The sequence below is a fragment of the Petaurus breviceps genome, unplaced genomic scaffold (genome assembly GCF_028583685.1).
Source record: "Petaurus breviceps papuanus isolate PSGF00001 unplaced genomic scaffold, PetGlider_PUasm1.0 138, whole genome shotgun sequence".
NCBI classification, from domain to species: Eukaryota; Metazoa; Chordata; class Mammalia; order Diprotodontia; family Petauridae; genus Petaurus; species Petaurus breviceps.
In genome coordinates this window covers 19,555,519-19,627,607 of record NW_027185694.1, presented here as the reverse complement: position 1 = coordinate 19,627,607, position 72,089 = coordinate 19,555,519, and the positions used below count along the sequence as shown (strand labels likewise).

Here is a 72,089-nt window from a genome sequence, read left to right as displayed (position 1 = left end):
CCTTCTAGGTCCTTAAGTGAAGCCCTTTGCCTGAATCCAAATTTTACAGAATAAATTTGCATTCTGTCAAAAGGCTGCACTTAAGGATCCAGAAGGCTACATGTGGCTGCAAGGCCATAGGTTCCCCACTCTTGATCTAGAGCTTCACTTCTGCAGATCCTGGAACTCAGTGATTAAGTTGGCATGTGCCAGGATGCTAATGTGGGAACCACAATGCCAATGTGTATATTTGTAGATCTTATTGGAATTGTCAAAGAAACCTAAACCAATGCACTCTCTCCTCAGGTGGGCAACTTAAGTCAGAATCAAAAGTTTTCTTGATGGCTACAGAATCAGAGAAAAGGATTTTCAATGGAGTTTTAGGGATAATTTTGTCAATATTATTGTTGAGCCTTATGAGTTCCCTCTTCAACACTATAAGAATTTTGCCAAGTAACCATTTTTATTTAGCTAATCAGGGTCATCTTTGATGGATAGCAACATATTTCTCTCTTAAACTCTCCCTTTTCTGTCTCCACACTGTCCCCACTTCCCTGTTTTCTCAACTGTCTTTTGATTACATTATTCTTTTTCTTTTTTTCTTTTTGGAGGGGAGAGGGGAGGGGAATTGGGGGTTAAGTTACTTGCCCAAGGTCACACGGCTAGTAAGTGTTAAGTGCTGAGGCCAGATTTGAACTCAGGTCCTCCTGACTCCAGGGCCAGTGCTCTGTTCACTGTAGCCTCCCCAATCACATCATTCTATCTAATAATAGTTGTTATTCCAATTACAAATCTACCTTACAATCTAGTTTGTCCTCTTACCCCTTAAAAAAATTGCTTTATTAATCTTACTGGATGTAACCCTTCTCCTCAACATCCCTCCCATTTCCCTCTCCCAGTGAATCTTCCTAAATGATCAAGAAAAACAATTGAGCCAAAACAACATACACAGTGGTCACATGTGAAAGTATATGCAACATTCCATAGTCATAGTTCCACTTCTCCAGTGAAAAGAGGGCAATGTATGATGCATTTCTGTAATAGCAAGCATCCTAGCACACCCAGAATGGCTGGCTAGCACAGATTCTTTGATCTGCTTTTCTAAAGGAAAGACAATTTAAAAAGGGGATCAAAAGGTCCTTCTCATAAGTGAACCCTAAAATCTCACCTCAGAATATATCTATACACTTTTGTTTAATAGGCTCAGAGCCAGATTGACTCAGTGCCTAATTACCTTCGTACCAAAAGGGGTGAAAGTCTTCATACAAGCAAGCCTCCCCTTCCCTTTAGGCAAGTTCCTCCCCCAATGAGCCCTATGTGACTCAGGATGTATCACAGCTGGGCCGGAGCTCAAAGCAGTAAGACATCCAATGGAACACATGTGGTCACATAGGTCTATTAATGGATGGGGAAATCTTCATATTCCATTAACATTACAATTTCTTAATGTCTTCTCTGTCTCCCTGCTATTTTTTCCCCGGATTATTGCACTGATTTCCATCAATTCCATTAATGTCATTTGGGTGGAACCTTAAAGTTCAATTCTCATTTTAAGTCCGCCCCAGTTCACATTTTGATCAGGTTACAATACTGGCTTTTGTTACTTTCTATCTAAACCAGTTCTTTATTTTAAAACCTGATCACTGTTCATAGGCTGAATAGGAGCTAGGGATCCTTTTATCCACATCTGTAGAAACCTGTATGTGAGATATATTTGAGCTATAGTTGGAGATTTGCCAGAGGGAGCTCTGAGTAGGAGAAAACAAGTCAAAGAAATATTATATTTTTGGAGAAGTCTCCAAGACTGAATAAAATCTGTGTTATCCCAAAGTGTAGGGTACTAGGGCCACAAGTTACATATGCTGAATATGTAAGGTAAGCGGAGTCTTGGTGCTGTTCTTAGCTGTTTGCCAACTTTTCCTTTTGGAGTTCCCATTGTTCCCAATAGTGCTTATCAGGAATTTTTCTATTGTGCTGTTGCAACTTCTTCTGAAGTTCCCTCTTGCCTCAGCAAGAACATTCAGGGCCAATGCACTTTCCATGGTACCAAGTGACTCCTAAGATCCCTGCTAGTTGCCACATTCTACAAGGCATGTGCTACTCACGTAGGTTATGTCTGTCCACAAGGAGTGTCTGAATGCAAGCTGCTGGAATGCAGCTTCTAATTCTGGAATCTTGTCTACCCCTCTCCAAGGGAGACTGGGACTCCTGCCTTGGTGGGAACAGAAGGGTCTCAAGGCTGGTTGCTCTCTTCTCTCTACTTTTTAAGAGGGATATTAGACTAGAATCATATCTATCTGCTCCCCTAAATACTGATAATTTAGTTCATTTTGACTCAAAATACCCCCCCTCCCCCAAATCACTTTCCTTGCCAGTTGATTTGTTAAAGGAAATGACTTGCCTTTCATTTTCCTTCACTGGCATTGCCCCTTCTCACCAAATATAAGGTATACAAAAGACTATTACAAATAGTGGATAGTAAATATACCCATTCATAATAGCAAAGAGAAATCAGAGGACTTCTACAAATTAGAATATACTAGAAAATATACAGAGTGAATGAATGCTTTTGATAATAAGATGAGAATTCAGCTCAAACAAGAGGAGACCCTAACCTCACGCAAAGAGAAATTACCCAGTTTCCTGGGAGGCAAGTTGTAAATCAGGGACAGGTTGAGGAGCTTCTTCTGCCCCTCATGTGTCACATCACAATTAGCATTTTTTCCACCAATTCAGAGTCACACATACACAGTACAAAAAATATCTCAGGTGTTGTATGTTGTACTTTATCCAATACTTTGCTCTGGCACTATATCAAGAACTGCCAAAAACAACCCAAGGGCCATGACTAGTGCAGCCATGTTTCTGATTTGCCAATATGTGGTGAAGAGCAGGTAAGCGAATCCTTTATGCTCATTCATAGCCCCCCTCTTGTAATTGGAAGGACATAGAGGCTGAAGACCTCTTTCTCCTTAGCCAACTGATCCAAGTATGTAAGTTTCAACTTGAAAGTACTATAAATACGTGAAACATGAAGCTTTGAGTAACATATATAAATATATATATACATACATACATATATATATATATATATATATATATATATATACATCATTGAGTTTATAGAAGTGGCATGCTATCTCTTCTGCTGCCTGCTTCTTCATTTCATATGTTTGGATAATGTATTTGCTCCAAAAGAATTGCTCCATGAGGTCCTCCATCTATAAAACTGGGGGAGGGGTGGATTATATGTTCTGTATATTCCTTTCTGGCTTTGATGATCCATGATTCTATCAGATAAAATACTGGTTTAGATACAGTCATTTGCAAAGTCTTTTACATTTTATCAACACGTTCTAGAATACCTGTTCACCACTTTGGTAAGATCATATTTAGACAAGACTTATATGAACTGATGCTGAGTGAAGTGAGCAAAACCAGAAGAACATTGTACACAGTAACAGCCACAGGGTGCGATGACTAACTTTGACAGACTTAGCCCTTCTCAGCAATGCAAGGACCTAAAACGGTTCCGAAAAACTCATGATAGAAAGTGCTATCCACATCCAGAGAAAGAACTATGGAGTCGAAATGCAGAGTGAAGCAGACTATTTTTCTTTTTTTTATTTTTCTTTCTCGTGGTTTCTCCCATTCATTATAATTATTCTATGCAACATGACTAATGTGAAAATGTATTTAATAGGAATGTATGTGTAGAGCCTATATCAGATTGCATACTGTCTGGGAAAGGGAAGGGGAGAAAATTTAAAACTTATGGAAGTTAATGTTGAAAACTAAAAATAAATAAATTAACTAATAATTTTTTTTTTAAAGATCACATATAGATCCGTAAACTCAGCACTCAGCATCCTTCATGCCAGGGGAGAAGAGTCCTAGATCATCTCTTATTCATTTCCATTTCCTGATATGGAGTCAACCTGAATTATTGTCTCTCTTCCCTGTAGATTACAGGATAACGTCTAAGCCTAATGGCCCATGGGAACAGAGAATTACCCTAGGCTCTGGGAAAACTAATTGCCTGGCATCCATCACCCCCTAGTTCTTCCTCTGATACTGACCCCAAGCAGCCCATACCCCCTGAAGCTAGAGGGAAAACCAGAAAGGAATGGTGTTGTCAGTCATATGGTTTCACAAGATTTTTTTTTAATCTATTTTATTGGCTTATCTATCCTCATTTTTAGAATGAAATATTATTTTCTGAGTCTAAGGTCAGGTATCTATGACTAAAATCAACAATACAAAAATGAATAAACTAAAACATCTAAATCAGAGACAGGTCCAGCAAGAGGTGCTGAGTGAATGACTGACTCAACTCCCCTTCATCATTTCAGTACAAAAAACACACCAAAAATAAGTAAAAGAACAACAAGAGAGCAAAAAGGAAAGATATCCTCATATGGAAGCCTAAAAGAAAAAATTAATAAGCAAAAAAGAAGCCCTAATGAATATTATTGGGTAAAAGAAAAGAAAGAGAATTCTCCAGAAGGAAAAAAACAATAAAATAAAAATAATTAGACTAACAGGAGAGAAAATGAACTCACTGAATTACACTTCAGAGTGACTAAAAAACTCAATAAGAGAAACAAAGGATGATTTCTGCTTCTAAAGATGCATGTGATAGGTGTGTGGGATGGCCCCCAACACTTACCATCTCTCACAAAGGGTATATAAATACCTATTCATTCTCTGGCACAGCTCACTCTAATCTACCCTGACACTAGAAGATACAGATACCTTGAGAAGGACCATTACCAGTTACACTCTGATTCTCAGGGATCTAGGGGTGTGTTCACAGAGAAGACATTTCCTTCTACTCATTACTATAGCTCTCAAGCTCCTACTACTGTATTTCCACTTACACAAACTAACCACTCACAATGATGACACATTTGGAGCTTAAATATAACCATTTACTTAGCAATAAGACAAACAAAAGAATAATGATCCTAGTAACATGATAGACCACATGGAAGACAAAAAATGGAGAGATAAAATAAGAAAACAAAATTGCGAAACTGTACAACTAGAAGATTTAAAACCCCTCCAAATCAGACCAATAGAGATAGAGGACTTAGTTCTACAATATACAAGACCATCTGAAAATCATTAAAATATGAATAAACAAAGTTTCTAAATATTGTCTTACAATAAATTTTATAAGAAAATAACCCAGAAATTTTGCCAACAGAAATTAAAGTACATCCATATACTTTCATCAGAGAGGAAACCACAAGCTTAAAGCAACTAGAAATGTAGTCATAAAAATTCAGAACTTTAGTAGCAAAGAGAAATTCTTAAGTCATAAGGAGGAAGAAAATTACATAACCCCTAGCACCGTGATGGGAGACATAGCAGGGTCCTTTTGTCACTGTAAGCGAGAGTTGGAAGCATCAATCCCAGAGTATGTGCTACAGCATCACTTTTACTCCCTCCCATTCTGCCCCAACACTCTACCCTCCCCAATAAAAGCCCACCATTTTAGCAAATAAGTGTGGTTAAATAAAATAAATTTATATTATATTGCTCATGTCTCTAAATATATCTTATTCTATACCTATCATGCATTACCTTTCTGCTAAGAGGTGGGAATCATGGTTCTTCATCAGCCTTCGGAAATAGTGATGAGTTACAGCATTCATGAGAATTCTGAAATCTTTCAAAGTAATGTTCCTTTACAATGTTGTAGGCAATACAAAAATTATTCTCCTGGTTCTGCTTACTTCACTCTGTATCAGTTCATACAAGTTTTCCCAGGTTTCTCTGAATCCATCCTTTTCATAAATTCTTATCATGCATTTGCATTCAAATACTATAATTTATTCAATCATTCCCCAATTGATGAGCACCTACTTTATTTCTGATTCTTTGCTACAACAAAATTTTGTAATTAATATTTTTGTGCATTTGGATACTTTCTGTCTTTTACCAATGTGGGGTATGAGTCTAGTAGGAATTTTGCTGAGCCAAACAGTATGTACAATTTCATGAATTTGGGGTTATAATTCCAAATTGCTTTCCACAATAGTTGGACCGTTTCACCCTTCATCGGCATATCAATGTTCTGGTCCTCCCACAGGTGCTCTAACAATTGTTATTTTCCTTTTTTTGTCATTTTTGCCAATCTAATGAGTATGAGGTAGAACCTCGGAGTTGTGTTAATTTGTATTTCTCTTATTATTAGTGATTTGGGGCACTTTCACATGGTTGTTCATAGCTTGATTTTCTTGAGAACTACTTGAACATATCCTTTGACCATTTATCTATTGGAGAATGGTTCTTATAAATTTGAATCCATTCTTGGCATATCTTGGATATCAGACCCGTATCAGGGAAACTTTCTGTAAAAATGCTTCCGGTTACATGATATGTATATATGTATACATGATATGTGTATATATATATATATATATGTATATATATATATATATATATATATGCTTTCTCTCAATATTTTCCACACACTTTTGACATGAAGAAAAAATGTTAAAGAGGAAGCTAAAGGTTCTTCATTCCATTCCCAGATTAGGCTATGGTGCCTAGAGGGTCCCTGACCATTCATTCTAACTGAGGGTCTCTGGGAGACGGCCCCAGGGATCACAATTGGGACCCAGAGTGGCTGCTTAAGACGCTGCGATCCCAAGTCAAGAGAACATAGAGGTGGATGCAGAAAGAGCCTCCTGTCCCCGTCGAAAAAGATCTCCAGATAAGAAGGCTTTGAAGGCCACAGGAGAATGGCTGAGGAGATGGCCCAGAGATGGAACAGGCAAGGAACTCCATCCCAGCTGCTCAAGCCCAGGGGCATCCTTAGGGATGCAGACCCCTGCCCCTGCTCCTATCCACCCCACAGGGAGGACCCCCGGAATCGGCAGAGAAGTCGCAGCCAGCCTATACCCCTCTGCCCTCCCTTTCCACCGTCCCTGCTGCATTTCCTTTCTTAGCCCTCCCCATCTCCAAAAAGTGGGCCGCTCCTTCTCTCTCGAACTCCACGACCCGCACCGCGGGGAGAGGGACGTGGTTGTGACGCATTGTGAGTGTTTGGAAATACCACAGGAGGACTAGATTACTGCCCTGCACCCCCATCAGCAGCAATGCCTGGCATTCCTCACAGCACCGCGAAGGGGCGCTAGAGACAAGGCGCTGCGGCGGCGACGAGCGGTGAACAACAATCAGCGTGTTCCTGATAGGTTAACCACGCTTCTCACTCATTGGACGTTTACTGTCTATTTATAGGACCGGGGGCCAGGGGAGAGGCGAAGGTTCCCCCTACTCGGCCGAAGCTGGGCCCTGACGCATGCGCCCTCGGAGTCCCGGCTAGCCCTGCGGCGTGTCAGCTTCCGGTTTTGAATTCTAACGAAGCCAGCGTTAGGTCCTGGGGTGGGGCGGGGCGGGGCCTTAGTGAGTTGTTTCGTATGGTCTTAGGAGCCTAGATGGGGCGCAGGGTCCCCAGAAGGGGCTTGGGACGAAAGGGGGTGCCTGGGTGATCCAAGACACTCAGCCTCAAAGTTCCACGGCCCAGGAATCCCCCAACCTCTTCTTGACTTTAGCACATTCATGGATAGGATCATGGACCCAGAGCTGGAAGGTTACAGATATAAAGAAACCCCCACCCTCACCCCCGGGGAGGCTGTGCCTTTGTCCGAGACCATGCCGGTGCTAAAGTCGTCTTTGCCCTCTGACCCGTGCTCCCTTCACGTTGTACCCTGCTTCCTCCCCAGAGAGTCTGGACCCTGGGAAGTTGGAGCTGTTTGTTCTTTGTCTGGGACTATTAATGCCTTAGATTTACTTTGTGCCCCTTACAATGCTCAATAAATATGACAGAATATCAGCTCTGGCAGGGACCTCAGGAGGAGAAACCTTAGAGCATGAACCTGGGAAAGGAAAGATCTCCCACCTCTTTGCCCCTCCCCCACCCCCGCTCCCACAGCCAACCTTTATGTAGCTTGGTACAGTGGAAAGATAACCTGTTCTGAAATCAGAAGGGGCACTGGTCCTTATCGGCATTACTTAGTGGCTGTGTGATCCTGGCCATATTACCTAATATCTCTGAGTCAACTTTTCCATCTGTAAAAGAGAGAGGGAGAGACCTCTAAGGCTCAGAATATAGGAGTGTCAGGTAAGGGAAGAACCTTAAAGTTCCTTCTGTTCCTACATTTTCATTTTCAAAGGGAAATCATTATTTGTCAATTGTTCAATATCCCGTCATAACAGTATTTCCTTCTCCATTCTTCTGCTTCTTGTGCCCAGCTCTGGCAAGGCAAAAGATATAGGTAGATTAATGTCATTTACCATTCTAGACTTGATGGATAAGGACAGGGAATTTAAGTAATAGTGAGGCATTATTTTCTCTTTCTTAAGTGCATGGAGGTGAGACTAGGGTAGACTCATCTACTGATGCTGTCTTTCTCTATAACCAGAGTGAAATTCTACTCACAAAGGGTCCTTTTAAATCCCAACTAAAATCCCACCTCCTACAGGAAGCCTTCCCCAACCTTTCTTAATCCCAGTGCCTTCCCTCTGTTAATTATTTCCATTTATCCTGTATATAGCTTGCTTTGTATATATTTGTTTGCATGTTGTCTGTCCCATTAGATTATAAACTCCTCGAGGGCAGGGACTGTCTTTTGCCTCTTTTTCTATCACCAGTGCTTAGCACAGTGCTTGGCAAATAGTAGGTGCTTAATAAATGCTTATTGAATTGAATTCTAGAAAATTAATTTTAATCCCCATAGCTTATGCTCCAGTTGGAGTGAGTTTCCTCTTCCCTTTCTAATGACAGAACCCAGGATCTCAGGAGGTGAGATTCTTTCTGTCAACACTTCAGACTCTGTTGCTGTATGACTCTGCTCCCTTTAATCTTATACTATAATAGTTGAGGGGAACCCTCTTTGTCACAAGGGGTCTTGTCTGCAGTTTCAAGTTCTCCCTGGAGACAGAGGATGACTGTCACTGCTGTGTAACTGTGGCTCTCTGGCTTAGAAAATAGGTATGTTGTCATTGCTGGTGGTTTTGGGGTTATTGGTGGTGAGCAATGTATGTTTAGTGTAGCCTGACCAAGGTGATCCTAGACTTCAGGAAAGAAATACTAGAGAGATGGGGGGACAGTCTTCAAAAGTAAGTTCACATGTGGATCAGTCTCATAGTTGATATGTGAATGAGAGAAAAGGAATAAAAACTGAAGGAGCTCTCATGGATGTAGAACTTGTAAGTACTCTCTACTCAATTATACATTATGCCAACTCTTTCAATCAGAGAGCCAAAGAAGTATCCCCAGAGAGCTGTTAGCTACTCACTACTCACTAATGCAGTATGTTTGGCCTAGATCCTATTTTTTTTTTGATTGTTGGAAATATCCTTTGGGAATCCAAAGCCTTGGCACCTAGGCAGCTAGGTGATATAGTGAATAAAGCACAGGACTTGGAGTCAGGAAGACCTGAGTTTGAATCTTTCCTCAGATACCAGCTGTGTAACCCTTGGTAAGTCACTTAACCTCTCTGTGCTTCAGTTTCCTCATCTGTAAAACTGAACTAATGGCCCATAACCTCACAGGATTATTGTGAGGATAAAGTACTATATAAATGCCTTTATTATTGTTGTTATAAGAATCACATAGGAAACCCAAAAGCCTGTGAGAAATGATTCATTTGGACCCCAACTCTATTCCAAACACGATTTATTGTATGATATTTTACATAAATCATGTAGGGATAACTAAATAAGATAGGTTCTGACAGCAAGCAGGCCTTTATAATGGGCCTCAAACTTTAATATAATGTTAACTATTTGTTTACCAGTTATGAAACTCATTTGTGCAGCCACAAGAATGCGGAAAAAGGAATCTCCATCCTATTTTACTCAAATTTCATGTCCAAACCCAGCATGGGTGGATGCCTTGATTCTTTGGAAAGTCCCTCAACTTGTTTTTGTACCTCCAGACCACTCTCTCTTTTCCAACATGAACAGGTGACCATCTTATGACTCTCTTATAACCACTTAATAAGTGGACATAGCCTGTATTTCACCCAACCTATGACACCTACCACCACCACTGATGTATCAAGGTCTATCAACCAATAAGATTCTGTATTTTACTATGCCTCTTTTGCATATTTGGGTATCAAACCCTGTAAAATCCAGGTCCAGGGAATCAGGGGCATCTCAGATCATAAGGAAGACCCAAAGTCTACTTCATTTAGAGGGGACCACGAACCTTTAATAAAGCACCATTGGCTCAGAGCTCTGCCTCAGTCTCTTTTGTTGTAGGTTGGACAATTATAATTTCCACAAGCCTCTGGAATGGTGATTGGAGGAGTTTTATGGTATTTTGCATGTGAAATGAGACCTCTGGAGTCTTTTCCTATATCTTCTTTGTGTTAGACTGTATAAGCTTCCTATGGACAAGGAATATGTTTAATTTATGACGAAGAAGGAGGAGGAGGAGGAGGAGAAAAGAAGAAGAAAAGAGAGAGAGCTTGCTAGCACTTAGTAAATAATAATGGATGATGATAATGTGTAAATAGTACAAATAGTACCCATGCCTGAATCCTACTGAATTCACTGAGTAGGGAAGGAATAGAGAAAAGTATCTAATTGGAGACGGTGAATCAGGTTTGGTGTTTTTAGTAACTGCAGGGCAGGATATGGATGATTTTCCTGCTGGATTGGGGGTTTCTATCCAATAATAAAGATTTGGAGCCAGAAAAATCAAGATGTAATTGAGCAAATTTTGGCAAAAAAAGAACATAAATTAGTAGTTAATCTCTTTTAAGCTACAGAAAGGTGAGGTTTGTCAGTCTAATCCTTTCCCCTTCTTCAACAAGGTCTGTATTCCAGCTTCCTGCATTTCATCAAAAGGAGAGCCCAGAAGACCAGCAGATGGCAACAGTATTCCTTCTAGAAGGGTCCCAGGTGAGTTGCTGTTGGTTTCCTCTGTCATTACTGATACCAACAGTTTAGGCATTTGAATTTAATTCTAGGACTCTTTAAAACCTTGGGGTCTTCTGCTCTATCGAGATAATTTTCTCTAACAGTCCATAGTGAGGCTTTATTTGGGAATAGTACTCCCAAAGGTTGCTTAAGCCTCTAGCATTAGAGCTTTCTCTTTCTGTACAACCTTTATGGATCACCTCTTCCTCCTCACAAGGCCTAGCTTCCCTCCACTTGAAAAGAGGTGTAGCCCCCTCAAAGAAAGGGATTGCCAGTGAAAATAATTTGGGATTTAAAAGGATAAGTCCCTTGTAGTTAGCACCTGCGTTTTTTTTTTTTACCTCCATCCACAGAGGAGACTTTTACTCTCATATCTTGCACCCTGATCTTTTTCTGCCCTTCACTCCAGGAGAGAATACTGCTATATTCTTGGCAACAGCAGGTTCCAGCATTGTTACATAAGCCAGTCATATGTGAGGATGTAACCATGTTCCCTCTCAGGAAGAGTGGGAGCATCTGAACTCTGCTCAAATAACCCTTTACAGGGTGTCATGCAGGAGGAGTACAGAAATCTGGTCTAAGTACTCATTTTCCTGATAGATTTGAAAGAGAAACACACACATACATAAATTCATTCTCCCCTAGATCCTTTGGCAACAGAGGTTCAAAGTCTTAATTATCTTTGTCCTCTGGGTTTTTTTTTAAGGGAATGAGAAATCTGGTGGTTGTTTTTTAAGTTTCAGAATTAGAATATTCCCGTTCTTGTGTCTAGGAAATTTTCCCCTCTCAAAATTCTCTAAGCTCAGTGGTGTCACAAATGGGCTGTTCCTTTGCCATTCCTAAATTATGTTTTCTCATTCTTGAGTAATGCTTCACCTTCCTGAAACAATTCCCCTAAGTACTTTTCCTTCTGATCTCATCTTTCTCGGGGAGATCCCTGGGGGTGATCTGATATTAAAGAAACTTTGTGTCCAGTATGAACTGTGGTGTGCCTTCTCTATTTCTTATTATGTAGGTCTTCCCATTTTCAATCCCAGGGTAAGTTCTAGGCTAGAGCAAGGGGAAGATACATAGATACCAGATCTCCAGGACTCCAAGGAGAGGGTAAGCCAGAGAAACTCCCACATAAGTGAGAACCAAGTGCAAACTAATGAGAAACCTACAAAAAGGGAAGGAAAAAACTGGAGACAAAGAGTCTGAGGGCATAGAAGATAGAATAGTTGCAGGTGAGCACTGGGGCTATGAAGAAACAAAGGCTCTGCTTACAATGCTCAATCAATCCCAGTTTTATGAAAAACTCTTGACTTGTGTCCAGAACAACCAGGTTTATGGGCCTGTGGCTGAGCAGCTTCGAGGATATGGCTTTCTCAGGACAGAAGAGCAATGTTGGACCAAATTTAAAAGCTTCCAGGCAAACTCTTGGAGAAGCAAAGTCTTGTGCCTTAGCCTTGTGCCCTCTGCAAGGAGATGAGGGCCCTGGTGAATTTCCAGGCCATAGTTTCATCCATTGAAATCTTAAACGAAGCAGGATCCATTCTATCTCACTGCACGGAAACAATTCCAGCATAGAAGACCAGGGATGTGAGGAAGCTGAGGAAGAAGACACAATAGATGATTCTGAGAGTAATGAAGTGAGCGTAAAGGAAACAACTCGGGACCTCAGGAGGCCTGGCAATCCCAACCTATTCCAAAGCTGAAGTAGTAATAATGTCTTCTAACAGAACAAGCAGAGGTCTAAGGGAGACGAGTACTGAAGTATCATTTATGACCTTAGTTGTAGCTTTTGGGTTATGTTTGACTCCCTGTCTTCCCCTCATCCTTCATATTCACTAACCTGTCAGGTCTTTCTATTCTTCTCTGCCTTTCATACCTGTACCCTCTCTCTGTTCTCCTTTAGCCACCATCCCAGTACAGATCCTCCTTACCACTTTACTCTACTCTTGCAATAGCCTCTTAACAGGTCTTCTCTCCCTCTACTCTTCTTCCTTCCCCATCTAATCCATCCTTCATAACACTGTAGGAATAATCATAGATTTATATGTGTATGTAAATATACACACATAGGAATAATATTATATATGTATGTATGTATATATATTTACATATATACTTATATCTCACCACTGTTCATAAATATTTAGTGACTCTTTGTTGTCTGCTAAATAAAGTTTAAACTCTCAGACCTGGCATTCAAAACTTCTCACAGTCTGAAGCCACCTAAATCTTCTAGACTGTCATACTCTATTCCCTGTCATATACTCTATGCTCCTGCCAAATAGGGAAACTCATTGTCACTTATACGTGCCTGAAACTTCTTATTTCTTGCCTTTGCTTTCACTGTTCTGTTTTTAGAAAGTCCTCTTTGCCTGATGAATTCCTATTTATCCTTTAAACTCCAATTCAAATACCTCACTGTTTGTTTCTGCCTGATGTATTTAACTTATATAATTTTATATTACAAGTATGTGTTTATATGTCTTACTCCATCATAGATTTTAAGTTGCTGAGGCACAGGGAATAACATGATTGGTTGGAATTTTGGTAACAGGGGCAAGCAACAACCCCCTCCTTCCCTTCTGAGAGGCCTGGTGCCAGATAATAAACCAGACATTCTTGAAGGATAACTTAGTGGTATAAAGATACTAGTTTTGACTCCCTTGTGTTCACATGCATCCCCCAAAGTCAGCTCAATTCCTTGAGGCAAGAATATATTGATCAGTGATTAGAAAGAGAGTTGGGCTTTAAAAATTAACTTGTTTCAGGCCTGCTGAATCTCTGAACTAAGTTCAGAGACAAAGAGCCATAGTATAAGCAATTAGAGTACAAAAGCAGTTACAGGACAAAATCAATTACTTGTAAATAGGATCAATAAGAAAACGATACAGGATCAATTCTATCTTCTCAACAGCTTTGAATTTTCTTGAGAGGCAGCTAATGGTACGGTGGATAAAACACTGGGCCTGGAATCAAGAAGACCTGAGTTCAAATTTGGCTTCAAACATTTACTAGATGTGTGATCCTGGGCAAGTCACTTATCTACCTTAGTTTCCCTGACTATAAAGTAGGAATAATAACAGCACCTACTCCCCAGAGTTGTTGTGAGGATCAAATGAGATATATTTATGAAGGACTTAGTGAAGTGCCTGCAATGTAGTGAGTACTTGATAAATATTTATTTCCTCTCTTAAAGACCTTGCTCCAGTTGGCCTTGCCCTTCTTCCTTTAATCTCTTTCTCCTGCCTCCATATCTACCTACCAACAGGGCCATTTCCCCATTCCTCAAAAAGCCTTCCTTTGACATATTTATCCCATCCAACTGTCATCTATCTTATTTCTTTCACTGTAGTATTTCTTGAAAAAGTTGTCCATCCCCCGGTAACATCAGTTTTTTCATTACCCACTGGCTCTTCATTGGCCTCTCCGCCTCTACCTTTTTTTGTTTTGTTTTGTTTTGTTTTTTTGCTTTTTGGAAGGTAATTGGGGTTAAGTGACTTGCCCAAAGTCACATGGCTAGTAAGTGTGTCAAATGTCTGAGGCCAAATTTGAACTCAAGTCCTCCTGACTCCAGGGCCGATGCTCTATTCACTGCACCACCTAGCCTCCCCCTGCCTCTACCTTTTTCAAGAGTGCTTTGTCAAGTCACCAATGACCTTTAACTCTGCGGCTTCTGACATTATTGACTAGACCATCCTATTAGATGTTCTCATTTCCAGTAGTTTCATAGACGCTACACTCTCCTGGTTCTCCTTTCTGTTCGCCCCTCTGGTTCCTTTGTGAATTCCTTATTCTCTTCCTTATTCTTTTATATCTGTGCTCCCAAGGGTCTGTCCTTGGTCGTCCTCTCTATAATCCCTCCTTTGGCAATCTCATTTACTCCTGTGGCTTCAACTACCACTTCTATTCAGATCACTCCAGTCCTGACCTCTCAGAGGTGAACTCCAAACCTGCATCTCCACCTGAATGCCCCACTGGCTCTTCAAACTGAACTCATTATCTTTCCCCCTTTCTATGTTTGTAATTCTGATATGATACGTATCTCTTCCTTGTCTACCTTCTGCAATTGGTCCCAAGTCCTATTCTCACTATTACAAATCTTTCACCTGCCTCTCCTCTCTACTCTTACTGGTAGGACCCTAGTATAAACAATCATTATCACCCACCTCTACTATTTCAATGTAGTTTCTTACCTCTAATCTTTCCCCTTTCAGTTGTTGTTCAGTTGTTTTTTTCGGTCACATCTGACCCTTTGTGACCCCATTTGGGGTTTTCTTGGCAAAGATACTAGAGTGTCTTTCCATTTCCTTCTCTAGATTATTTTATAGATGAGGAAACTGAGGCAAACAGGGTTAAGTGATTTGCCCAGGGTCACCCAGCTAGTAAGTATCTGAGGCTAGATTTGAACTCAGGAAAATGAGTCTTTCTGACTCTAGGCCCAGCACCCTATGCACTGCATTACCTACCTGACCCTCCTTCTGATTGATACAGTGGAAAAAGAGCTAGCTCTGGAGTCAGAAGAACTGGTGCAATTCAGTCTTATTATCTATCAAATGGGATAGTATATGCACAGGTTCCTTGAAATCCTTAAAGCAATATATGTCTTATTGTTTCCTGTGTGAGCAAAGGCAAGCCACTTAATCTTCCAGGGCCTCAGCTTCTCCATTGATAAAATGAGGATGTTGAGCTAGATGACATCTGAGGTTACTTTCAGCTCGAAATCTATGATGGTATGAATTTACATACCACTGGCAAAATAATCTTTCTCATTCATATGACCTTGTCACATTCCTGTGATCAAAAATCTCCAGTGGGTCCCTACTGTCTACAGAGTAAAACTTAAATTCCTCTTAGTCAACAAACATTTATTAAGCACCTATTATGTACCATGCACTTTGCTAGGCACTGGGGATTCTCTCCCTGGCATTCAAGGACCTCCACAATTTGTCCTCTCTGGGATTCAAGGCCCTCAATCTTTTTAGTGTTATCTTGCTCCCCCTGCTACACATTTTGGTCTTCCCAAACTAATTTCTGTATTCTAATTATGCACCGCACCCAAATGCCTCATATTTTCCTGATTCCATGCTTTTGCTCAGATTTGGCCCTGTGCCTGAAATGCCCATTCTACCCCCTTTACCCGTTGAATTCTTACACATGCTTTAAAGCTCAGCTGAAATGCCTTCTACACAGACTACCTTGCCCCTCACTCCCTTTAAGGAATAACTTCTCTTCTTGCATCTCATACTTTGTAACTCAAATATACTTACACAGCATTGTGATTTACAGCTGTACTGGTACCTTACCTCCTCTTAAAGTCTAAGCCACATGGTGGGGAGGAGGGAGGGACTATATTTTATCTAAACTTTGTGTATTCCTCTGAACCTAACAACAGTCTGCACACAGCAGTTATTTTTAAAATGTTCTTTGTGGTGCTGGTTTTACTGAATGAATAGAGCACACATAGTTGGATGTTCCCTTGTACCATATATTACAAGCTTGAGCTGTTCCATTTTTCCCTTCCAGCAATGCTTTCTTTTCAATTCAAATAAATTCCTCATCAGCCTATTGCTGACAGACAATTAATTCTCCCTGAATGGGTTATTTTTCCATTCATTGTCCATATTCTTAGTAGGACATTTGTAGTAGCCATCTACAGGGTTTGGGGTGGAAGGAGAGGAAGAAGATAGTCAGATAGAGGAAGCTGGTTCAGTTGACCCCCTGCAGATGGAAACAACAGAAACAGTAGGGGAGGTTTAGGTTCACTCTAGTGGGGTAATCTTACCCTTTGATATGTTGTTCAGTCACTTCAGTTGTGTCCCACTCTTTGTGACCCCATGTAGGGTTTTCTTGACAAAGATACTACCAGTGATTTGCCACTTCCTTCTCCAGCTCATTTTACAGATGAGGAAACTGAGGCAAACAAGGTTAAGTGACTTGCCCAGAGTCAAACAGCTAATTAGTGTCTGAGGCCAGATTTGAACTCAGGAATATGAGTCTTCCTGACTTCAGCCCAGCACTCTGTGCTATGCACCACTGAATCTAAGTCTAATAAACAATTATTCCTACCAAAAGTGATTTAAACATTCCCTTGAAATTTAATTACCTCCACTAACCAAACAGGTATTTTGACACTTTCAGCATCAAAGTGATCCTCATTGACTTGTCATCTTTTCTCCCCATCCCGCTATTAAATTCCAGCATGGCAGGAAAAGTACTGGGATGAGTCCAAACCAGTGGATAAGTCCTGCCTTTGCTACTAACTTACTGTGACTTTGGGCAAGTTACAACCTCTCTGGGCCTGTTTTCTCATCTGCAAAATTAAGGGGACTAGATGACGCCTAAGGTCCTTTCCAACTCAGGATTCTACAAGTGCCCAGCTGCTTTCACTCCCATCTCAGCCTTACCAACTCAATCTTCCTAGGAAGCAATGGCAGACAAGGGACAATAGAGAAGAATTCTTCCCACATTCCCACTAACCTGCCAGAAAATAGAGACCTCAAAACCCCACTCACCCCCCCAATGCTTACTACCTGTGTCTTTTTCCCTGAGCCTAGTTCTTTATTTGCAAAATAAGATAATTGAGCTAAACTGGAGTCCCTTCCAGCTCTAAACTGATGATACTTAGAGGCAGCTAGTAGATCCAATGGATAGAAGGCTAGGCCTGGAATCAGGAACACCTGAGTTCAAACCCAGCCTCTCACATTTACTAGCCCTGTGATTTGTTAATCTGTCTACCTCAGTTTCCTCGACTGTAAAATGGGGATGATAATATCTACCTCCCAGGGTTATTGTGAGGCTCAAATGAGATACTCATAAAATGCTTAGCACAGTGCATGGCACACTGTTGCTACTTAAACTTGTTTCCTTCCCCTACTATAAACTGAAATATTTTGTTGGCATTTCAAGAAAGTGATGAACTAAGGGAGCATTTGATACTGCCCATTTTTTTTGCATCTAGTCTTTAGAACCTTCAGGTTTTTCATTTTTCTTTTATTATGCTCAATTTTTTCAAGGTTCTAACCAAATAAATGATACTTGACATATAGTTTAGAATAAGTACTCATAGACTGCCAGTGTAAAATAACATAAAATGTACTTGCCTCTCTATTTTCCACCCCCAGAAAAGTCATTAGGTAGCAAAGTAGGGTTCTAAACTTAGGTCCTAACTCCAAATATAGCCTTCTTCCCACTCCTTTTATCTCAGGAAAATCTCTGTTCCCACTGTCCTTTAATTTTTTTAATTGTCTCTATTTTTTCAGTCAGCAAAAATCTGCCTTCTCATCTTCCCACCCTAACTTCTCACCACCACCATCAAGAACTATAGAAAAACAAACCCTGTTACAAATATGTATAGTCAATCAAAACCCATTTCCACACTGGCTGTATCCAAATATTTGTCTTACCCTGCACTCTGAAGTCGTTCACCTTGCTATCGGGAGGGGTAGTGTTTCATCACTAGTCTTCTGGAATTGTGGCTGGTCATTAAGCTGATAAGAGCTCCTAATTCTTTCCAAGGTGTTTGCCTTTACCATATTGTTATCATTGTATAAATTCTTCTGGTTCTGTTCACTTAGCATCAGATTGTACAAGTTCTTCTAAAACTTCATCATGTTCTTTCATTTCCATGACTCGATTCCCCATTTACTCAGGGACACTGACTTGGACTCTCATTTCACTTAAACATTCCACCTTTCATGATCCATTACACAGAATCTGACCCCTACAAGAAGCCTGCTCTGTGTACCCTGTATTGATTCCCTTATCAGTGCTAACGTAAGTCAAGAGATTTTAAAAACAAAACACAAAAGGGGTTGGGGGAGCCTTTTATTTTCATCAGAAATAGTAATGTTTACAAACTAGTACAAACATTTGTTGAAGGAAAGGCAAGCCAATTTCTAACAGTCACTTTCTTAACTTACAGGCTAGAATTGGGACAAAATAAGAGATCACTACATTGTATTTCACTTCAATTTTTTAAAAGGCAAACCCAAATATTACGTATGTCCTCAGACCAAGTCATTCTACAATGGCTTAACCCTACTCCATCCCACTTTATGGGTGATATTTTCCTATCCCTTCTATGAAATCATGAACATTTCCCTTTTTACTTAATAGATCACAGTGCCAAAGATCCTCAGGGACCTAAAACTGAATTACTGGTTACCTATGGCTTAATTCTGAATGCATATTCACATCAGGAGGAAATATGCTACAGTATTAACTACCCCTACCTGAAGGATATGTGATCCCACATACCCTAGCCTTGGAGTCAGGAAGGCCTAGGTTCAGGTCATATCTCTGACACAGAAGGTTGGGTTGCCATGGGCAAGTCACAACCTTTTAGTGCCCCAAGCAACTTCTAAGACTCTAAGTTAAATGTTAACTTGCTTACTGGTGGGAGGAGTTTACACATTAGGGGTTCCATATACTGATGGAATCATAGCTCTAAATCTAAAAAAATAAATAAATAAACCACCAAGACTAGACCTGAAACCCTTTTCACCTCCACTGGTCTGTCTGCACATTTTTAAGTGCTCATGGGATCACAGAAAGGCATATTCCAAGGCTGAATTCATGGATCACATTTCTTTGCCTTTTGGAAAGTGAAACTATGTAACAATAGGGCAGATTTAGGCAGAGCTGAGAAATCTGACCCAGGTTTCTTGATTCTATTCCTGAACTCTACACAAAGCCAACAAGAGATAGTTCTTAGGATATGGATCCACCTCAGTGAGTGTTAACAAAACCTGAACAAACGTCTGTTAGCCAGCTGTGATTTAAGAATTCTCTATCATCCTTTCCCCCAAGCATCGTATCTTTATGATATGTTTCTCTCAAGTACATTAAGCCTTGACTGAATCAGAAACTTCTCTCTCATATGAACTCCCTGGTGTCTAGTAAGGGCAGAGCTCTTACTGAAGCTTTTCCCACACTGAGGACATTCATAGGGCTTCTCACCAGTGTGAGTTCTCTGATGGGCATTAAAGTGGGAGCTGTTGTTGAAACTTTTCCCGCATTCCCTACATTTATATGGACTCTCCCCAGTGTGAGCTCGCCGATGTGCACTAAACTGGGAACTATTGTTGAACCTTTTCCCACACTCATTACACTGATATGGCTTTTCTCCTGTGTGGGTTCTCTGGTGGACAATGAGGCTTGAACTCTGATTAAAGCTTTTTCCACACTCGCCACACTTGTAGGGCCTCTCTCCCGTATGGGTCCTCAGGTGGGCAGTGAGGTTGGAACGCTCACTGAAACTTTTCCCACATTCATTGCATTTGTGGGGTTTCTCACCTGTGTGGATTCTCTGATGCCTAACAAGATAAGAACCACGGCTAAAACTTTTTCCACACTCGTGACATTTAGTAGTCTTTTCTAATTCAGGGGTTGACTTGTGGGAATTTTGAGAGAAGCTATTTCCACATGCAAGTTGTTTATAGTGTTTTTCTCCAACAGAGAGTTTCTGTTGGCCTAGTTTCTTCATTAAATCTCTCTCCTGGAAAGCTGGTTTCCCTTGTCTCTCTCGTGGAAAATTTATAAGCTGTTTTCTTAACTTGCTCACAGTCTCACAGGCTTCTTTCAGAACAGGATATTGGAAAATTTGTCGATTAAATCTTCCTGGTATTGTTCTGCTCAGCTGGTCTTCTTCTGAATATTCCCATTTTAGATCCTCCTTTTTGATCTCATTCTTGATTTCTAAACCTGAAGGAATAGAAATTAATTGACTGTGCCAGAAAGAAAGGAAACCATGAGAAAACAGTTATTACTAAATTACTAGTAGAAGAAAACCCAGAAGTACAATCTGTCATGCGCTAAGCTTTACGTTAATAAAACTTGAATATTTTACTTCCTCATTCAAGATCTATTTAGGTACATTAAAAATATGAGATTCCCAGTTCTTTTTGGCAATTTCAACCCATGTTTATAGGCCAAAGCACAAAGCTAAGGCAAGAAGACCCTCCTCTTGAATAGCCTAACCTCTGAAAATAGAGGGTTCCTCAGTATGGGTCCCTGAATAAAAAACCTTTCCTCTAGCTCTGATCAAGTAATTCAGGGAGAAAATGATGGCTAGTACCAAGCAAAAATAGCCCTGGGACCAGGAGAGACACCTCAGTGCTACTTTGGATGTCTCTTCTGCTACGGTAAGATCTGAAAGAAGTTTTATAGACCCATAGAAATCCAAAGTCAGCATTCACATAGAGATGAGTAACAAAACTTGTCAAAAGTAAAATCAAGGTCAGACACTGAAATGGTGCCAGCAAAGAGATTTCTAGAATCACAGCCTCAAATTTGGAAGGGATCTCAGATATTTAGTCCAAATTGGTATTTCCTTCCACTATTTTGAATGAAGAAATTCTTAGGAGGTTAATTTTTTAAGAGGTTTTGGAACCCAAAGTTCTCAACTTTCTGACTAGGCTTCTTAAAACCCATTTTATCACTCTCTGAATTAATTATCTATTATATTTTCTTCCACAACCTCCCTAGGTCTCCAGCACCCTGAGGCCTGTTTTCTACCCTGACCAGAAATAGATGTCACCTCTGTAAGAGTGGGGACACAGGACAAAGAAAGGGCAATACTAATGCCTCCCCCACGAGAACATAGGCAGAAGGCAGAGACTATCTTTGCTTTTGCATTTGTATCCCCAGGGATGAATGCCTGAGAGGTATTCACTAGTATATGTCAGAATAAGCATGGAGTATTTTGGAGTATTTTGATATTGAAATCACATTAGTATTCACACTTAATATCAATTTGTTTACAGAGACACACTTTGATATCTTCAATGAAAATAGAAAGAAGTAAGGTACATGTAGAGCCTGGGCAGGAACAAGAAAGGAAGCAATACTATGGCCAGGAAAGACAACATGAGCAGATCTGGCCCAAACCAAAATTCAATCCTAAATTGAATTTATGCAATGGTACCTTTTCAGGCATCAAAGGCAGTGTGGTGTAGTGGCCAGCATTGGAATCAGAAAAATCTAGGTTCAAGTCCTGACTTGATACATATTAGCTATGTGACCATGGGAAGTCACAGAAATCCTCAGTGCCTCAGGAACTCTAAGTCTATAAATTACAGACAACTGCCATTCTGCATCTGTGGGGGGAATTTCCATGCCAGGAGTTCCCCTACACAGATAAAATCACAGGTCTGGAGCAAAAATCCTATTCTAGGAAGTGTAACATTTAAGTATAGTATTTTTGTCTTGAAAAAAATCTGTGTATTACATGGGATTGTTTTTTGTATTCATGTATGATAAATGGAAAATCCTTTTTTTCATCTGTGGGTTGAAAATATGGGAAATTTTAAGATCATTTTCAGAGAATACAATCTAAACCCTGCACTAAAGTGCTTCTCTTAAGCTTCACTGTGACACCGAATTCTTTTTTTTTTGGAGGGCAATTGGGGTTAAGTGATTTGCCCAAAGTCACACGGCTAGTAAGTGTGTCAAGTGTCTGAGGCAGGATTTAAACTCAGGTCCTTCTGACTCCAGGGCCCGTGCTCTATTCACTGCACCACCTAGCTGCCCTGTGACACTGAATTTTTTTTTTTTTAAGCAATTGGGGTTAAATAACTTGCTCAAGGTTACACAGCCAGTTATTTTGTATGGGTGCTAAGTATCTGAGGCTGGAACCGATCCTGGGTCTCCCAATTCTGGGGCCGGCGCTCTTACTCACTGCGCCACCTGGCCGCCCCGACACTGAATTCTTAAAGGATCTGCTAATGGAATTAAAGCTTTGACTGGTCCTTCCAAGTTGAAAAAGTTTCAAATACTTGTTACAAGGAATGTTCTATTGTTGGAGTGGGGGTGGTATAGAGTTTGGAAGGTTAATAATAGGAAGTCATTTGGAATTGATAGTGATATTTCTTAAAAGAAAAGAGCATCAATTTCCTAAAAATACAATTAGTAAAAAAGATTTCAATTAAAGTTCAGCAACAAACAGTAATCTAAGGACCAACCTAAATTCAGAAACCAACAGTGGGTTGGCCACAGCAACTCAACCCTAAGCAGGTATGGAAAGGAAACAACCTGAGTCAGTGGGGGGCCTGCTCACCCACTGAAAACACCGGACCTCGAGTTACTGTGCTGGGACTTTCCCACATCCTCAAATCCTAACATCATACCCAAGATGACAAAGGAAACACAACCTATACAACTCTTGTAAATGGGGAAAAAAAGGAAGGCTGTTCTTGAGACTGGACAATTCTCTCATTTGATCAACTACTGCCCTGTACCCCTGGCCATTCTGCTGATGGGCTCAGAGTTGCTCATAAACCTGAGACTCATTGTGAATTGAAAGGAAAGTCTTTGTTTCCTCCAAACCGCAGTGCACACCTGTGATTTTCTCATCCTCCAAGTCCCACCGTTGCTTCTGGTCTCCCCAGTCTTTTCCTTCTCTCTTGGCTTGTTTCTCCTCAGTTTGTACTTGGTTCTCATTTGTATCGGAGCTACTTAGGATCTCTGTCTCCTTGGAATCCTGAAGATCTGGAATACATATATCTTTTCCATGTTCCACCCCAGAGATCAGAAGAGATTTGGGAAGTCCTAAACATGGAAAAGCAAAAAGGGAAAATCATAGTTTATACCAACCAAAAAGAATCCCCAAATTCAGGTAAATATGAGAATCTCCAAGAGACAAGGGGATCTCAAGAAAAGCTTCCTGGGGGGCTATCTGAGAAGGTTGAGATATGATGCGAGGATGGGAAAACATGATGATTTAGGGCTAACTAAAGAGTGGCCAGTTTGGACCGCCACTGAAATCAGAGCAGTCTGTTAGAGGGAATCTTTCCCATAGTGTATGCCCAGAATGATGTCCATGATTCAGTCTCTCCAAAAGTCTAAAAGACATGAAAGTAGGGTAGAAATTACCCTGAGAAGAGCAGAGTTCCTCTGTCATAAGAGGCAATGAAGCCTGTATCTCTCAAGTTCTGGGGCTTTGGGAACTGGGTTAGTAAGCAAACTAGCTCTAAGTCTACAGGGGAAATGCATCCTTACCCAGTGAGTGCACATTTCTGTAATTCTCCTGCACGACACCCCTGTAGAGGACCCTCTGAGAAGAATTCAGACACCTCCACTCTTCCTGGGAGAGGGACATGGTCACATCCTCACATGTGACTGGTTCCTGTAACAACACCGGTACCTGCTGCTACCGAGAAAATAGCATCGCTCTATCCTAGGTTGAGGGGCAGAGACAGGAGCACAATGATCAGATAAGGACACAAGAAGAGAGCTGAGGTGAGGAGCCTCTGTAGTTAAGGTGAGGTATGGGTGGGGTGGAAAAAGGGGCAAAACAAGAAATTATATACTGAAATGTGAGGGGATGCCTGCAAGAAGCCAAATATGCTCTTTAAAAATCTGCCTTATTTGCTTGGAAAGGAAAGGGGTTTGAGAACAGAAAGAAAATGAACTCTAGACTATGAAAAAAACCCTAGGATGAAACCTTGTGATCTCAGAAGGAATAGAGGAACTGCAGCTCACCTGAAACCCAGTTGTAAGGATTACAGCTCCCATCTCCTGGTTTCTCTTCCTTCTCTCCCGTGGATGGGTAGAAACCTGGGAAATAAGCCTGGCTGAAGGAGGAAAAAAGAGTCATGAGAGGGATGGAAGTTAATAAACATTCTCTGACTTTCTCTATCATCATCTCTGAACTAATTTACTAACTCAATGAGATCCTCCCATGGCCCCTTATCTTCTGATGGAATAGAAACCAAATCGAACCAAAGAATCAGTGCCCTCTTTCAAACTCCTCCAAGAATCCTGCATTTGTGGCTAATTAGCAGTATTATAAAGATGAAAGGAATGGTATATGAATCTTTGTAATCATGAGCCATTTCATAGTCTAGATTAGAATTCTGGGACTAAAGCACAGTTATCTCTACCAGATGATATTGTTACCTGACTATAAATTCTATGAGGGCAGGAAATATGTCTTATCTAAACTTTCTTTCCCATGCCTAGGCTGAGGTATGGTTGTATGTTTTGCATACATTGGCCAATTAACAAATGTTTGTGAAATTGAACGAATCCTGATTCAGTTGCTATTCTTGCCAAGGACTGGTACATCACAAGGCAGAGAGGAAAAACAAAACAAAAAACAAAGATTGGGGGGCCGGAGGAGAGGAGGCAAAAGAAAAGAGGGAAATTTTGCTTTGCTTTTAAAAACCAAGCAAAAAAATGAAACAAAGAAACCATTTATGTTAACTTTATCCTTAGCCACATGAAGTTTGCCAGTCTACAAACCATCTAGATAGAATCTAGTCACACAAAAATGATCTGAGCTTTTAAAATATCTCGATAGCCACCAATATCAATTTTCAGTTAAGTCAAAAAGAAGTCAAAATGCAATTTCCAAGAGGACTGAAAAATCTGTTCCAGTCAGCCTTTCTCAAAAAGAAACTTCTACCTATCATTTTTGATCATTACATTTGGAAAAGAGACAAAAGCACTGAAAAAAAGGACCTCTGAGTAAAGACAAAAGGAACTGGAGAAACACTGTGCAGGAAAGGACATCGAAGGTGAAGAAATAGGGCTTACCAGCATTAAGGTATAAAGCACTGCTTGACTGAAATTTAATATATAAATTAAATCAACCTGAAAATCTCTTTCCTAAAGATCTTTAAAAGTGGAACCCCTCCATATGAGGTACTTCATACTTCAGGGTCTCAGGTGTTCCTTTCCATCAACCCAGCCAATCCCTGCTCCTTACTTGTCTCTGGTCTGAGTTGAGGCTCCTCTTTGTAGTCTGACTGTTCCTGTGGTCCCTGCTGAGGGCTCCATGATGTGTCCTTTGAGGGATCTTCCTCCTGCTGGCTCTCCTCTTGCTTTAGCTGGTAGCTCATGGACCCTTGTGCTGTTCCCACAAGCACTTCTGGGTTTTTCACACTGACTGGAAACTGGGAATAGGCCCATATATAGTTATGATATAGATTAAAATTGGACATAATTCCAGAAAAAGCTGAATCTAAAAACTCCCAAAAAGAGGTATGAAAACTACCATGAAGCAGAAATAATAATTTAAATTTTTTTCCTTGAGCTATAGTTTCCACTTTCACAGGAAGTTTATAGAAGCCAAAGGCTGATTCCTTTTAAAATGAGAAAGTATTTTCTACTTTAAAAAATCCATGATGCTCTTGGTAAGAGTACTGTCATAAAAGAACTACAGCACTCTCCTGACACAGCCTCCTCACCATCCTGTAGGATCTCAATAACATATTAGTTGAACGAATTACCTGGCTGATGTGATAGAAAAAGGGAAATTTTTTCCTTGTAGCATGGTGGGAAAAACACTGAACTTGGAATTAGAAACTCGTTGATTACAACTCCACATTTACTAATGGTGTGACTTTGGATAGGTCATTCCTATAAGCCTCAGCTTCTACATCTGCAAAATGGGAATGATAATACTTAAAAATCTCCAGAGAGTAAGTACTTTATAAATGTAAATTGCTAGCAGTAGTAGTGGTGGTGATGGTATTACACAAGATAGGTTAAAAAAAAATCTTAGAGCGGGGCGGCCAGGTGGCTCAGCGAGTAAGAGCACCGGCTCCAGTGTCGGGATGACCTGGGGATCAAATCCAGGCGCAGACACTTAGCACCATACGCAGAAATAACTGGCCGTGTAACCTTGAGCAAGTTACTTAACCCCGATTGCTTAAAAAAAAAAAATCTTAGAAAGGTAATGGGGATCCTTTGTTTCTTATGCCAGTCGACACTCTGACAGCCTCATTGCAGCTTCTTCCTACCTTAACATGTATTTCCCTTTCTCACCTGTTGTTCTGGTCTCTCAGTCTCTTTTTGCAAATCCTCAACAAGCGCCACAGCCTCCTCACCATTTTCTGGATGATGCTCCCTCACCTGGACCTGGATCTCCCCAGGAAGGATAGTCAAGAACTGCTCCAGCACCAGCATTTCCAAGATTTGTTCTTTTGAGTTTGTCTTGGGCCTCAGCCACCTACAACAAAGTTCCCAGAGCGTACTAAAAGCTTCATGGGGCCCAGCCACCTCTTGGTAGCAGAACTGCCTGAAATGCTGACGGAAGATTTCTGAGTCAGCTGTTCCTTCCACCTGAAGGGCAGTTTTCTGACCCTGGGTGGAGTTTTTCTGTGGAGACTGTACCTGGCGGCCTGAGGCTGCAGCCATCGTTCACCTCAGAGGATGACTTCACTCCAGATGGGCCTTGGCTCTGGGGCTTAAACTCTGTCTCTCTGTCATGTCACTATGTTGCCACCACCATGAACTGGACACCACTGAGAGTAGCTTCTCTCTGGGCTCAGGAAGACAAAACAGTGTCAATGACAAGTATAAGAACGTGTCATTCTCAATTTACTCTGGGGGCCCAAAGAGCTAACAAGTGCTAGGAATATTCTATAGCCCATGTTCCTAGAGGAACATCTGAGGAATAAGGGCCATCTGTTAGAGATGCCACAGAGGGTGGAGGGAAACTATGAAGTTGTTGTGCTTTCCCCTCCAACACCTTTCATCCTGTCTTTCCATCATCTTCAGTCTACCTTTGTCCTTTATCTTAGACCTGCCTCTACTAATTTAAGGCATAACCTGAAACACTAAAAATAGGAAAAGTCCCTTGTTTTCCTTTCAAACCAATAAAGCAATTATTTCCCATGCCTTCAACAACCTTTCTCTTGCTGCCTACAAAGCCACTTCACCTGGCTGGGCATCCCTCATACAAAGATGGTTCTTGGTTATTCAATTTCTGCCCATCCTACTCCCAGGATGCTTGGGTACTTTTGTTCTCTTTTTATCTTCTGCTCAATACTGCTGGGCCCATTTTGCCAAACTACCACCACCTCCAGAAGAAGGGATTGTTCCATGCTTTTAGAAAGGGGGCCTACACAAATGCACTGTTGGTAAAACTGAGAGTTTGTTCAATTACTCTGAAAGCAATTTGGGACTATTCTTAAAAAGTCACTAAATTGTGCATACCTCAGGTAGATGAAAAAAGAAGGAAAAGAACCCATATTCACAAAAATATTCATAATGGCATTTTTCTCTTGTAAAATGGAAACAAAATGGGTGCTCACTGATTAGGGGAATAGCCGAAAAAGTGATGGTACAGGAATAGGATCTGAACCTGTGATTTCACTGGTGTCAGGAATTCTCAAGTGACGTAACTCCTTCCACCAATGCAGACTGGAATCTTTTCTACAATTTAGAGTCTCAGTTGCCTAGAGTTGAGCATGGCCTTTACCAGATAACAATGTAATTGGGAGATATTTAACAAAATAAATTAAAATAAAACAATTAAAAACCCAAAAAACAATGTTAATTTGTGGTTTTCTAAGTCGATATGTGGTCCGATGTATTTCTATTTGAGTTTGACACCACTGCTATAGAGCATTGAGAGGTTGATGGATATGCCCAGCTGTGATCACACACAGTCAATGTATGTCAGAGGGAGGACTTGAACCCTGGTCTCTTGGCTTTGAGGTCAGCTCTCTTTCTGCCATGACATGCTGCCTCTACAAGTGAATGTCTTCTACAGTAAAAACTGACAAAAGGAATGGATTCAGATAACCTGGGAAGAGTTGTAAGAAAGACACAGAATGAAGCAAACAGAACCCAGGAGAACAATTAATACAGTGACTAACACTGTAAAGGAAAACAATTTAAAAAAGACGAAAGAGCTTTGATCAATGCAATGAACAATCATAACTCCAGAAGCCTGAAGATGAAGCATCAGAGATCCCACTTCTTGGCAGACAGATGAGAGACAAAAGGCACAGAATAAGACATCTATTTTCAGACAGACAATGTATGGATTTGTTTTCCTTGACTATATTTATTTGTTGTAAGAGAAGGCTTTTATTCTGGAAAGAGAGGAAAGACACAGGAAAAAATGGGAGAGTAGTGATAGTGATATGAAAAAAGTGTCAATGAAACATTTTTTAAAAAACACAAAGGAGAGCAAAAGGAAGTTCAGAAGGCACAGACAAATCAGGTAGTGGTATTATTACTCTATTAAATTGGTAAGGACAAAAGAAAGATAAAATAAAAATAGAGATATATCATCTTTTTCTTTTTTTTGCTTTTTGGAGGGCAATTGGGGTTAAGTGGCTTGCCCAAGGTCACACGGCTAGTTTTTGTGTTAAGTGTCTGAGGACCAGTTTGAATTCAGGTCCTCCTGACTCCAGGGCCAGTGTTCTATTCACTGCACCACCTAGCTGCCCCTAGAGATACATCATCTTACATGTGTACAGAAAAGTTCATGTTTGTTGATGTTTGTTGGGTGGCCAGGTGGCACAGTGAGTAAGAAGGCTGACCCCGGCGTCAGGAGACCTGGGATCAGTTCCGGCCTCAGATACTTGGCACCCACACAAAATAACTGGCCATGTAACCTTGAACAAGTTATTTAAGCCCCAATTGATTAAAAAAAATACAAATAACAATTATATAATAATATAAGAGGGTGAAAGTGAAGAAATGGCCCTATTATTATCCCTTCTTGCAGCATGGGTGATTGTTCCTATCTTGTCAGTTATGTCTTTATGGGCATCTCCTAATGTTGCACTGACCAATATAACTTCACAACAATATTACTTCAACATAACCAAAAGGTCATTGCAAAATCCCATGTCTTCTTTGGCTGATCACCCATTTATTACATTGTTCCTATTAAACTGACAGACTCCACAGCATTGCTTTATCTAACATTATACTTTCAAGTAACAAACTAACAACATTAGGAGAGTCTGTGACTCTCTGATACTTTCCAATAGGTAAGATTATCTTGTTAATTTTCTGTGGAAAACCTAACAGACACCTTAGCAGAACTTGGATTTATACATTATCTTACTTCCAAAGAATATTCACTTACATCATTTTACATGTCACTTTACAACATCATGCTGAGGTAAACAAGACTATAGAAATCAGTCATAATTATTACATTAGTATCATCATTTTTACAAATGGAGAAACTGTTATAAAACAGTACAAAGCCTCATATGTACAACTTAGATCACAACCCTGGGTAAAGGTAGGGACTGTGATTTCATTGGTGAGGAAACTCCCTGTACCAGTGCAGGTTAGCACCTTTTCTATAACTTGTTTTAGAAAGTTTCCTAAAGCACTGAGAGGTTACGTGACTTGACCAGGGTCACAGTGCCAAGATGTGTCAAAGGGCATTTGAACCCAGGCCTTCCTGCTCTCAATGTTGGCTCACTATCCATTGCCTCTAAATAACATTAGACAAGGGAAAAAAGATTTTTTTTCCTATCATACCTATAAAAATAGGTGAACCTTCTACAGATTTCATACATGGCTTTAGATTTCATCCATCCCAGTTTTTTTTTTTACTAGAATCATAGTGCTAAAAGTTGAAAAACAATTTTTTACTAAATAAAATTGTACTTATTGAATTCACCTAAAATGGAGCTACTGATGATTTACTATATTTTTTTTTCCTGTGGAACATCCCCTCTCAGTGTTCAATAGTAGTCAGCCAATGTGCTTGGATTCCATTTGCCCTGCTATCACTTCTGGAGATTTAAATTTTTTTTTATCATATTTTTGTTTTTATATCACATTCATTTCTGAACTTATTTCCTTCTCCTCCCCTTGCCTTTCCAGCCCATTCAGTCATCCCTAATAACAGACCTGCACTACTTGGCAGTAGGTAGGAGCCAAAATTAAAATAGACTAAACTTCTTGGGGCTGCAGAAAGGTTAGACTAAAGACAGACTGGTTGCCGTGGGTCATGTGAGAAACTGGACAGGGCATAGTGACACCTCTATAGTTTTCCACAGGCCTCCCAAAATCCTTTGCTGGCACCATATGTAGTGCAGGCCTGCCTTGTAACAAAGGATCTTTTTAAAAAAGGGGTAGGGATGGGGCAGCTAGGTGGCGCAGTGAATAGAGCACCAGCCCTGGAGTCAGGAGGACCTGAGTTCAAATCCAGCCTCAGACACTTGACACGCTTCTTAGCTGTGTAACCTTGGGCAAGTCACTTAACCCCAATTGCCTTGCCTTCTCCCCTCAAAAAAAAAACAAAAACAAAAACAGAATCACATTATTTAGCAGCCATCACTATAAAGGGGCAGAGAATGTGGAATCTGGCAATCCAAAAAGCTAAAGATATAGGCTTACAGCCAATAATATCTTAACCAACAAAACTGAGTATAATCCTACTGGGGGGGGGGGAATAGACCTTTAATGAAATAGAGGATTGTCAAACATTCCTAATGAAAAAATGAGAGTTGCATAGAAACTCTAAAGTTCAAAGATAGAAGTTAAGAGAAACATAAAACAGTAAATATGAACAATGATAATTGAATAAACAAGGATAAACTGCTTATATTTTAGTATAGGGAGATGATACATGTGACTCTGCTGAGTTCTATCACTACCATCACCAATGGTTATAGAGAGAATCTAATCAGACAGGACTCAAGGATAATCCTGTTTTGTCTTAATGATCTTAAGAGAAAAATGGAAAGAGAAGGGGAGCAGAATGGAGGGGGTAAGGAAGAAGGGAAAGGAAAGTTAGGAAAAATGTTCTTAAAAAATTAGGGTGTACAAGTAGAAATCTATACAAATAAGGTGGGGATGGAGGGAGCAACTGATACTTGAACCTCACTTGCATCTGAACTGGTTAAAAGAAAAATGAATATATACATACACAGAGCTGGGAACAGAAATAAATTCTATTTAAGAGGGAAATAGTAGTGAAAAGGGAAAATGGGGAATGAAAGGAAAGGCAGATTAAGGGAGGAATTAGTCCTAATCAAAACAAATTGTAAAGATGCACAAAAATATTGGGGCGGCTAGGTGGTACAGTGAATAGAGCACTGGCCCTGGAGTCAGGAGGTCCTGAGTTCAAATCTGGCCTCAGACACTTAACACAAAAACTAGCCATGTGACCTTAACCCCAATTGCCCTCCAAAAAGCAAAAAAAAAGATGCACAAAAATATTTGTAGCTCTTTTGGAGTGGCAAAGAATGGGAATTTGAGAGGGTACTCATACATTTGAGGAGTAAACAAATTATGGTATATAAATGTGATGGTAGTACTACTACTGTGTTATAAGGAATGAAGGGAATGATTTCAGAGAAACCTGGGAAGACCTGTATGATCTAATACCATGTGAAGTAAATAGAACCAGGAGAAAAAGTCATATAATGATGGCAGCATGGTAAAGACAAACAACTTTTAAAGAATCAGGAACTTCTATCAGCATAATGACCAACCATGATTCCAGAGGACTAATGATGAAATACACTACCCACCTTTCTACCCAAGGTGAAAGTCTCAGAGTGCAAAATGAGACAAAAAATTTTTTTCGGATAGGGCCAACGTGGAAATTTGTTTTGATTGACTAAACGTGTTTGTAACAAGGTTTGTTTTTCTTTAGTTCTCAAGTTGTGGGGGAAGGAGAGTGTTGGGATGGGAAGGTAAGAAGGCAGGCTTTTGCTGTCTGAAAAATATAAATATAATTCTTAAAAATAAAACAATAATGATGTCCACCAAATGATTCCCAGCATACAACAGACAGAAAAACCTGCTACATATTGAGAGTTTTGCTGCATGATTAAACAAACATGAACACATGCTGGCTTGCACAGAATGCATTCATGATTCAAGTAGGAACAACTAGTGATTTCTTGATACCAACTCCTACTCCCAACTCCCACAACCAAGTCAAAACTTCATTATCCCCTAATATTCTCATTATATCAAAATTTATATCAATGATGCTAGTGAAAGAAAATTCACTTGGTTTTAAATTCAGCAACAAAAAATACATATAAAATATCAAGAAATATCCATTTGACCAAATGTGTATTAAACAGCATATTTATCCATTGCACCAACTAGCTGCCTAAAGATCATGATGAGTAGCACTCAGGAAGTCCAATAAGAAAGCAAATCAATTAAATTATTTGTTAAAACAGCTTTTAAGACCAAAAATTCTTAATTCTAAGTTTGTGAAATTTCAGAATGGTTCAAGAACATTTCTTGAGACTTAGAAATTTTATTTTCATTTACTTTAGATTGGGAAGGGGGAAATGAAACAAACAAGTACCTAGGTGATCAAAGCAAAGATTAAAGTGAGATTCCTTTATGGATATCCCATTGTAGCTCTATTTCTTATATAGTCCTTACATATGTCTACCTATTGGAATCAGTGGCTTGAGAAGTTTCTGTTTGGGGTAAAGTTGTATTGAGCTTTTAGCAAACTTATTAATAACTAGTGAGGAGATAAGTTCCAGTTTTTCCCTCTCATTCAGAAAGACAAGATTTTGTGCTTCAGTTATAAAAAAAAGATTTTAAGGTGATGCTTTTTGAGTCCTTGTTTTTCTCTCCTCAGTTCTCTCACAGTCAAAGTGAAATAGATATGAGGCCTCCAAGCGGCACAATTAAATCCCCTAGGTGCCTTCTATCCCAGGATCATAGAAGGTCTCAATGGTTACTCCTAAAACTAAAGGGAGGGAAGGGGATCCCTGGCTGAAAGTAAGGGAGAAGAGCCAGTAACACAAAGAATGTGGTTATCAGTAGCCAATCCTATATTAAACCAATAACCTAAAAGAAAGTTTCTTAAGGGTAGGGACTACTTTATTTTTGTCTCTGTATTCCCAACACCTAGCACAGTGTCTGATATTTTTGTTGGAACGGACTTTTGATTTCATTGCTATATGGCACTCATTATGAGGAAACCTTCTCTATCAATGCAGGTCAGCAGCAGCTCTGAAATTTACGATCTTAGAGAGTTGTCAAGAGTATGGGCCTGCCAGGCCAAACAGGAATATATCAATATATCAAATAAGTCAAATGGGAAGCTGGCAAATGTGAATGTTATTCAATTTAATTCTATATTTATTAAGTACCTAGTATGAGACATATTAACTACATTTAAGATATAGATTTTTTTTCTTTTTAAGACAGAACTCCTAACCTAGTAGGAGGAAAGAAGAAATAGACAAATAACAAAAGAGAATGTGATCAGTGCAAAGGAAAGGTCCAGGCAAAGTGCCAAGATAAATTCAAGGCCTATCTTTAGCTATGTGAAAAATGCTCCAAATCATTCAGAATCAGTGAAATGCAAATTAAAGCAAATCTAAGGTTCCACCTAACACCCATCAGACTGGGGGGGAATAATGACAACTATTGGAAGGTTCCTGGGGTAAAAAAGATACATTGATGTACCATTGGTAGAGCTGTGAAATGGTCTAATCATTTTGGAAAGCTATTTGGAAGTATGCCCAAAAAGATATCAAACCATGCATACCACTTAATGCAGTGATACCATTGTAGTGTACCACATATAGGCTTACAGCCAATAATACCCTAACCCACAAAACTGAGTATAATCCTACTGGGGAAAAAAATAGACCTTTAATGAAATAGAGGATTGTCAAACATTCCTAATGAAAAAAATCAGAGCTGCATAGAAACTCTGAAGTTCAAACACAAAAGTTAAGAGAAACATAAAAGAGTAAATATGAATAATGATAACTGAATAAACAAGGATAAACTGCTTATTATATTTTAGTATTGGGAGATGTTGCATGTGACCCTGCTGAGTCCTATCACTACCATCATCAGTGGTTATAGAGTCTAATAGACACAACTATATTCCAAAGAGACCAAATAAAAAGGAAAAGGTCCTTTATGTACAAACATATTTATAGCAGCTCTAGTCAGTGTAGTAGTAAAGAACTAGAAATTAAGGGCAAAATGCTATGAAAAATTTAAGGAGGGAAAGATCAATCCCTTTCAGCTGTATAGAAAAGAGGAGAGAAGACTTAATGGAAGAGCTAGATGATTCACTTAGGACTTGAAGGATTTCTCAAAAAAAAGACTGAGAGATGGAAGAGTTTATGGCCATTTCAGGCATAGCACTGGCAAAGGCATGAAGAGACAGGAGAAGGCAGACTGAAAATACAGAATGAAAAGTAGTAGTCCACTCTACTACTGTAGAATACAAGAAGGGAATGGGAGTAGGAGCAGGAGATAAAACTAGAATGGTTAATTGTAGAGGGCCTAGAATGCCAACATTGGAAGGCTTTATTTTATACAGAAAACAGTAAGTGGCCATTGAGACTTTTGAGTAAAGGTATGTATGACTGGAATGGTACATTAAGAATATCAACAGGGCAGAAGTGTGAAGGACAGACTGAAGAGAAGAGATTGGAACCAGAAAGACCAGTCTAGGCAATGGTATACTGAGAATGGAAAGGAGAGGACAAACATGAGAGATTCTGCAGACAGAATATACAGGTCTTGGTAACTGTGGAAGGTGAACCAAAGTTAGGAATGTTTTTAGGCTGGGTAAATAGGAAGATCATATTCCACCTACAAAAAGCTAAGTTAGGGAGGGGGGACAAGTCTAGTATGGAAGATGAATCAGTCTGAGACACTTCGAGTTGGAAGTGGGACAAGGAAAGAAGGAGCCCACCAAGTGGAAAATCTGGACCAGAGCTCGGGGAGATACTGGGGCTAATGGGTAGATGTGGGAGTCATCTTCATAGCGCTGACAAGTGAACCCAGAAGAGTAGTTGAAGGAAGTCACCAAGGGTTAGGGCACAGTCTTGGGGCCACCCTGGTTTAAGCGGCAGGAGGAGAATGAGGAACTTGTAAGAGAGACGGAGACAAGGACAGAAAGACAGAAGCCCTAGGGTGTGATGTCACCAAGGAGAATGGACGGGGAGGGGGGTGGAGGGAAGGGGGAGTGAAGCCTGGAAAGGAGTCACCCAGATCTAACCTAGATCAGAAAACCTCCCTAATTTGGGGAGGAACTGGGGAGAGGTCCCTCTTCTTCCACGCTGCGGGGCCTCCCTGCTTCTCACTCCCCACTCCGCCCCCCAACTCCTTCAGCGAGCAACTGAAACCAAGCAGCCTCCGGGAGGCCCCAGGAAGGGAGAAGCGGGGAGACCACAGGGAGCCTAAGCGAGGGTGGCCTGGGAGGTTGAGATGGACCAGAGCCCGGCCCAGGCGAAGAGGAGAACTCACCAGATCACGGGTCTCCAGACTCCCCAAACTCCCTCAGCTACCCAGCCGGAAGTTCCTGCCAGGCACAGTTAGGACAAGAGCGGAGAGATCACGCATGCTCACAGTCATTCCCCAGAACTACAACTCCCAGAAGGCGCCGCGGCGTTTGATTTGGGCTCATGGCTTTTCCCTTTCGCAGAGACGGCGACAGCTGCAGGTGAACTAGGCAGAATTCTCCGAAGAGAACCCAAAGGAGAAATCTGCATGAAAAGGGGGAGGATCCTTCAGGCACCCAGCAATCCCCAATTAACTGCTACTCCTCTTCCGAAGTGAGAGCTTCTCTACATGAGGCTCTCTATCCTGGCTCAATCTCCAGGAACTCCTCCCCATGTCGGGGTCCTTATTCAGGCCGTTGTCTCTGAAGCCCCTCCGGTCAGGTGCGGGCTCTCGGGAAGATGCTGCTCGGCTACTCCACTCCAGGAGAGACCCAGGCCAAAGAGAAGATTAAGGAAGGAAAAGGGCTAATGGGCTCCGAACGGGCTCCACGTGCCCTCATCCCCACCCCACCCTTTTTTCCCCCTTCGGTTTAAAGCCCTTTTGATTAGATTTTAGAGACTCTAGGAAAATATATTCTTTCTGGCCCTTGTTAGATACACTCCATCCCAAGTCAGGGGCCCCTTACTTTTTTCTAATATGTTAAGCTGTTGTCCGGAAATACAAAACCAATTATCTATCACGATCTTTTTAATTTAAATATAAAATATTGCAAATATAATAAAAATGACAATTCTACTTAAGTTAATTTACTTATTCAGTGCCATAGCAAGCTATCAAAGAATTATTTTATACAACTAGAAAAAATAACAAAATTTATTTGGAAGGACAAAAGGGCAAGAATAGCAAAGGAATGGGGGGGAGGGTAAATGTGAAGGAAGAAGGCCTAACAGTTTCAGATTTCAAACTATATTACAAAGTGGTAATCATCAAAACAGTCTGATACTGGCTAAGAAATAGAGTGGTATATCAGTGGAATAGATTAGGTAAACAACAGACAATAGTAAATGACCACAGTAATCTAGTGTTTGATAAACCCAAAGATCCAGGCTTTTGGGGCATGAACACAACATTTGACAAAAATTGCTGGGAAAACTAGAAAGTGTGGCAGAAACTAGGCATAGACCAACATCCCACATCATATACCCAGATAAGGTCAAAATGGATAAAAGATTTAGACATAAAGGATATCATAAGTAAATTAGTGAAGCATGGAAAAATGTACCTGTCAAAGCTATGAATAAAGAAAGAGTTTATTACTTCGAACAGCGCAGTTGGTGGGCTAGCCAGCGCAGTTGGTGGGCTAGCGAGCAGTGAGAATAATGAGACAGGGGGTGTAATCAATAGTCTGTTTATTACAGGACCATTTCATACAGAGCCAAAGATGCAAGGAGCTCACAGAGTTTTTATGCCCCCCAAGAGAATGTAGACACCCCAAGAGAATGCAGACAATGTAGAAAGATCCTCCCTCAAAGGAATGCAGACAATGTAGAAGGAGTCTCCTTTAATCCTGTTCACTATTTACCCTTGCTTAAGGTTAGTTATTTATTAGGGTGTTATTCTAGGACCATATCTGGAGGCATAAACAAAAAGATTACACACCCTCTTGCTTATCTGACCTATAACCTTTGCAGGTAACTGTACATGGCAGGGAAATATACCTCAAGGGACCCCAAAACATCCTCCATAATACATCCTCCTTCTTGTCTGCCCTGTAACTTTTTAAATTTATTATTATTTTTTAATTAATTTTTTTATTTTGGAGGGCAATTGGGGTTAAGTAATTTGCCCAAGGTCACACGGCTAGGTTTTTTTTTGTATGTGTGTGTTAAAGCCCTGTAACTTTTAAGGTAATAATATAGGGGAGGGGAACATTTCATTAGCGAAGCCAAGAGACTTCTGAAAGTTCTCTACAAATTATGACCAAAAAGAGAGATGATTACAAGAAATAAAATAGATAATTTTGATTACATTAAATTAAAAAGCTTTTGCACAAACAAAACGAATATAGCAAAAATTAGAAGGAAAACAGGAAACTGGGGAAAAAATTACAGTAAGCTTCTCTGATAATGGCCACATTTCTCAAACATAGGGAACTAAGTCAAATTTATAAGAATAAGAATCATTTTCCAGATTGATAAAAATGTCAAAGGATCTGAACAGGGAGTTTTCAGAAGAAATTAAAGCTAACAATAGTCACATGACAAAATGCTCTTACAAAAAAAAAAAAAACTAGTCATGTAACCTTGGGCAAGTTACTTAATCCCAATCGCCCTCCAAAAAGGAAAAAAAAATGCTCTTAAATCACTACCGAATAAAGAAATGCAAGTTAAAACAACTTTGTAGCACTGCCTGACAATTATCATATTGGCTAACAAGACAAAAATGGAAAATGACAAATGCTGAAATGGATGTGGGAAAATTAGGACACCATTGTACTGTTGATAGAGTTGTGAACTAATCCAATCATTCTGAAGAACAATTTGGAACTATGCCCAAAGAGCTATAAAAGTGTGCATACAACTTTGACCCAACAATACCACTACAAGGTTCATATCCCAAAAAGATCAAATAAAAGGGGGAAACATCTATTTTCACAAAAATATGTACAGCAGCTCTTTCTGTGGTGGTGAAGAATTAGAAATGGTGCAGATGTCCATCAACTGGGGAACAAGTTGTGGTATATGATTGTGATGAAATACTATGAGAAATGATGAGCAAGATGGCTTCAGAAAAGCCTGGAAAGACTTATATAAACTCATGCAAAGTGAAATGAGCAGAACCAGGAAAAAAATTATACACAGTAACAGTAATATTTTAAGGATGATTAGCTGTGAAAGACTTAGCTACTTTGATCAAGACAATTCCAAAGGATCCATGATGAAAAATGCTATCTACTTCTACAGAGAGATGAACTTCAATGCATATTGAAGCATACTTTTTCTTACTTTATCTTTCTTCTTTTACTTTTTTGTCTGTTTTCTTTTGCAGCATGGCTAATATGGAAATGTTTTGCATGACTTCACATATATAACTGATAAAATTGCTTGTCTTCTCAAGGAGGGGGGAGGGGAGAGAGGGAGGTAGGGAAAGAGACAATTTGGAACTAATTTTTTTTTAATAATGGTTAAAAATTTACATGTAATTGGGGAATATTCGAATAAAGATATGTCAATAAATAAATATAAGGTGTTTCAAAAATTTTAGTGCAGCTTTAAGTTATTCAGTATAGGTATCCAAATATATGAACAAAAACAAAAGGAAAGAAAACCAAGCATGTAAGCTCACACCAAACAACTAATTATTGCATAAAGATTGTATGTGTCTGAAACTTCCATTAATTTCTGATTATCCCCACCTCAAATGATGAGTATATTGACTTTAATGTAGTGGTGCTCAACCTAGATTCTCCCAGGTGCCACCTCTTCTAACATTATAAAATTATTCTCTGTGAATATTATTTACAAAATACATGTTGTTTTCTCCATAGAATGCAAGCTCCTTGAGGACAGGGCATGTTTCATCTAACAGTGCCTGATAAGAAAAAATAGATGCTAATGTTAGCTGATGATTGATTACTTTCCACAGACCTGTGAAAGTTTATCCTCATATCCATCCATTTGTGCTGACCAGCAACCACAAGACAAGAATCAAAAAGGACCATTGGTTTAAGATGTTGAGATACTTACAGTGATACTAGATGTTTCCTCAGAGGAAGTACCAGGGCTTCAGGGGCACAGAATCTTCTGAGCTCAGCAAAAGGACAGATAGATCTAGAGTAGGAGGATAATGGAAACTGTTCCTCCTTAGGTCTCTCCCTTGTTTTAGAACTTTTTTTTTTTTGGAGGAGGGAAGGCAAGGCAATTGGGGTTAAGTGACTTGACCAAGGTCACACAGCTAGTAAGTGTCAAGTGTCTGAGGCTGGATTTGAACTCAGGTCCCCCTGACTCCAGGAGCTCTATTCACTGCATCACCTAGCTGCCCCATTTTAGTACTCCTTTCTGCCTAGAAGGACAGTGAGAAGGCTCAAACTTTGCTTAGTAGCAGGCCTAATCTATCCCTAAACACCCTATAACTACCTCTGTGTTCCTCTCTTCTTCCTTTTACTTATAGAGGTAATATTTCTGCTTCAGCTGCTATGTTCCCTTGTCTTGGGTACAGCAAGCATCAGTTGACTGTGGCAAGTTCAGAACTGAGGAAGGAGGAGTCCTGTTATTTGTAAAAAAAAAAAATTCGCCAAGTACTTGCATATCTGTTATCTTTTGAAAATTGATACCACCATTTGTTTTCATCCTGAAGAGTCAACAAAGGGTAGTTACTATTATATAGTTTAGGGGAAAGCTTCCTATGTTCCTCTCTCAGTTCCTTTGAAACCTATTATTACATAAGTAATGAAAAACAATCTTTTCTCTAATCTTCCAGGAGGATATGATCTTTGTGTCGCACATTTTCATTCAGAAAACTGATGAAAGAAAAAATGGGAGGGACTGCTAACTCAGTCTACTAACATGTTAGAAACCAAAAAGGTCTCAGCAGGCTAGAATGTTAAACTGAATCTAACAAGATAAAACTTAATAGGGGTGAGTTTTAGGTCTTACACTAGAGTTCAATAAATCAACTTTACAAGTAGTAGCTAGTAGTTTATCTGGAAACATGTTCGGAGCTGTAGTTCACTCCAAGTTCAATCATGAGTCAACATTATGCTATGGCAGCCAAAAGATGAGATCTTAAGCAGGCAACAATGAGAGTCACAGTATCCAGAACAAGGAAGAAAGACGGTTCCAATGTACTTGACCCTGATCAGACTTTACCAAGGACACTGTGTTCTACTCTGGGTGTAACATTTTAGAAAAATTCCAGCCTTTTCCTTTTTGAGGACATATTTCTTAAGTTCCCATTTTTCTTTCCTTCTATGTCTTTTTCACATTTAGGATCAACCCCACAACAAAACAGTCACATAGGAAAATGTTGGGAATAGGAGTAGAGGTAGTGTTCTGGGATATTGTTTTACCTAAGTCTCTTTGTCCTTAATTCTCAGTCACAATGTTAGTGATTGCTTAATTGGCTGGTGGTACAATTCTATCTTACTACCAAAACTCATGATTTTCCCCCTAGTCCCTTGAAAATTTTACCCTAAAATTGGGCAAAGAGTGAATCATATAAGGTTCTAGGTCCTGATCTGTGGTTACTCTTAGCAATGTTCATTAATTTTTTATATTCTCATACTAAAGATCTGTGATAGTGACACAGCAATCCGTGTTATCTAGTTATAATACTTTAGGTGTTACCTACATATAGTATTTTTCTTGCTTCAGAAATTATTTCCTATATAAAGCAAAAGATAGACAAGATGAGGAAGATTATTATCAAAATTGTTTTTTTTAAACAAATATTTTACTGATTTTTTTTTAGAAAAGCTTTACTATATTTGGAACTATGCCCAAAGGGCTATAAAAGTATGCATACCCTTTGACCTAGCAATACCACTACTAGATCTATATACCAAAAGAGATTAAAAAAACAAAACAAAAAAGAAAAAGACCTATATGCACAAAAATATTTATAGCAGCTCTTTTCTTTTCAGAGGGCAATTGGGGTCAAGTGACTTGCCCAAAGTCACATGGCTAGTTTCTGGGTTAAGTGTCTGAGTATGGATTTGAACTCAGGTCCTCCTGATTCTGGGGCTGGTACTCTATTCACTACACCACCTAGCTGCCCCATAGCAGCTTTTTTTCTGATGGCAAAGAATTGGAAATTGAGGGGATGCCCATCAATTGGGGAATGGTTGAACAAACTGTGCTATGTGATTGTTATGGAATGCTATTGTGAAATAATGAATAGGATGCTCTCAGAAAAACCTAGAAAGATTTACACGAGCTGATGCAAAGTGAGATGCACTGTGTACAAAATAGCAGCAATATTGTAAGATGATCAGCTGCGAATGATTTAGCTAATCTCAGCAATACAATGAACCAAGAAAATTTAGAAGGACTTACGATGAAAAATGCCATCCATCCCCTGACAAAGAACTGATGGTATCTGAATACAGATTGAAGAATACCTTTTTTGCTTTCTTTTCTTGGGTTTTTTTTTTTGGTCTGTGTTTTCTTTCACAACATGACTAACATGGAAATATGTTTTACATGACTACACACACATCAAATTGCTTGCCTTCTTAATGAAGAGGGTGTGGAGGGAGGATGGGAGAAAAATGTGGAACTCAAAGTTTTATAAATGAATGTTAAAAATTGCTTTTACATATAATTGGGGGGAAATAAAATACTAAACAAAAATATTTTTTAAAAAGCTTTGCTATCTACAAACATGTCTGTCCTATAGAACTCTTCCCTTGTAACAAAGAAGTCTAGTTAAGCAAAACAAATCAATACAATGGCCATGTATTGCAACAGAGGCCTCATTCTTGATCTGTATTTCACCATTTCTCTGCTAAGGAGAATTTCAGTCCTCTGAAATCAAGATAAGTCACTGTAGTGTTCAGTTCTGATGCCTTCCATTGCTGTTTTCCTTTATGTTCCTATGGTTATTATGTAAATCTGGCCCTTGGTTCCACTTTTCTTTACATCAGTTCTTATTGATCTTCCCAAGTTTCTGTGAATTCTTAATAATATAAAGTACTTATGACAAATAATATTCCATTACATTCATATACCACAATTTGTTCTGCCATTTCCTGATAGATACCTACTTTATAATCAGTTTTTTGCTACCACAAAAAGTGCTGCTACAAAAATTTCTATACACATATATGCCTTTCCCTTTATCTTTGACGTTTTTGGGACGGATGCCCAAACAGTAACAGAACTGGACCAAAGGGAACATACAGTTTAAGTAACTAGGGACATAGTTCTACATTGTTTTCTGTAATAGGCCAAATGACATTTCTATGAACAATGTATCAATGTCTCACAACAATTACTATTTTCGTCATCCTTTTTGTCAAGTTGATGAAGGTTGAGGGAAAAATTGTTTTTATTTGAAGCATTGTTTATGCTCAGATTGACCCTTTCTTTCAATTTCCAGGTTTGGAATCAGTTGGCTGAGGTCAGCCAAATTGAGTCTCAAACTCAAGTCCTTTGACTCCAACAGACTTGTATTAGTGGCCAAATGAGATAAGCAGGAAAAAAAAGTGGAAGAAAGAAATTTAGCAAGATGTCATGAAAAACCAAGAGATAAGATTTATTGAACTTGGAACTATATAGATTACAGAAAAAAAATTTTAAATTTTACCACATAATATTAAAGAGATACAGTGCAGGGAAAAAACAGCAAGAATGATGAAGACTGGGTTTAAGCTCTACCTCTGATACACACTGATAAAATTTCATATCCAGATCCTCCCCACCAAAAAATCATATTGCAAGTTCACACCTAAATAAAAGTAGCAAAAACATGGTTGTATATGAAGAGATTAGTCAATCTTCAACACGTTGTTCAAAGATGTAGAGGCCTTAGAACGCTGTTGAGAGATTACGTGTTTTGTCCAATATTTGAACTGAGTACAGCAGCAAACACACTGGTATACCAGGATGGCTGCTAGCACGAGTTCTTAGATCTGCTTTACTAGGAAATATAGCTGTTCAGCAATCTTTTTTAATGATGCTCACTAGTGCAGGGGAAAAGTCAGCACCCTGAGCTTCCAAGAAAATACATGCAGAAAAATAAAGACCAACAGAGAGGGCTTCTGTCTGAGAAATCAGCACAGATCAACAGACAGATCCAACTGTCTGACCAAGGCAATACACACGTAGTTGCCAGAGAGAAAAGCACCAACATCTGGGATTTTTAAAAAATGGGGGAGACCCAGAGTCTCATTTGGTCAAATCAGAAGAACACTCTTCCGATGAGTGAGCCCTAAAGCAAAATGCCTCTTAGTGTATATATCCTTTTCTAGAGTCAGAGGGCATCACAACCCTCATGACTTAGTGGCTAAATAGAAATTAGCAAAAGGTATGAAAGCTTCCTAAAGACAAGCCTTCCCTAAGCAAGCTTCCCTTAATGGGCTCCACAGTGAGGCCTGTTAATGGGCAGGAAGATCTTACATTCCATTAACATTACACTGAGATCAGGGCGGCTAGGTGGCAAAGTAAATAGAGCACCGTCCTGGAGTCAGAAGGACCTGAGTTCAAATTTGGCTTCAGACACTTAACGCTTACTAGAGACCTTAGGCAAGTCACTTAACCCCAACTGCCCTGCCTTCCCCCCTCCAAAAAGCAAAAAAAAAACCCAAAAATGTTACACCGAGGTCCTTGTGACTCTAAATCTTCCACCAGATCAATTTGCTTTTTTTTTTTAAAGCTTTTTAAAAACCCTTATTTACATTACCTAGTTTGTGTTATTGCATCTTTTTGGAAGAATTAAAGCTACAATTCTTTTAAAATATTCTATAGTTCAGATTTTTATTCTCCATTCTTCCTACTTATACTAGACTTTTTACATATATGCCAATATTCCTAAATGAGCTATACTAGATACCTTCTGAGATCCTTCCATCTCTAAATCTATATTTTTGGGATTATCAAATTTTTGTTGTTGTTTAGTCACTCATGTCTAAGTCTTCCTGACCCCATTTAGGGTTTTCTTGGCAAAGATAATGGAGTAGTTTGCCATTTCCTCCTCCAGTTCCTTTTTTTTTTTAACAGATAAGGAACTGAGGCAGACAGGGTTAAGGGACTTGCCCAGAGTCACACAGTTAATAGGTGTCTGAGGCCAGATTTGAACTCAAAGATGAATCTTCTGACTCCAAGCCCAGCATACTATCCACTGCACCACCTATCTGTCCTTAAATAGTCCTCAGCAAATAAGGCATTGTAACAATGATGAACCTCATAGAGCAGTATGAGAGAATGAATACACATAGAATTCAGACCTGGGAGATGTAGGGGATGCAAAGCAGGGAACGACTAATGATTGTATGGTACTAGCCATCAGCTATTCAAAGGGACAGCCCGATGACATAGCAGCATTTGTAGTTCAAGAGTACAGAGAAACCTTTGTTAATGTCAGATAGCAATTCTGTTCTGCAAGTTTATGATATGGGTGACTATAGAAAAGTATGGAAGTCAACAACTCTGGATATTATTATATACTTGGAAGTTTTTAGTCAGATTATCTGATTTCCTTAATTTCTTAAAGTGCTTTCAAGAGACCTAAGAATTGCTGGCCCAAATTTGTGTTTTAACACTAAAATGCGGTTTCCTTTAATTTTCCCAAATACAGTACATTTTATAGACTTGAACCAGGAGGGCACTACACTTTATTAAGATAAAGACAACAAACTGTTTTTCAATGTCATTTGAAATGTATCAGAGACAAAAGCCATATACTATGTTGTTGGACCTAGAATGTCAGCTCTATGAGGCCAAAGTCTACCCAGCCCCATACAAGAATTCACCTAACAAAGTACTTTGCACAGAATCCAAGATTAATTTACTTAATAAATATTAATAATGAAGGAAGATGGGTCAATTAATCGATCCTCAGATATATTTTCAACAAATACTCTTAACAATTTCTACTTTCAGGTGAAAGCTTAATTTTTATAGTGTGAACCCCAAACTGATATAATTATGTGCCTTACTCAGTAGCGCTATAGGTTAAACTGAGGGTCCCCCACCAAGAATAGATTTAAGTACCTCTTTTCTCTCTATAACCTAGAAAGCCTGTGATGAGGTGCAAACATCTCTTTAAATCTTTGTTTGAACATCTGTTGAATTTACAAGAATAAGAGCCATTCCCATTTGTCCAAAGATCAAATACTGCTTCAGAGTTTAACAAAAGATTGAAAGAAAGCTATGGGAAATTTCTAACCCCACAGGTGATTTCAGGAGGCTTATTTCATGCAAGTGTTACAAACACAGGTCTAGAGGAATATAATCAGAAAAAAAGACTTAAAAGATCTTGAAAATTTTTTAGTCCCTTGTGATATTCTCCAGTTGTTTAACAGTTCATATGTGAAATGCAAGTATGCAAATGATTATTAAAGTATATCCTAAATCTCCTACTAATGAAATGTAGATAGGTCAGTCCTCTTATTTAGCAGCTCATTACAAAATTTCATCTTGTTAGAGTCATTGTTTTCACTGAAATACAAATAAACGTTTATATTGCAGATAAACAAATGGTCAAATGATATGAATAGACAGTTTTAGATAAAAAAAGAAATGGCTATCAATAGCTATATGAAAATGCCAAATGAAATAGCCAAATGAAAAATAATAATTAGATAAGTGAAAATTGAAATAACTGAGGTACCAACCCACATCCATCAGATTGGTTAAAGTGACAGAAAAGGAAATATGATAAAAGTTGGAAATGTAGTTAGTAATAGGTAAACTAATGAACTATTAGTGGAGCTATGAACTAGTCTAACCATTCTAGAAACCAATTTGGAAATATGCTCCAAAAGTTATTAAACTGTGCATACCTTTTGACCCAGCAATACTGCTACTAAGTCTATACTCCAAAGAAATGATGGTGGGGGGAGGGAGAGAAGAAATGATGAAGGGGATAATTTAAAAAAAAACCTGGGAAGACTTATATGAATTGATACAAAGTGAAGTAAGCAGAATCAGGAGAATAATTTATACAATAACAGTAATATAAAAATTACCAACTCTGAAAGACTTAGTAACTTTGATCAACACAATAAACCATAATTCTAAAAGAGTCATGATGAAACATGCTACCCACCTCCAAGTTAGAGAACTGATGGACTCAGAGTGCATATTGAAGCATGTTTTCCTTTCTTTTTCTTGCTTTTTTTGGGGGGGATGGTGGTTAAATACAGTTAATATGTAAATTTGTTTTACATGATTATACATATTTATAATGTTTTTTAAATTTATTTATTTTTCTTTTTTTGGTCTTCTCAATGAGTGAGGGAGGGGCTGGAGGGACGGAGAGAACTTGGACCTGAAAATAAAATAAAATGTAATTTAAAATGTGGTAGCTTATCCACGTTGCAATCATAGTTCTTAATGGGAATTTTTAGGTCTTTAGTTTTACAAACCTAAACAAATAAAGTGATGGCAAATATCCCACAAGGGTACTACTATCCTTGAACTTTGATGCCAAGATTGTATTGAAGTTCTATCATGATAAATGGCTAATGGTTTACAAACACATTTCAGAGCTTAAATCAAACTACTGAAATTCTTCATGAAAAGTTTTATCCCTCCCATTAGGTTAAAATGATATGAAGTTGAATTATATAAAAGATCATTTTCTTTCAGGTTACTTATTCCTCAGAATATTTCCCAAACATTCCTGATCTCAATTTAAGTCACACTAGAGAAATTAGTTCTATTGTCCCTCTGATTACATGACTATTCTTTTTTTTGGTTTGGGATACCCATATGTCCACAGAGCACAATCCTTTGTACTGAAGAAATCAGTAAGTTCATACTTGTGTGATAAGGGATGAAGATGTCCTAACAAGAATTGGGGGAGTCAAGAAAAGTCCCTTTTTGGACTAATCATCTACTTTTCTTCTGAAGAGTTATAGAACTTTCCTGAAATAATGTCCCCCTTTATTCCTTTGTCATTTGTTATGGGCAAAGTAACTTATACCTTCTCACCTAAACAGAAACAGCAAGGTATTCAGAAAGAGCTTTGTAAATTTAACCGCAAACTGTTTTTATAGTAAAACTGGTTGTGCAAAATAACAGAATAAATGTATACCCCAAAGATATTTCGTAAACCACTAGGCAAGGATGCAATGTCTATGTCTAGGAAAGCTCCTATCCAAAATATTTAAAACATGTTGCTTTCATGGCCTATGAGTGCTATGGTCTTATAACTAGATTTAGGCTGCAAAAGGAATTCTCTTGCATGGATTCTCTGATGCTTAAAAAGGCCTGAGCTCTTGCTGAAACTTTTCCCACATTCCTATACTAATAAGGCTTCTCATCAGTGTGAATTTTCTTGTAATTATTAAAAGGGAACCCGGTTTTTGAAACTTGCTCCACATTGCCCACACTTATGAGGCTTCTCATTAGTGTGGGTTCACTTGTGGACATGAGCTTTGATTGAAGCTTTTCCCACCCTCACATTTATAGTCTCTCTCCAGTGCTCTCAAGTGAGTAAGGAGGATAGACAACTCACTAAAACTTTTCCTGCATTTGATACATTTTGAGGTTTCTCTTCTGTGTGGATTCTCTGGTGCTGAACAAGATCTGAGCCATCATCAAATCTTTTCCCACATTTACTACACGTATATGTTTTCTTTGCTCTATTGGTCCTCTGATGCAGAATAAGACATGAATTCAAACCAAGTTTCCCACACTTAGGGCTTTTATGGAGTTTCTCTCCCAGGAAAGGTAACTGGGGACCCAGAAGTTTGCTATAATCATCCTCAAGGGAAGGTTTTTTTCCACTTATCCCTTGAAAAATTTCCCCAATGTCATATTGATCTCTATTAATTCTCACAATGTCTTCCCCAACTGGGTTTCTGGAGAATATACCCTTTGGACTTGCTTCATCTCTTCTTGGAATTCTGATTGAACTTGAACCCAAGCTGCTTTTTAAATTTTACTTGTAGATATTTTAGTTATTTTCTTCTTCCAGACTTGTGTCTTGAGCCTTCCTGTCACCCTCTTTATGGTCAGATTCCTTTTTTGGTTTGCTCATTCTTCCATCCTACTAGATGAAGAGTGCTTCTGGAAGAAATGTTTGGATGAACTTTTGCCCTCTTGGGGCTTCTTGCTGCTTTCTTAAGGTATCAAGTGTTATCTTTTTCTAGGATCTCAGAGAAGCTCAGCCTCAGGACCTATAAGCTTTCACTGTTCCCAAATCAGGGTGCTCCCGGATTCAGCCCCACAAGTTTCAGACCTGTGTTTAGGTCTGTGCAACACTTGTTGGCTTGCACCTGATTAGTCTAGTATACTGCCATTGGAGTCATTCACTATCAGACAGCTGGAAAGCTCTGTAGGTTCAGAATGACAGAACTGCAAGTTCCCCTTTGATATGAGATTCCTGCCCTAGTTTTCCCTCCATAGGCCTCTGACTAGCATGGAGGCTGGAGATCAGACCCCATTTAGCTCCTGGCATCAGTGTCACACAGCCACCTTCTGTACTTGTTTCTTGCTCAGTACATATCCTAGGACCCATGATTTCTCTTTACCCTGGAATGTTATCCTTTCCTCAATCTATACCAGACTTGTGACCCAGAAATAGCTAGTGTGTAACAGAGCTGCCACTTGACACCTTTTCCTACATCCTGCATAAGGTTGGGGGCTCCCCATATGAGTCTGGGACCTCCTCTTGCTCTGGGGCATATCCTCAGTCCTTTAAGTTACTGTGTGTTGGAATTTACTGAATTGTACATCCCTGGCCAGACCCAATCCCTGGTATTCACAGACCTCTTTGTCTGCCTCCCTATGCTGACCTCGGCTGGAAATGTGACCCACTGTGATATTTTCTTAGATTCCCCAATAAGGACTCAGTCTGGTAGTTGTTTCCAGGTCTTTGTCGAGGAGTTGTATTAGGGGAGCTCAGTTGTATTTCTTCCTACTGCTCCATCATCCTGGTTCTACCTCCCCCATCTTCAAAAGTTGATCTAGAAGCAGATTAAATAGAAGTAAATTTGAACTTCCAGGAAACTGAGTTAAGTTTTGCTGTGACTCATAGTTTTAGCTGTACTCCAGAGTAAACCTGAGTAGCTCTAAGAATTTAAGGCACTACTAAATTCCTCATCCCCATCCTAAATGCTATATGGTATAATAGAAAGGGTAGGGGGAAAGGTATTCAGAAATAGGGGAGAAATATTAGTGGTAACCTGATCCTGAGTGACTAATCGCTCAGAGGTATCTGGTTCACAGGCAACAAAGCAAGGACTATACATAAAAAGAGAGCCTAAGCACTAATATCCTGGAGGTAACTGGTGACCCAGAAGTTTGCTATAGTCATCCTCAAGTCATCCAGCTGAACTGGAGAATCATGTCTTAGGAAGGGATGTTACAGAAGCAAGGTTTCTGTTAGGGATAAAGGTTAAGGGTGAAGAAGCAGAATGGTAAAAGGGTATCAATGACAGAGACCATTTAAAGTCCACTTCATGCCATGCTAGCTTTGTTAATCATGGCCCAATCTACTTCAGCCTGGTCACAGGGGTTCCAACTCAAGACCACAACAGGCCTTCCATGGCTAATTTCCCCTACCCTCTCTTATTGACGGTGGGGGGAGAAGGGGAGTGGGCGAGGGGTGGTGATAGTGGAGACTGGGTCTCTCTATCTCACCTAGGTTGGAAGTACAGTGGCCACTCATGCGTCCAATCCCACTACTGATTAATAAAGGAATTTTGACCTGCCACTTTTCTCACCTGGGTCAGTTTGCCCCTCCTTAAGGCAGTCTTGTAGGCCTCTGCTGTGTTGGTACCAGGCTTTGGGTAGATGTCCTTAGCCCACAGCAACTCAGAAATCCCAAGTTCAAGGGATCCACCAACCTCAGTTTCTCTGGGATCAGGTATTAAAGGTATGTGCCACCACACCTGGCCTAGGTTCTTCTTACTACAAACATTCTTTAAGAATTATAGAATCGGGGCGGCCAGGTAGCACAGCAAGTAAGAGCACCAGCTCCAGTGTTGAGAAGACCTGGAGATCGAATCCCGGGCTCAGACACTTAGCACCCACCCAGAAACACCTGGCCGTGTAACCTTGAGCAAGTTACTTAACCCCAATTGCTTAGGGGCAGCCAGGTGGCTCAGCGAGTAAGAGCACCGGCTCCAGTGTTGGGACGACCTGGAGATCGAATCCCAGGCTCAGACACTCAGCACCACACCCAGAAATAACTGGCCGTGTAACCTTGAGCAAGTTACTTAACCCTGATTGCTTAAAAAAAAGAAAAAGAATTATAGAATCTCAGAGGTAGAGGACTTCAAAGATTATATTCTTGTCCAAATCCCGACACAAAGAAGGAATTCCCTCAAAACATCACTGATAGAGGGCCATACAGATTCAACTAAATACCTCTCATGACAAGTTTACTACCTCAAAAACTGCCCATTCCATTTATTAGGCAGCTCTAGTTGTTAGAAGGAAATACCTTATAATTGACCAAAATCTGCTTTCTTGTAACTTCTAAAGAATTCTAGAACAGAACTCTAGCTATGAGCAGAGCACAAAAAGACCAGCAAATATGTGGTTCTAGACATTCTTCTTCAATTTCTACACCTGATTTTTTTTGGTCTATATTTTGGTATAAATACCACCACCTCTGATTATCTGTATTGATGAGAGAACAGGAGTAGAAGCATGAATATTCAAAATACAAGTAAAACTTCTTTAAAAATTTTTTACAAGCTGTTTTTAAAAGTCTTTACCATAAGTGAAAAAAAAATTATCTTGTCCTTTATTCTCAGGGAAAAATAATAGTTGTCTTCCAATTATTTGAAGGGGAGATATTTGGAAAGAGAAATCCTTCTTGTTCAAACTATTTGGCCCCAAAGGGCAAAACCAAACTTGGTTATAGGATCTGGGTTCAAATCCTAGCTCTGCTATTTCTTCCCTCTATGACCTTGGCTAGCAGTCAATTAACCTCAATGGACTCTCTGTTCCTTATCTGTAAAATGAGGGGAACTGGATGAAATGACCTCTAAGGTTCCTTTCAGCTCAAGGGCAATGATACTAGGATGTAGAAATGCAAACATAGATTTGATGTAAAGAAAAAAAACTTACTATCATCAGAGTTATCCAAGAGAATGGGCTGACTTAAGAAGTGGTGGTTTACTTTTCCCTGGAAGTGATTAAGCAAAACTGGAGGACAGCTTGGATGGTCTGTTACAGAGGGAATTCTTTTTCCAGAATGGTTTAGATTAAGTAGCTCCTAGGGCCCCTTCCCACTCTGAGACTGGGATTCTATTAATCCAGTTTATGATTGCATTAGCTTCCCTCAGCCCACACCTCCAATCAACACCAACTTATCGCCCTGGGGTATTTCTGTATTAACCTTGATCTCCAATTCTGGGTGGGGGAAAGGCTTTGTTTCTTGTTAAAGCAATTTCAAACATTGGTGTGAGCAGCTTGAAGGGGCAAAGGTCTTTATGGCATCTCTGAAATCATCTGCATATGAAGTCCTGTCCTGTCCCCCAATAACTCTGAACTGGACTTGTTATCCCTGGGACCCAGGGAAGAGGTATTCCAGATGGTAGGCATTTTGGCAACCTCAAGAAGACTCTGGCACATGCTGATTTACATCATAATGGTGCACACCAAAGAGTCCCTACATGGGGGAGCAGGGGGAGAGAGACAAAGAAGCAGGAGTATGAAGTCATGTGTCCTGGTATTTGCATTCATTTATCATTAGCTAGGCTTTCAACCACCTATAGTTCCAGAGTCCAAGTTGATGCCATTTATGTGAAGGAGAGGGAAAAGTCAGCCAGGTGAAGCAGTCAGAGATGGCAATATCACAGGAGCAGAAGTATCTGGGAGACAAGAGAAGTAAGATGTTAAACTTTATATATCTTATTCAGAAGATTCAGAAGACCATGTCACAGTGGAAAAACTCCACCCACCTATGAAGAATTTTCATGTGTTCAGTCCTTTGAAATTATGTAAGGCATTTTTTTCCTATTGTAAATGTTTAATTCAGTCTAAGAGGCAGTTGCAGGATAAACATCAAACTGTCATACATATGTTATGTATATGTATTATGGCATACATATATATATTTTAATTAATCTCTCATTGTGACCCAGGGGCTATACCAAGCCACTAAACATGATATTTTAGCACAGGGAGTCAGCAAGGTATAGTAGAGAATCTGAGCTCTCCCATTAACTAGTTGAGTGATTTTGAGCAAGTCATTCAGAATCTCTGAGATCAATTTCTTCATTTTTTAACCTCAAGGGGTTGGATTAGATGAACCTTAAGTTTCCTTCCAGAGTGTGGAAAGCCACTCACCCAGATCTTCAGTTTAGCTGGACTATATTTCTGGTTTGTGTGTAGATCAAGAACATAGTAGAAATAAAGGCTGGCTCAGATATGGTGACAGTATCACAGAGAGAACTCCAGAGATTCTTGTTTAAGATCTGAAATGCCCATGGCCTCGTATACTAAGCCCCTGTATGTAACAAGTTTGGAAAATTACTGAAATCCTCCTGAACTCGTATGTGCCTAGCCAGGGGCCCCAAAGACCATCTTGAACTTGACAAACCCTGCTATTGAGCCAGATAAGTGTAACACTCTTTGTATCTGACCCCTGCTGTAACTTTTCTGTACCCTGCACACTTAGATAAGCTTGTGGTTTTTGCCTTTATATACCCTGCCTTGACCATGGTTCGGGGCAGCTCACAGAGCCTAGCTCCTGAGTCTGCTGGCTGTCTGGCTAATAAATGCTTCCTGATTTGGCTTTATCTAGTCTCGGTCTCTGTTCAGTCTCGGTGTCCATTTCACTTGGAGGTCCCACCGAGATGGCCTTTGGCCTGGGCTGGGTGGACGCTGGGTCATTGGGACTCTGGAGGGCCACCTTGCTGGTGTGCGGACCAAGCCCTTTGACTCAGGCACCCTCTGGCATCTGTTCCATTTTATCCCCTCCCTCCCCTCCTAGACCAAGTTTAGTATTGGATTCGCTCTGAGTGGCTTGTTGGGAGCTGTGAGAGTGGCCACCGGTATCTTTTAACCGGCCTCTCACTCCTGTCGAGCCATTCACGGCCCAAAACGATAGTCTAAAACTTTATTGGAGCAATCTGGTCTGATCTGGTGAGTACTCTTCTGGTATGAGAGCACAGGGCTGGACGCAGCTTAACCTGTCCTCACTGCCCCTCCCCGGGACGCCAGGTGCAGGTGCCTGTTTCTGATCTGGTAAGTTCCCATGAAATGCTTCCTGGGGAACTTTGCGCTTGCCTCCTTGTTGCGTTCCTCGTTTCCCCCAGCGGGGCCTAGGTACCCATCCCTCAAGCCCATGTGGGCCCTTTTGTGTAAGTGTGGATGGAAACAAGTGTGACTGAGTGTGAATGAGTAAGGTATAAACCGCAGCTGGACTGCTGGACATTTCTTTTGAATGCTGTTATCTCTTTCCCTCCTCCTCCCTTCCCTTGCTGCTGAATGCAGGCTAGAGAGAGAGAGAAAGAGAGGCAAATATTCTCTTGTTTAGATTATATGATGGTAAATGCAAGTCAAAGAGTGGAGGAGAAGTGTCAGGTCAGAATTAGGAAAAAAAAAGAAATGAAGTATAAGTTATTTGCTATTGGAAGGTGTGAACAGAAGTTTTAAGATTTCTAAAAGTTTGAAATACCTCTTCCTCTTCATTCCACTCTGGCCAAGTTGAGTGAGGAGAAGGTGATAAGAAAGGGAGGGCATCTTCTCCCCTCAGATCAAAGAAGCAGGCAGACGAACATTTATCGTGTTTCCCCGATAATAAGACCTATCCCGAAAATAAGCCCTCCCCTTACTGTGTAAGATTCCTCTAAAATAAGCCCTCCCCCAAAAATAAGCCCTATTGAGATTGCTACTGTAGTGAAGGTGATCCCCTGCGCTACACGCTACATTACGGTACCCTTTGTATGCACCATCCCCCCCCCCCAAACACACGCCTCGCTCCGAGCTGCATCCAATCAGAGCTGCAGCAGTGAGCCCGTCATCCTGTTCTTCCCCAGTGATTTGCTTATTGAATAAAGGTACATTTTTTTGTTCACATTTACCTGTTTATTAAAATTGCTGTCAATGTTCATTAAAATAAGCCCTCCCCTGAAAATAAGCAGTGTCTTATTATCGGGGAAACACGGTAACTATTTCCTGCCTCATCTAAAAGAGGAAAGCTTTGTGTATCAGAACGCAACTGAAAGGCAACTGAATACATTCTAGTCATTTTTGAAGAGTGTCACTCCTGATTCAATGCTAAAGATATATAGTATTTGGCACTGGGACAAATTAGGAAAATCCATAGATCTGTAAAAGAGACACCTCAGGGGTGAAGCTTTGAGCTCTCCGGCACAGAAGGGGACACCAGGGTCCCACTCACTCGACTGGTAGATTCAAAGCTCTCACTTTCAAAGAAGTTCTAAAGAGTGGACACATAAGTGAAATTTATGGGAGTAAAAGTTAGAATGGCTAAAAACATTGGAGCAGATTTTGTTAAAGCCTCTCTCACCAGATCAGATAAGGAACGAGAGTGCTGAAGAGTAGTAGGGAATTTGAGTTACCCTCCCCCACTTGAAAAAAAAAAGAGAGAGAGAAAGAGGGGGGAGGCATAGCAGCTATATCAAGGGACCCTACTGGCAACAGCCCTGGGTACCCTGAAGCCCCCACCTCTAAGAATGCAGATATCCCCCCCTCTCCTTTCAAACCCCTGGGTCCACAACCAGGCTCTGCAATTAAGGGGAGAGCAGAAAAGCCTCTGCACTTGGTAAGCCTAATTTTCTATCAATAATTTTGGTGTGGGATGAATTGGAAATGCAATTAATGTCATAATGTCATTGTTTTACTATGGTATCTCTAAATTGTATAATCTAGATTGTAAAATCCTCTTATACTGTAAAAATTGAGTGAAAAAAAAAGCAGCTTTCAATCTGAATTTTGTTGAAACTAAAAGATGGAGAAAAAGTTGTGTAAAACCAGCTATGTTCTGCTAACCCTATGTTAAAATGCTTGTTTCATGTGAATTGGATTTTTTTATGATTTAAAGCTGTTACATTTGGAATACAAACCAGTAGTAATAATACTGCTGAAACTTACTGTGATAGCTGATTGTTCATTTAACTTTTTGGCTATTCTGGAAATATACAGTGATTTAAAGTTATAGTTTCCACATTAGTAATGATGAAATGAATAATTCCCTACACAGTGAATTGGAAAGGCATTTTTTGCAGAATTCTTTTTGAGAAAAAATGAGAAACCTCAAGAAAAATATATATATAGGGATAAAGTTTTCAAGCTTGCTTCATCTAAGAATGTAATTATGTTAATTTGAAGGTTTATGGATCACTACAATCACTATCTATGTGGGATTCCAGAATGTAATGGATTTCTAGTGACAAGTTGATTGGTTGTGTAGCATCAAGAAAATTTTACTTCTGTGTAACTTCAAAACTGGAGTTTTAAGGTCATCAGACTGGTAATTCATTTGTTTTTATTTCAAAGTACAAATTTGAGAACATGATAATTGTTTATGTTATTGTTATTGGTAAACAGTTGTACTATCTATGCTGTATGAGAAGCAGTTTCTCTTAAAGTCTTGGAGTATTGTAATTTGGGAAATCATAAGCTTCCAAGTCTGTCTTTGTATAAAAGGAAGTTTCAGTTAAGATTGTTTGAAATTGTAAGACTGTTAACTAAGTTATTTGGGCTACTGTTTTAATGCTAAAACCTAAAACTGTGACAACTTTATACTGACTAGTTCTGCTCATTCAGAACAGTCCCCCTACTACTGTATAATGTTGTAAAACTGCCTGGGAAAGCAAACTTGTTTTAATTATGAAGCTCCTAAACAATAAGCTTGACTTACTGAGAAGCAGCAAAGTCTATGTACAAAAGAGTAAAAAGGATCTCTAACAATTGGCCTTACCAGGACAATCTCAGAAAATTGTGAAGGGAAAAGTGTTAAAGGGAATCCCTTATGTATATGAGTCCTGGTAAATCTTTGTGGTACATTGCAACTTAATGAGAGTAAATTGATGTTAAGATAAGAAGGTTTGGGGACAAATGGGGATTTCCAAGCCCCTCCTGTCTCTAAATAGTGGTATGGATACCTTTGTATCAGATGGTTTAAGTATGTTGAGAAGGGTGTGAGGAAGTTTTAAGGAAGACAGAAAGATTTGTAACTAGATTTTATAATTAATAGCTCAATCATATTTGAGAAGAAAAGGAAATAAGAATACAAATGCAATATTGAATCATTATCCCATGGACTGAGATTGGGATTATAAAGTTACTGTAGAAAAGTTATATCTGTGTATATGTCATAGGGATCCCAGTGTATTTCAAAGTATAATTGGGTATTAATGCCATTGACTGAGTTAATTGTTGGGATTAAATCAGAGACACTTTAGTTGAGAGAACGGAAATTTTAGTGTGAGATCAGATTAAGCATAGTTATAGAAAGATGAGGAATCTTGGGCAGTAGATGCAAATCTATTAGGGCAATAATTTATAAACCTGATGGGAGATTTGATTTTATGAACAAGAATAAATATAGTAATGAACACAGGCTATTTGAGGCTCACTTTAGAGATGTTCCTTAACCAATTTGAGATTATAATCATATCTTAAACGGATTGTTGGAGCTTATTATTTAAGATTTGATGGGATTGTTAACTGACTATTCCTCTGAGTCTTTAACTCCAGGAATGGACATTAAGAAAGGCTATCTAAGCTATTTGAGCCACTGATCCATGATGCCAGACCCTATGAGGTACAGATATGGAAGGCCTGTGAAGTATGGGTATGGAAGGTAGGGAGAACGACTGTTCCGCATGAGCTGAGGTAGGATTCTCCTGACTCGACCCTCCCAGTGACACCTGGCAGACTCTGAGCTGGGCTCAATGCAGTTTGCAGCTTGGTATACATTTTGCCCAGAACTGACATTCTGGAGTTGGGGGAAATGGTTTCCTCATTACAGTTTTGTCCCTATTCTTGGTGGCAAGTTTCAATAATCAAAAGTTTTGAAGATGCAACAAATCTATTAAATACTTGATTCTGGAACATCTTAAGTTACTAAGCTATTAGGCTTAGGATTTGGCATAGGTATTCCTGTATAAGTCAGGGTCCTTTAGTTCTTTGTAATAATGTGAGGACAAGTAGGTCAAGGATTTGTGGGAATATTATTCTGTTATTTAGTTAGTATCATACTTGTCTCAGCTTTCTCATGATTGGCTAATGTTAAAAGGAGAATAGTTTCTGGACTACTTAGTAAATATTTTAATTGTTGTAACTGTTGGTATAAGGTGAATCCTTTAGTGAAATCCCATCCTCCTGGTGGAGGAATTAATAATGGATTAATGCAGACATATAAGGAACTAGTTTTAATGTGTGATCATGACAATTGACCAGGACTCCAATTTTAATTTTGTATGAATGATAAGGGTTCAGGATGGGTAATTTGAATTGGTTCTAAGGTTCCTTTTGTAGGGAAGTGAATGAAAGAAGGCAGAAGAGAAAGAGCCTGGAATGGATGGATGGAAAACAACCAGAGGACTTCCATCACATGGTGTAACCCCTGCCAAACAACAGTGTGAAAAGAGACTTCTGAAGGGACAATTGTTTGTTATTGTTTTCTTTTGAATCCCTGTATCTGCACTCATGAAGGGAACTGTCCCCTTGTATGATGTTTGTAAAAACAATTTGTAAACTCAATTTGCATTACCAATTTGTAACATCAGGAATGATGAGGTTCTTGGGATCTATATTTGTAATATCAGTCTGTAAAACTTTATAATATCAATTTGTAAAACCAGTTTGTAAAATCACACTCCATTCCCCCTTTTGGGGCCCTGATTCGAAAAGTGACTATCTATGGGGTCCCATTTTTACCTTTGATCTCTGTGACCTTTTAGGTTATGGATGGAACATGCAAAGGGTCATAAATGACCCTGTTTGGGGAGAGGGTGGTACCTGCCCTTTTACTTCTAGCTCAGCGGTTGGGGCTGTAGAAAGCAAATGGTTTTATACAAGCCCGACAGGTCTCCTCCTCATGGTTCCCCTGGTTCACCACCCTGGTCTCCTCTTTAGCTGGACCCCTGATCTTGCTTTTATCCCTTTTGACTCTCGGACCCTGTCTTCTCTCTCGGTTCGTCTCTTTCATTTGGCAACGTTTGGAGGCAACCAAACTCTTTGGTCTCTCCTACTCTCCTCTTGACTCAGTATTGAACCCCGAGTCTGATGACTCAAGGGTCTGACCAAATAAAAGGGGGGAGTGAAATGCCCATGGCCTCATATACTATGCCCCTGTATGTAACAAGTTTGGAAAATTACTGAAATTCTCCTGAACTCGTATGTGCCTAGCCAGGGGCCCCAAAGACCATCTTGAACTTGACAAACCCTGCTATTATGCCAGATAAGTGTGACACTCTTTGTATCTGACCCCTGCTGTAACTTTTCTGTACCCTGCACACTTAGATAAGCTTGTGGTTTTTGCCTTTATATACCCTGCCTTGACCATGGCTCAGGGCAGCTCACGGAGCCTAGCTCCTGAGTCTGCCAGCTGTCCGGCTAATAAATGCTTCCTGATTTGGCTTTATCTAGTCTCGGTCTCTGTTCAGTCTCGGTGTCCATTTCAGATCTAGGTTAGATTAATTTCTATCTGAACGTCCTTCCAACCTTTAATGTTGCTAGATTTCTAGATATATGTATTCCTCAGATAAGTAAGAGTTTTTACTATCTTTAGAACCAAGGACCTAATATTTGAGACTTCAAATCCTACTCCCTAAAGACTAAGGACCAGTAGGATTAAGTTCCCAATTGGAAGTCCCAGACTTTGATCTCAAACACTTCAGGAAAGGAAAAAATCTGTTGAGAGTTCAGTAAAATATATATTAGGTGTTGCTATTAGCATAAGGGAATTCTAAAAACAGAAAAGAGTAATATTCAAACCATCTCCTCAACAAATTATGCACCTCACTTGTCTCCTTTTCATCATCTAGGTCATATAACCTCATTTCTTACCCAATGTCTCAATTTCCTAGATGGTCTCTGCAAATCTTCTCCTGAGATCTCTGCCTCCTCACCACTCTCTGGGTACTGTTCCAGTACCAAAGTTTGGACCTCCTTAGGGAGGAGAGTCAGAAATCACTCCAGCAGCACCAGATACAAGATTTATTCTTCATGTGCATTTCTGGTCTCAGTTACTAATGGCAAAATTCCCAAAATTGGTCTCCTGGTTATAGCTGCCTCCTGAGAGCAGAACATCCTAAAACAAACAGAATTTGAATCATTTCCTTGCAGACTATATTCCTGATCCCAAGCATCCTCCTCCTTTACCTTCCATATCTAAAGTCCATTTTGTTCCAAAAGTATCAAGAAACCCAGGGAGTCATAAACTATAGACATCATTTGACTCAGCAGATAATCTCAGACTAGCACTTTGAAACTTCAAACTCTGTGTGAAATTTGGTACACTCTAGTTTAGGCTGTGGGGCAGCTAGATGGCTCAATGGATAAAGTGCTAGGCCTAGAGTCAGGAAGACCAGGGTTCAAATCTAATCTCAGACACTTCCTTGCAGTATAACCCTGGGCAAATCACTTAACCTCTTCTTGAGTTAATCTGTTAAAGGAAATGGCAAACCAATCCAGTATCTTTGCCAGGAAAACTCCATGGACAATGACATGAAAAGTCAGACATGGCTAAACAACATTACAAGAAGTTTAGGTTTTGGATAGAAGTTTGCTTTCCCTAAGGACAAATATATATATATGTATATATATATATATATACATATATATATAATGTATTTATGTATGTATGTGTGAAATATTAACAGAAATACTATGCAAAACAGAGGGACCTAGGTTTTTCAATTCACCCAATCCATTCATGGCTGCCCACCATGTATTCTTGCATTTCCCATTACTCAGTACAGTATCTTGCACATAAGGTAGGTGCTTAATAATTGCTAAATTGAATTACTGAATTGTTAATATTATACCCCTTATTGTTGTCACAATTCAGAGGTCTTTGATATATTGTGTTGTGTTTGTCCTTTGTTCTTGAAGAGGATGATGACATCAAGGAGATAATGACATGACTTGCAGTTGACTTTGACTAGAGTGAGGGAGGGCTGTGCAAGGTCATCAACCTCATCAGAATGACTGGAGTTGTTCACTTACCCAAACCAGTCCCTTACATCATTAAAGATCTCTTCTGGTTCTAATATTCTGAGTCATGGAAATCATTTAGATTAATCTCATTATATAGAAAGGGAAACTAAGACCTAGAGTGGTGGAATTGACTTGGCCAGGATCACAAGGAGCCTGGACTAAGAACACAAATCTCCTCATTTCTAACAGTGCTCTTCCTACTCTGACTATATATCATTGATAAACTTGTCATAATATCTACAGAGCCCAGGGCCGGGCATATAACAATGCTCAGAAAAGATTTGCTATTTTGTTTCACTCATTCTGAAAGGATCCAAACCTGGAGACTTAGAGAGAGTTTGATTCATTTTTTCAACTTACATTTATCAAGCAATAGTGTATGCACTGCACAAAGTAACTGGATGCTCTCAAAGGTCTTATATTCCTATTTAAAATTATAATATTCTATTAAATGAAAATAGCATTTACACAGCACTTTAAAATTTGCAAAGCACTATATATTTGAAAGCTTATTTGATCCTCACAACCCTGGTAAGTAGACTCTTATTATTAACCTCGTTTTATGGATAAGGAAACTGAGGTTCAGAAGGGTTAAGCAATCAGTATTTATTAAGGGCCTAAGGTTGACCAGGCACTATGCCAAGAGCTGGTTAAGATACCCAGGGTCACACAACTGTCAAGTGTCTGGGGCAGAATTCTAACCCAGGTCTTCTTAATTCCAAATCTAGAGCTCCATGCATCGTATGACCTGGCTGCTTCACGGGGCAAGCACGTGAGGAGGTACAAAATAAGGTGAGATGTAGCTGCCACGTGGGTAAGGCTAACAAGACCCGGGCAGGGAAGGGCCATTTCTCACCATAGTGAGGAGGGAAGGCGGTGACCTTTAAGCTGGGCCTGGAAGCTGGAAGGACATGTGGAAAACCCACAATAAAGATCTGGGACAAAAAAACAACAAAACGAAAGGGGGCCTTTATCTAGGCAAATCCCAGATAAATAGGTTTGGGTTCTGGAGTCTGCACGTGACTCACAGGAAGGAACCAGAGAGCCAGAAGAAATAGGAGGTGCAGTGAGACCTGAGCAGGTAGGCCTGCCCCGCCCCCAGGGGAAATGGGCTTCCTCCTAAGGCCCCACCCATTTCTGGATGCTTGACATCACCTCCTGGGGATTCCCCCTCTCGGGTTACGGTTCTCCTCCTCTCCTTGGGGGTGTGGGGGGAGAAGGGAGGTGAGGAGAGGGTGGGTCCTAGTACGAGAATCCACCGGGAAGACAGGGAAGGGAAAAGATTTCTATCCCAGACACCCGATCCATCTAAGGAAGGAAGCCCTGGAAAAGCCTCCAACGGGCTGAAGATTCTCCTTTTATTATTTTAGAATGAATGGATGCCACGAATAGGGGGAGGGAGTGCAGATAGTGGAAGGCAGGAAGTGAGCTCCCCTCTGATTGGTGTACCCTGGGACGAGTGTGAGATAGGAGGGCTATTGACTGGAAATCAGCGGATCTAGGAGGGGTCGCCTCCCGAAGCTCTCTGGGAGTTGTAGTTCTGGTCTCGCTTTTTCGTTCCCGGGATGTTTTCTTGCAATTTCCCTCAGCTAAAGGTTTCCCTCTTGGAGTTCTTGGGGAAGCCTGTAACCTCAGGGCATGACCCACACAAAAGGTAGAGATAGTGGGTTCTCACTCTCCAGGGTCTTCCAGGGAAGACTGAATGAAGAACGATCACTAACTTGTCAGGGACGAGGCGGAGGAGATTCTCGCTTCGGGGTTGCTCGGCCTAGGTGACCTCTGAGATCCTTTTTAGCTCTGAGATTCTGTGTTACTCTAAACTCAAAAGCGAATAGAAAGTGGGAGTCCCTTGGGAGCCATGTCCAAGCTGCACCTCTTCCGTCCGTTCTTTGTCCAGCTCCTGGGTGGAGATGCCTGCCTCGGGTGCTAAGTGAGAGGAGGCTTCAGCGCAGATGTGGGAGAAAAGACCTTCATTCCTAGAGTGGTATGCTGGGAGGGGGAAAGGCGTTTATGGAGCACGGAAGAAAGGCGGCTGGTGAAGAAATGGTGTTAAAAGAATGGTTATTGAGCATCTTAGGAAGATGTGCTCATAAAGAATCATCATGACTCAAGAACAGGTCCTGCACCAAGAAACAGTGTACCCAAAGAACAGAAGATTGCAAATGGAAACAGCAATAACAACAAAAACAAAATTTAAATCCTGAATGCTGGTAATTACAGTGATTAAGCTTGGTCTGGGAGAAGAGAGAGAAAAATGCATTGCCCTCCCTTCTTTGCAGAGGTGAGGGACCATGGGTGCAGAACATTGATTATATATACATACATACACACACACACACACATATGGTCAGATTCCATTGATTTCCTGAGTCAGGCTGAATTGCTTTTTTTTTTTTTTTACTCCTTGCAGAGGATAACTAAGTAGAGGAGGGAAGGAAGGGAAGGGAATAAGCATAGATATAGCACCTACTGTGTACTAAGTGTTTTTTACAAATATCTTATTTGATCCCTTCAGCAACCCTAGGAGGTAGGTGTAATTATTATCCTCATTTTACAGATGAGGAAACTGAGGCAAACAAAGGTTAAGTGACTTGCCCAGGATCACACAACTAGTAAATGTCTGAGTTCAGATTTGAATTTAGGTCTTCCTGACTCCTGGTGTCACTTACTTAACTTCCTCTAGGGAAAGAGTTGGGACACATTTGGGAATGAAGATGATATAAAAGCCAAAGATATTAATAAAAAAAATTAAAACCAGACCATAGTAATTGGCTTTATTTCCTTTTTTAAGGGTTTCCTATACTTGTCAATTATCTATTATTATGTAATTTATTATTAGTAAAAAATTATTATTAGTAATTATTATTAATTACTATGTCAATTAATCACTGTAAACATTTAGATTTCTATACAGTATTTGATAGAGTCATGCTGTGCTTATGGATAAGGTGGTGAGATGTAGGCAACACAGTAAGTACAAGAGTAGTCATTAATGGCTTCATGTCTAGCAAAGTACTCCAGGCATCTATACTTAGCCCTGTGATGTTTAACGTTTTTGGTTTTTTGTATTTTGTTTTTTGGAGGTAGGGCAATTGGGGTTGTGACTTTCCCAAGGTCACAAGGCTAGTTTTTTTTGTGTTAAGTGTCTGAGGCCGAATTTGAACTCAGGTGCTCCTGACTCCAGGTCCAGTGCTCTATTCATTGTGCCTCCTAGCCGCCCCTAACATTTTTATTAATGATTTGGATGAAGGTATAGATAGATTGCTTAATCAAATTTACATTTGATACAGAGCTAGGAGAGAAAACTAGTGCATTAGATGACAGATTCTAGATCCAATAATGTATTTTCAGCAGGCTAGAATATTGGGCCAAATGTACTAATACTTTCTTTGTGTGTTAACATATTAGCTAAAAAATACAAAAAGGGAGAAAATGTGTCTAGATAGCAGTTTGTTTGAAAAAGATCTGGGGGTTTTAGTGAAACATAAATGCAATACGAGTCAACAGTATGATATGGCCACCCAAAAAAGCAAATATATATCTGAAGAGGCACAGTGTCCAGAACTAGAGAGTTGATAGTCCCACTGCACTCTGCCCTTGTCTTAACACTTCTGGGGTATTGCTATTCAGCTCTGGTCACCTCATTTTAGGAATGATATTAATAATTGATTGAATAAGCCAGAAAGCCTCCAGAGGAGGGTCCATAGGATGGTGAAGTACTTTGATATTATATTGTATAAAGACTGATTAAAGAAATTTCCCCTACAATCATCCTCCTCTTTATTTTTTCTATCTCCTTATCTAGTGAGTCTTGCTATCCACAAACATGGTCATGTGTCTTCCATCTTAAAAAAAATGTCCTTGGGAAGTGGCTAGGTGGCACAGTAAATAGAGCACCAGGCCTGGAGTCAGGAGGATCTGAGTTCAAATTTGGCCTCAGACACTTAACACACACACACACACAAAACCTAGCAGTGTGACCTTGGGCAAGTCACTAAATCTCAATTGCCCTGCCTTCCCCCCTCCAAAAAGAAAAAAAATTTTCCTTTCACGTCTAAATTCCTAAAAACAGCTATCTGTACTTATTGCTTTCCTTTCCTCCCACTTTCCAACCCCCATCCTTATTAATTTTTTTGGTAGCATTTGACGTTGATCATTCCCTCCTTCTGGGTACTCTCTCCTCCCTAGGTTTTCATAACATTGTTCTTTTAGGTGTTTAGTTGCTACTTCTGTCCAATAGAATGTTAACTTCTTGAGGGCAACAACTATTTAATTGTGTCTTTGGATTCCTTTGTCTATTTTTAGTATGTTTCACTCAGTAGCTTAATGAATGCTTATTGTTAGATTGAGTGTTCCTCAAACCTTCTGACTTCTTGTAGATTCCAGCTTTCTTCCTGAGAAAGCCAGTATTCAGTTTTTTTGTTGTATTTTATTTATTCATTAATCCATCCATCCATCTCTCTCTCTCTCTGTCTATTTATTCATGTCTAGATCTGTGTCATTGATTCAGGAAGTTTCTGGTTTGGAAACGCCAATTCAGATAGGCAATTGTAATGTAATACCAAGCAAAGGCAACTTCCCAGGTTCAAAATACCAGCATAGGTGCTCTCTATTTTATTCAGTAACAAACCCAGAACAGAGAAGATCAAAACATGACATCATTCAAAATACAGTATTTACTAAGTATGATTAAATAATCTCCAAGTACTACCCCACCCCAGGACCTTCCAATCATTCAATCAATTACAAAGTCTCTGTTCTAAATACTTCTCCACCCCTAGGCTATACCTTAATTAAGTCCACCACAAAGCCCCTCTTCTCAAATGTAGATTAGTTTCCAAACATAAGGTCAAAAGTTCCCCACCCCTGGATCACAATTGAATCTACCCCAGAGTTACATCAAGTTTAAACACAGCACTTAATACCCAAATGGAGGTCTTTTCTTCATCTTGACACGAGGCAAGTTCTCAGCAATCTTAGTTCCTGGGGAGACAAGGCTTAGCAAGGCCATAAGATACATTGCCAGTCCCTTCATGAATTTATCCTCTGTCTGTAGAACAGTCCTAGAACCCCTGAACACATTAGCAAAGCCCTCTCCCAGGATTTCTGTAAACATACAACAAGAAAATCCTTCTTCAGGGCTTCTGAACCAACAGAAAGGCTCCCAGACCCCTGCAACAACAGCACTGTCCTTCACCAGTGGACAGTATTCATTCTGTCTGCAGGACAGTCTCCAGACCCCTGCAACAACAGCACTGTCCCTCACCAGTGGACAGTATTCACTCTCTGTCTGCAGGACAGTCTCAGGCCTTCTTAGCAAATAGCCAGGTTCCAGGACTTCTTCAACAAAAGGACTGTCTTTCACCAGTGGACAAATCTGGCAAAACAACATCAAAACAGACAGACAAAGTACCAGCAAAACAGCCATGTCTCCTCAGTCCTTGGCAGCTCAGGGGGCAGGTCTCAAAAGTCCAGGGCAATTCAAAGAGGCCACCAGCAATTCTCTTAGTCTCTCTCTCTCCACGAGGTGCTGCTTCCAAAAAAATCTTCCGCCTCTCTCTAGTGTCTCTCCAAATCTACCTCACCAGCTCCTCCCAGTTCAGGACTTTCTTTTCACATCAACAAGCCCATCCCACAGGTGGGATTAACAAGCTCTGGGTTTTAACACAATCAATTTGAAAACCAAGCCAATACAGGGGGAACTTTAAATGCCATTACTATCACAGCAATTATTCTGATGCTTAATTTTACAGAATTGCCTTGGGCACTGACAGGTTAAGTGGCTTTCTTTGGGTCACAGAACCAGTATGTGGGACTTGAATCCTGGTCACTGACTCTGTGGCAGGTACTCTATCCATCAAGCCACATTGGTAATAAGGTGGAGATTATTTACACCTACCATTCTTCTTCCCATTGCTCTTTGGATCACTAGCAATTTTTATTCTTCTGAGGTTATGCTGTTAGATTTATAACATGAGGAAGGGAGGGAGAAAAATTTGGAACTAAAATCTTATAAAAATGAATGTTGAAAATTGTCTTTATGTGTAATTGGAAAAAATAAAATACTATTTGCATTTTTAAGAAGATACAACAATATAGCATCTTTAGAATATTGGTGTTTAAAATATGGGCTCTGATAGCAGGAAGTAGCTTGGAACCACTGAAAGCACTATGCAAATTCCCATATGTGAGCCAGCCCATTCTTAATCTATAGTTCTAGGTTCAGCTCAGAGTCATTCCACAGTACCAGTCCAAGATATATTGTAGTAATGTCTTAGGAATCAATAGGCTGCCTATCACTCTATATGCCAGTCTAGTTTCACTTGGTTTTCCTATATTGATTACTAGACTGATCTTTTTTAAGTGGCTATGTTTCTTACTGAGGAGGTGTATTCTAGGGCATTCAGCACAATTTCACCTGTGAACAGGAGTGTCTTTAGGAAATCTCTCTACCATTTAGACTTTGCACAGGATATCTTCCATGACAATGCTAGACACCTTTGGTTAATAAATCCTCTGTTTTATGCTTTCTGGATATACATAGTCAGAGGATTGTTGAATTGTTGAACAAATTCTCCCTGTTTTATTTATCAAGGAATCTTGCATGATCTTAACATATACCAGGGAGAAAATTTGGAGGGAGAAACTTTAAGGTTGTGTTTTGTTCTAACAAGTCAAATGCTTTTTTAAAAAATCATTAAGCAAAAACAGATTGGAATCTCATATTCTCTACATATGTCAGTCAAAAGTGTGATTGTGAAGATATACTTTGCTATAGAAAATTTCCTACAAGGGCTTGCCTATTGCTTTCTCATAGTTTTAAAAAGGAGACTCTCAATTCTTATATCAGTAATGGCCAGGCTAATCCAACCACCACCTCAACCTCAATTGCCACTTCCCTCAGACCTCAGTGAAGACAGCCCAGGACCCTGCTTGTAAGATGTAGCAACATTTTTCCTCCCTATCCCAGGTGACTGGCCAAGCTTTCAGTCCAGCCCTGTAGCAATCTTCCAGGGGAGCAATCCTTGTAAAAATATGACCTGGCAGGGGTGGCTAGGTGGTGCAGTGAGTAAGAGTGCCGGCCCTGGAGTCGGGAGGACTCAGGATCAGTTCCGGCCTCAGACACTTAACACCCACACAAAAAAACTAGCCATGTAACCCTGGGCAAGTTACTTAACCCCAATTGCCCCCCCTCCCCCCCAAAAAAAGAAATGGTAGTAGAGTCATGTCCTTAGTTTTATCCATTTCCCAGATTCAAAGTCAACAACTTGTTTAAATAAGTTTAATTGAACATGTTGTTATTGCTTCTAAAATCATTTCCACATCAAGTCAATAATTTCCTATTTGCTGAGAGCATTCAAATTGGAAGAAAGACATTGGTTTGCGGATTGGTTATATGATCTGAGCAAGTTTGTTGGCTGGAGTGCAGATTGAATCCTGATGCTGTATACCTAATTATACATGTGTTGGTCTCTAGCACCATCTACACCCTGAGATAAGGGAACATCTCTGTGGTGCCTCCATGCTCTCACCTTTCTTCTGTGGTTTGAGTGGGAGAAATAGAAGATAAAGACAGACTTTGCATCTGTTTGGCTATGTGCCATGTTTATTAGAGGAGAGGTTTTTCTTTGTTCAGAAGTGATTGGAGAAAACAGACTCTTGCTGAGTGAGGAGCTGCCTGGGTTTATCTGCATTGACCAGAGAGACAGCCTGAGGAGCTTTATATTTCTCTAGCTTAAAGAAAAAAATTATCAGTAAACAAGTGTAATTTGATATTTTTATGCCAAAAGAGTGTCAGTACCCTATTAAGGGTGGCTGTGAAAGTCTGTCACTGTTTCTTTATCTTGAGAGTAGAAGAAGAGTGGCTTTGCCTAGCTGGAGACTGGGGTAGAATAGAATAGAATAGAATAGAGGTCGAAGAATAGAATAACTAGCAGAGAACTGGCTTCATATGGTGAAGATTGTATCTGAAAAGACCAAGAACATCAAGTTTGTAGCACAGCTGTTACACCCTTTTAGTAACCTAACAAAAAAGGAAGGAAGGGAGAGAGAGAGAGAGAGAGAGAGAGAGAGAGAGAGAGAGAGAGAGAAAGAAAGAAAGAAAGAAAGAAAGAAAGAAAGAAAGAAAGAAAGAAAATACTTCAGTCTGCGCTCTGAGTCCATTAGTTCCCTTCCTGGAGATGTCTACCATGTTTCCTTAAAAAAAAAAATACACTTTCATCAGATAGGATTTATACCAGGAATGCAGGGCTGACTCAATATTAATAAAACTATCAGCATAATTTATTATATCAACAACAAGACTAACAGAAACCATATGATTATTTCAATAGATGCACAAAAAGCTTTTGACAAAATTCAATACCCATTTCTATTAAAAAAAAACACTAGAGGGCATAGGAGTAAATGGAAGCTTCCTTAAAATAAAAAGTAACATCTACCTAAAACCTTCAGCAAGCATTATATGTAATGGGGATAAACTAAATTCATTTCCAGTAAGATCAGGGGTGAAAAAGGATGTCCATTATCACCACTGTTATTCAATATGGTACTAGAAATGTTAGCTTTAGCAATAAGAGAAGAAAAATAAATGAAAGGAATTAGAATAGGCAAAGATGAAACTAAGTTATCACTCTGCAGATGATATGATGATATACTTAGAGAATCAAGTAAAAAACTACTTGAAATTATAAATAATTTTATTTATATAAAACAAACCCACATAAATCATTGGCATTTCTACATATTACTCACAAAGCCCAATAACAAGAGATAGAGAAATTCCATTTTACCTTACCATAGACATTATAAAATATTTAGGAGTCTACCTGCTAAAACAAACCCAGGAACTATATAAACACTTTTCACACAAAGTCAGATCTAAATAATTGGAAAAACATCAGTTGCTCATGGGTAGGGTGAGCTAATATAATAAAAATGACAAGTTTACCTAATTTAATTTACTTATTCAGTGCCATACTAATCAAACTACAAAAAATATTTTATAGAGCTAGAAAAGATAATATAAAAATTCATCTGGAAGAACAAGAGGTTCAGTACATCAAGGGAATTAATGAAAAGAAATGCTAGGAAAGGTGGCCTAGCCATAACAGATCTTAAATTGTATTATAAAGCAGCAATCATCAAAAGTACTTGGTACTGGCTAAGAAATAGAGGGGTAGATCAGTGGGATAGGTTAGGTACACAAGACACAGTAGTCCATGATTATAGCAATCTACTGTTTGATAAACTGAAAGACCCCACCTTCTGGGATAAGAACTTGCTATTTGAAAAAAACTTCTAGGAAAACTGGAAAATAGTATGGCAGAAACTGGGTATAGACCAACGTCTGACACCATATACCAAAATAAAGCCCAAATGGGTACATGATTTAGATATAAAGGCTAAAACTATAAACAAATTAGGGGAACAAGGAATAGTGTATGTATCAGATTTATGGATGATAGAGGAATTTATGACTAAACAAGAGATAGAGAACATTATGAAATGCAAAATGGATAATTTTGATTACATAAAATGAAAAGTTTTTACACAAACAAAGCCAATTCAACCAAGATTAGGAAGGAAGCAGAAAACTGGGAAACAGTTTTTACAACTAGTGTCTCTGATAAAGGCCTCATTTCTAAAATATATAGATACCCAAGTCAAATTTACAAGAATACAAGTCATTTCCAAACTGATAAATGATCAAAGGATATGAACAGGCAATTTTCAGAGGAAGAAATTAAAGCTATTTATAGTCAGATGAACAAATGCTCTGAATCACTATTGATTCGAGAAATGCAAATCAAAACAACTCTGAGGTACCACATCACTCTTATCAAATTGACTAATATGACAAAACAGGAAAATGACAAATGTTGGAGAAGATTTGGGAAAGATTCATTGTTGGTGGAGCTGTGAGAAGATCCAACCACTCTGGAGAGCAATTTAGAACTATGCCCGAAGGCTATAAAAATGTGCATACCCTTTGACCCAGCAATACCACTTCTAGGACTGTATCCCAGAGATATGGTTTTCAGGTAGTCCAATGATTCTTAAATACTCTCCTTGATCTATTTTTCAATTCAGTTGTTTTTTTCCTGTGTTGTGTTTCATATTTTCTTCTATATTTTAAATCTTTTTACTTTGTTTTGTCATTTCTTGGTATCTTATAGATATCAAGCTTCCTATTGGGAAGATATTCCATATCTAGCTTCCATTGGGCCAATTCTAATTTTTGAGGAGTTATTTTCTTCAGTAAGGCTTTCTAAGTATTTTCCCAAGCTGTTAATTTTCTTTCCATATCTTTATTACACTGCTCTAATTTTCTTCCCATTTTCCTCCGCTATACTTATTTTATTTTTTCCCTCAATTTATTTATTTATTTTTAGTTTTCAACATTCATTTCTACAAGACTTTGAGTTACAAATTTTCTCCCCGTCTTTCTCCTACCCCCACCCCAAGATAGCGAACCTACTGAGTACCCCTTCTCCCCAATCTGTTCTCTCTTATATCCTCCCCCATCATCCCCTAACTTTCTAGTAGGGCAAGATGGATTTCTATACCCTAATGCCTGTATATCTTATTTCCCAGTTGCATGTAAAAAAAAAACCAAAAACAATTTTTTTAACATTTGTTTTTTAAAACTTTAATTTCCAGATTCTTTCCCTTCTTCCCTTCTCACCCACCCCCACTGGGAAGATAAGCAATTCAATATAGGTTGTACATGTGTAGTTACACAAAACATTTCCATAGTAGTTATTGTGAAAGACTAACTATATTTCCCTCCATCCTATCCCACCCCCCATTTATTCTGTTTTCTCCTTTGACCCTGCATAAATAGATTCCAGGCAGCCTGTGATTAGTCCCATGTGATCTGCACTTTACAATAAGTGCTGTAGGAACTCAGATGATAGAATCACTGTGACTCTGGCTTCATCACTAATTAGCTATGTGCTGCCATTCCCCCATTTCCTGATCTATAAAATAGGGGCTCAATATCCTTCTAGTGGTAGAATTCTGTGAATCTATGAGAATAGACTTCAATTAGGCTTGAAAAGACAAGTAATATGCAGTTAAGGAGAAAGGAGTGGGAATGGCAAAAAAAAAAAAAAAAGGAAAATTGTTGAAATGGGAATGCAAAAGTCCTGTTTAGGGGAAAATGAATAGAGTAGTCTATTAGAATGTGGGGTATATGTGGGAAAATGTTTTAAATATGTTTTGAAAAATTTCTTCTTTATGTCAAAATATATCTAAATGCTGTCAAGAAGAAAGCTGAGTGCCATTAGAGGACTGTTCCCCATTAAATCACACAGCATTGCTGCCACAATATAACACAGGTTTTGAATCTCACAGCTCTAATCTCCATAATCTGCTGAAATCACTGAATCAAAGATCAGTAGAGCTAAA

The 72,089-nt window shown here is 39.5% G+C and overlaps 1 protein-coding gene across 5 annotated transcripts; it reads right to left on the bottom strand.

Moving 5' to 3' along the window:
- Window positions 1-18,728: 18,728 nt before the first annotated feature.
- ZSCAN32 (zinc finger and SCAN domain containing 32) lies at window positions 18,729-35,988 on the bottom strand. 5 transcript variants are annotated; one of them, XM_069106776.1, is made up of 8 exons: window positions 35,884-35,949; window positions 27,034-27,186; window positions 26,773-26,869; window positions 25,625-25,811; window positions 24,397-24,488; window positions 23,914-24,040; window positions 23,254-23,463; window positions 18,729-20,619 (listed from the first exon to the last, which is right to left on the bottom strand). In XM_069106776.1, exons 3-8 carry the CDS (start codon window positions 26,824-26,826, stop codon window positions 19,736-19,738), a joined length of 1,554 nt encoding a protein of 517 aa, XP_068962877.1. In that variant the 5' UTR covers window positions 26,827-26,869; window positions 27,034-27,186; window positions 35,884-35,949; the 3' UTR covers window positions 18,729-19,735. The 5 variants fall into 5 exon arrangements, with proteins under 5 accessions (XP_068962877.1, XP_068962868.1, XP_068962847.1 ...); XM_069106767.1 differs by having other exon boundaries at window positions 26,686-26,869; window positions 35,884-35,948; XM_069106746.1 differs by having other exon boundaries at window positions 26,686-27,181; window positions 35,884-35,988.
- Between the last annotated feature and the right edge of the window lie 36,101 nt (window positions 35,989-72,089).

Excerpts from the sequence above, each read along its gene's own strand:
- ZSCAN32 (XM_069106746.1), bottom strand. The coding sequence starts at position 27,057 with ATGGCTGCAGCCTCAGGCCGCCAGGTACAGTCTCCACAGAAAAACTCC. Across the intron at positions 25,812-26,685 it reads CTGAGAGACCAGAACAACAG|TTTCCAGTCAGTGTGAAAAA; the intron begins GTGAGAAAGGGA and ends GCCTATTCCCAG. Across the intron at positions 24,489-25,624 it reads TCAACTCAGACCAGAGACAA|CCAGGCTTATTTCCCAGGTT; the intron begins GTAAGGAGCAGG and ends TTCCTCCTTCAG.